At 37.2% G+C, this 72,089-nt stretch overlaps 1 long non-coding RNA gene across 1 annotated transcript; it reads left to right on the top strand.

Moving 5' to 3' along the window:
* The first annotated feature begins 24,554 nt into the window (after nucleotides 1–24,554).
* Nucleotides 24,555–55,870, top strand: LOC121421520. The gene is made up of 3 exons (XR_005970986.1): nucleotides 24,555–25,041; nucleotides 42,538–42,769; nucleotides 55,709–55,870. It is a non-coding gene; the product is annotated as an uncharacterized LOC121421520 (long non-coding RNA).
* Nucleotides 55,871–72,089: the final 16,219 nt, after the last annotated feature.

Below are 72,089 nucleotides of genomic sequence, written 5' to 3'. Positions count from 1 at the left end.
AAGCATTTCTCGAAGCAACATCGAAATCACATCATTAGTTATTTAAATTATCCTTTAGTTATAGACTTATGTGCATCGGAACATTAATCCAGTATTGTGAAACATTTATAAAAAACCTCTTTTTTTTTTTGGGGGGGGGGGGGGTGGGGAGCGGCGACGAAAATATCGTATATAAGAAACCATTAAAGAGGGGGGGGGCATCTTCCTTGGAAGCCTTCGATAATGCTCCATCATTTTTGCCAGATCAGTATTCTTCGCACGCTCATCGTTCATTATATTTTGTTTTTCTTAAAATTTCAATTTTTCAATCAAACATATTTTTGCGTAGAGGAGGCTTACATAAATAAGAAAAATGTTCATATATATATATATATATATATATATATATATCCCTTGGTAAAACAATAATTACCAGAGATAAGGAGGAGAAACGAAAACGCTTACATTTCACCGACCGCTGAAATTCAATAAGTTGTTATGGACGCCTTTCTACTGCATTGGGAGTTTGAGTTATTTCGTCCGGAAAAGCTGCATATCCTCCACTCTTCTATCTTTAGCAAGCAAGCATGAATACGGTCATCTTGATTTTTTGTTGTTGTAATTTTACTCACTAAAATCTATAATGTTTTAGCTGACTTTGTCGAATTTCGACGCGCTTGACTAAAAGAGCTCTAGAATGATTTTGGTTTCAACCTCGGTCATTTTTGAAATTCAAAACAGTAGCTGAAGTTTTAAGAACAAGAAAGAACCAAATTCTATTCCATAAAACACCCCCAAATCAACAGAGTTGGCCTAAGAAATCATTTCGGGCAGGATTACCTCAATTGATTTCGTAATTGCTTGGGGATCTTCCTCTATGTATTAACACTATAAGTATGGGTATTGGTTTTATATTGGATTTCGCATATAGTTACCATATTATTTATCACGTTCATTGTATTAATTCGCAATAAGCGGATGAAATTCATTTCAAGATTCTAAATTGACTTTAAATGCAATTAATGAGAGAGTAATATCCATGGATTTAATGAAGGATTATCCTGTCGCAATATGGAAAATAAAATGAAAAATGGTTAGATTAGATAAATTATTTATGAGAGAAATTAATCGATTAGAGCTTGTCACGACACACTGAATAAATCCACATCAAACCAGGGGGATTTCGATCAAACCAATCATACCATCCCTTAAGTACCCTCGCCAGCAAGATTATACACAATTGTTATTTCAAAACCCAGTCTTTCCTTCATCCACACACCGCAAACACACCCTCCCTCACACACACTCACTCCGCCCCCCTCACAGCACACATACACCCGCTGCACCCCTCTACATATATACCCACATTAACACAAATGTAGTAGGCCTTGTCTCCAGATCTTGAATCTATGCTGTATCATCATCGAACGTATAACGTCAGGCACAGATTAACGTCATTAAGCAGAACATGCACGTAAACTGTCTGGCCCGTATTCTGATAGCATGTTTAACTTAAACTCAGGTTTACAGTTGTGGTTTAAGTATGGGAAGCCAAAAGTACCATAATTCTTATTAAGTTGTATGTTTCTCATGTTTACTGTGCTCTTTCCTGACTCATCAATAAAGAAGACAATGGTCCCTTTATACTTCATAGACACTTATGAATGATTTGAAAGCCAAATGAGCTAGAGTATGTTATGTCTTCTGTCAGTGATTTATGTAACAATTGGCTGGCCATACTTAAACTACAACTTTAAACCTGAGTGTAAGTTAAACCTGCTATCAGAATACGGGCCTCTATGTTTAACGCAATGCGCACGGCTCTACATACTGCAATCGCAGAGTAAACTCTCGATCTTGATCCCCGTCTTGATCAACAAAGTATTCATAGATCGATCTGCATTTTCCTGTCCAATTATTCATTTTTTTTTTTATTTCCTGTGCTCCAAATCGGCAACTGTGTTACTAGATCTAAATACGGACAAGACCTATTAAACCAAGGCGACCAAGCTCATCGGCACTAGCGTACCTAAGGGAGGGGGGGGGGGTGACTGCCCCCTGGCGCGTCACAACTCATGCAAGGGACGTACCCCTGCCCCCCTGACGAGTCACAACTGATCCCTGATGAGCCACAAGTGACCCCTTTTTGCTTGTCATTTTTTTTTCTGGTTCGAAATGTCCTTTATTTGCGGTTGAAGACCTTTTTGTTGCCTTGTCAATTTTTTGGGCGGACGAATTTGCCCCCCCCCCCCTTGGAAAAAGGGTACCGGTAATCGAAGATGTAAGCTTTATATTTGCTTCCAGAATTGCGATGGGACAAAATAATTTCACGCCCCTTGAGGGATAGGAACTATAAAACAGAGATTAACGATTAATCGTACGTTCGGATTTTAGGTTTAGTTGTACATTGCAGTCAATTGAATAAATCGTAAAAAATGTTCTACGATGATTAGTAAGCTTTGCGTTACGACCCCCTGAAAAATGGGAGAAAACCAATGACAGGAAAGGTTGGAGATTCTAAATGATTCAAGACAAAAAAACATGTATTCAAAGTAAACGACCAACTCTTAGCTTAGCTGTGTCAATACAAATCGCTTAGCAAGAAACATTCAAACTCTTAAAGATAAATTCCAGTTGTGGGAACGATCTCAAAATGACGTTTTACAGAATTTAATATAATGATCAACAAAGTGTCCGTTTGTATGAATCCAAAAAATGTGCCAAAAGATTCTGGAAGAAATTTTGTAATTGCTGAGAAATAAGCAAAATAAGCGCGGATTCGGTCACTTCCGTCGGGTCTTTATTCCAGCAATAATAATACACTGTCCCACGTGTGCCAATCTGTGTTGGCGATTTTCAGTGTGATCGTTTCTTAGCTAGATATTATGATTTCACAAAGTTCAGTTTATGTAACTGTACCAGATCTAGATCCACGATGATATATTGGTACCTAAACTTGGTTTTACAGACTTTCTCACGAAATTAGTGTTTTACTGCAACTACTATCATTCAGCTTTAAACCAAGTACAAATAATAGCACGAGACCCGAAGCCGTTTTGGGATGTCCTGATGCAAAAACACACATGATGTGAATGGGATGGCTAAGTGCAGTTTGCTAGGATAGCTTAGAAAATCATCTGAATCCGAGGCGAAATAAACAGAGAGAATGACCCTAAACTCAGATGTAAGTGACAAGATTCTCCCATTACACGTAGGCAACCTTGAATATGTCATTGCCGCCAGTCATACATGAAAAAACATTGTGCGTGTATGTTTCTTTGCTGCATGCATCCTTGGCCCGTTGCATAGAAAGTTGCAATCAACTGCAACTTGATTTTAACCAATTGGAAGCTCGAAAAAAGAGAGTTGCGATTGATTATTGTTGTTGCTTTGCGATCAAACCCTGCTCATTCTGAAACAGACCCCGTGTCAAAACCAGTGCCGACCGCACAGAAAGGTTGTTAGCTTTCAGAGCGCAGTAAGCTTAGTCACATCTTTCGGATTGTTCAGTCCAAACATTTATTTCAATGCGTAGGTAATGAATTGTAACATTGGGCATCGCCGCCACATTATCGGTTGTAACAGGGCCTCTTTTAGTGCATTGTCAGTGCTAACAACGTTTCTATGCGGTCAGTACTGGCGTTAAAAGATAACGTTTGCATATGTCGAGAGTGAGTCGGATGTCCAAACGATAAAAACTTAGGCTTTTAATGCAAAGTTACAAGTGTTCCCATCTAGGGCCATCGTCGTCCGTAAACCAGGTAAAAAAAGGAATTCGAGCTCGACGAATGTTCGAATGCTCCTTTTTGACATAATCCGTAAAACAGCAGTCACTGTGTTGATGAGACATCGTATCAATTAATTTGCACCGATCGAAGAGTGTGAAGCATAAAGCAGATAAATAGAAAAGTGAAATGGAAGTGCTATTATAGCAAATGGCAATACTACTGTTTAAATTTCCATCATAGATTTGACGGGAATTCTCGTTACGGAGGGGTTGTTTCTTTCTTGAAACAAAAATGTTCGAAAATGTGCAAGCGGGAGGAAAATATTATTCTCGCTCCACTATCTGCGATAACATTTTGTTTTAAGAGGAAGAGATGCATCACTCAAAGAGTAACGTGCTTAGGGGGGATTGTCAAACTAGGAATACGGAACACTCTTTTAGGAGTAGCCCATTTATTCCTCCACCAGTCATGACAGGGCATACATTTTCCATCACTGGCGAACAGATAGGGAGGGGAAGCGGGCATGGGGAAGCATGGATATAATCAAATGTACAAATTAATCAATAAAACAATCAATCAATAAACAAACAATTGCAACACAGTAAAAAAATCCATCACTGAATCACATTTTTGTATAGAAAAGTTCATGACTATTGTTCTCTCGTTTCACTCTCTTGCATCTTTCTTTCTAGAAATTTTCCCCAAACGCAATACCTAACCCTCAAAATAGTTGGCTAATTACACCACTGATGAGCATAGACGTCGAGGCATTTCAGTCAGAGACAATATGAAACAAAGGTTCTTTAACCCACACCTCCTATTCAATTAGTGTTGATGATGATGGCTCTATCGCAATTAAAACTACTGAAGCAAGGTTTTTTCCACATCGTTTTCTTTCCATTCTGTGTATGAATAATGGAGCCAGGAAGCTATTAAGTTATCGCTAATAATGGTTTTATTTCAATTACCCGTTTAATAAAAAATGACACAGTCAAGGTATTCATGCTTTGGGGGAAGTTAGAGGTTTGCTGTGATGTAGGTATTTTCAATTCGTGTTGGCAATCCTTAATGATGATGATTATACGCGAGGTAGAAAGATGATCTTACAAAAACCCGTATGAACATGATGAAGAACAAGAATATTATTAATTTACAAATGTTGTAACGGCAGATCCGATTAATAAACGAGGAAGGGAATTTCAGTCTGAAATAGTTTCCAGGACATCTTCAAAAATACCTTTTATACATAAAATGAGTTCCTTTATTCTTTACCTGTTCTATACAGTGCGTATACAAAAAAAATCCTGTAAAATTATACTTTTGTAATATCCTGAAGATTATTCCTCATTTTAACATTGGTACAGATCCATTTAAGCAAATGACGATATAACTGTCGAAAAATATTTCTGTTGAGTGAGCATCACATACTTTTGAAAATTTAGTGAAAACTTATTTGGCAGAACTTTGAAATAGATATGCAAATAAAAGTAGACCTTAAAGGGAAATGAAACCTTTGGAACAAATAGGCTTGTGTAGAAACAGAAAAAAATCAAAGAATAAGAATAAAGAAAGTTTGAGAAAAATCGGACAAATAGTGAGAAAGTTATGAGCATTTGAATATTGCAATCACTAATGCTATGGTGATCCTCACTTTGGCAATGCGACAAGGATGTGTGATGTCACTGATGAACAACTTTCCCTTTGGCATGTTTGGTGGACTATAAAATACCCTCAAAATGTCTCTTTTTGCTTTTTCTTACGGTGATACAAACTCTTAAAGGTAAATGCTAGTTTTGGTAACGATATCGAAATGAGTTCGTACAGAATCCAATGAAATGACCACTAAAGTGTCTGTTTGTATAAATAAAACGCATGTGCCAAAAGATTCTGGAAGAAATTGTGTAATTGCTGAGAAATAAGCAAATAAGCACGGGATTCGGGTAGGGCGTCGGGCCCGACGCCCTAAGCAATAATTATACATTGTCCCACGTGCGCTTATCTGTGTTGGGGATTTTCGGTGTGAACATTTTTCAGCGTAGATTTCAAGATTTCACAAAGTCCAGTTAATGTAACAGTACCAGATCTAGATCCTCGATGATATACTGGCAACTGAGCCTTGTTTTACAGACTTTCTCATGAAATCAGTGTTAACTGCAACTACTGTAATTTCTCTTTAAAACCCCTTTTCCACTAGGGCCAGGACAGCGTCAGGACAAGGCGCGGAATGTAATAATTACAATCCGCGACCCTTCCGCAACCTGTCCGGACATTCCTAGGAGTGTCCGCACGCTGTCCTAAACCCTTCCTGGTGTTCGGGAAATCAAAATTTGTCCGCATCCAAATTTTGGTCTCGACCAAAATTTGGACGCGGATAATGAATTCCTGACACCTTCGGGACCCTGTCCTGACGATGTCCTGATGGTGTCCTGCCCTTCCTAAACCCTTCCGCGTCTTCCGGAAACCATCCGCAATCAGGTCAGCTTCAAGAAGGAAAGAAGAAGCCATGCGGATTTTATCAGGAACATGCGGATTGGAATAGGAAGGCAAGCGGACAGTTTCAGGAACGTGCGGACAGGAATAAGAAGGCAAGCGGACTGTTTCAGGAACGTTCGGACTGGAATAGGAAGGCAAGCGGAGTGATTCAGGAATGTGTGGATCCAATGCTAATATGTATGGAACGAGTACACAAGTAGCAAAAACCATTTGCAAAAGCACTAGATGGGGCAACGGGATAATACAAGACAAGAAAATTACAAAAAGTAAAGAAATACGGGGTCAAGGGGCCTAATTAGTATATACTAAACAAACCTGAGAACCTAGTATTTCAAGCAGTGTTTTAAACATAATTACGCGAGCGCAAAGCACGAGTTGATTTTTTTTGGGGGGGTTACACTTTGAAGAAGGAATATTTCAAGCATTTTCTACTGATCTGAAAAGTGGACTTTTAAAATATTTCTTGCAATAGTTAAACTGGCAATGATCATGATGATGTGAGCAGATTATTTTATTCTGTACTGAACATAAAAAGATGTTTCATGCAACGTTTGATTATGAACTAGATTATTTTAATGTACTCGACTGAAAAAAGGACCTTATAGGCAGCGCTTGACTTTACAAATAGGACAAATATCATAACAAAATAATACAGGTGTAGATTCCAAACTGAAATTCAAGTTTATATTCCTATTACATTTTAAGCACTTTGTTTGATCATGAATGAGGTGTCATTAATAAGAAATAATAATAAATGGTAGCAAGTTTATAAATATCGCTTTTATCAGAACGGCTCAAAACGATTTACAGCAGGGGCAAAACGATTTACCCCAGGATTCATTTCAATCCCGCATGAAAAGTGCACAATTTCCACACCCTGGGAAGCATTCCTTGCATTTATCCCGGTCTAAATATTGCGCTGGCAAATTCAAGCATACAATAATTTTCGCTTCCAACCGGGTACCCATTTAGCACCTGGGTGGAGAGTGGCAAGGTATGCAATACGTCTTGCCAAAGGACGGTTTAGACCGCGGTGAGAATCGAACACACGACTCTCCGTTTACAAGGCGGGAGTCAGAACCACTACACCACGACTCTTTACAAAAAAATAGGCCTTCCTGAAAAAAGTCGTGCACAGAGCATGTTTCTCATAAACATAAAATATGAGCGCGAAGCGCGAACTCACTTCTTTCAAACATCAAGGACGAAAAAGAAAAGACCTAAGTATTTTTCGTAAAAAATGAACAGCGTGCACAATCTTCTTATGATTAAACTATTGAAAGTATGAAGCGTGAAATGGACCATTATTTTCTACAAATTGAACTAGCTGAAATGCAGATATTCTCCCCGTCTGCAGGTCTGTCAATTTCTTCACTCTTCTTCCTTTTCCCCCTCTTCTTTGGTTACTTCATTTTTCCTATTTTTACGCAGTCAATAGGGCGTAGCGTTCGCATTCGGCCTCCTGGAATTGCCCATTTACATTTTCTTACTTAGTCTATTTCAATTGGTACAAGAGGAGGCAAAGGCGATTAGACACTGGATTCTGTTTGTATATCTATTTAATACTGGGAGGGGTAAGCCAGCAGCAGGGAGAGGAGGGCCGCATCAGCACGGCACCCCTTTTTCTTTTCCACCATATCATTTTTTTTAAGTTTCCCTTTCCATTTCACTTATTTTTCTTCTGTTTGTATTTTTTTAAAGGGGGAGCAAGACCACCTCACCCCTTGATCCGCATGTGCCTGTCGAATGCAATTTGCATCCTAACTTCCTGTATTCTTCCTCTGTTGTAATATATGATTATGTATTAAATTGTAGAAAAATTATAAGAAAGTAATGTTATAAAGAGAGCCCCGACTTTGCTATGAACATATGCAGTCTTTTTAAAGTTACCTTAGTTGAAAAAAAATCAAGATCCGAGATAATTTATTGTTATGTATAAAATTGCACAAAATCTGCTTTCAAAAAGTGAATACTACATTACACCGCTAACACACTTTCCTTTATCCTCCATATTTGAACTATCAAATAATGCGAGCGCGAAGCGCGAGCTGAACATTTTTTACATTCCTACCTAAATACTGGGCATTCTAAGCACCTTTTAAAAACATGAACAGGAAAGGAGTATGACTATACACTTGATGTGAGCGCGAAGCGCGAGCCGAAACGAAATTCGACATATCACGTTTTGTAAATCAGAAAAAGGATGGATAATTGGATAGATGGATAATATTCCTACATTAATAATATTTGGTAATCTAATCTGAAACTGGCACAAGATTCGTATCTAAATAAACATGCGTGCGTGTGTTTAGATCCGGACCTAAAATCTGGAACTTCCAATTACATTCTTTATTATAATATCAATAATAAGGGCGCGAAGATAGAGCTAAATATATTTGATTTTCAGATCTAAAAAAAAAGAATTTAAGCGCAGTTACGAATTGGATATTGATCTCGCTTAATAAATGATGCGAGTGCGAAGCTCAAGTTTATATTTTTATCATTACATATATTTTGAGTAGCAACCGGGACATTTTAAGGTCATTTTTTGTCTTCAAATGACTATGATGACTATCTTCCTAAGCGAGATATGAAACTTGTCGATATTCCATTCTGAAAAAAAAAACGGACAATGATTATTAGGAAATCATGAAAATATTGTTACATGACTTATTAATCAAATGAGGGCTCGAAATTGATATTAAGGTCAGATAACTGGACATTTTGTAATCATGAATAGGATACATGGGTTGATATATTTTTAACAAAAATAATGCAATAATGCAAGCGAGCAGCTTTAGCTGATACTATTCACAATCAGACCATCCTAAAAAGGGATATTTTAAAAAAAATATGGAATACACGAAGAGAATAGTTTTTTGACAAATCAAATAATGCTAGCGCGCAGCGCGAGCGGAAAATGTTCATATTTAGACCATAAAATATAGTCATCTTATAGAAAACTATAAAATCTATTTGTAAATCAAACAAATTGAAAACTTAATTTCCGAGAAATGTTTTGTATATTTACTTCAAAACTTGATCTTTTAAGCTCTATAAGTCTATTGAGCAAGTTATACATCTCATAGATTAGGCAATGCGGGCACAAAGCGTGAGCGAAAATTTAACATAGTGACATGAAATCCCCCCCCCCCCATCTTATATAATTCACTCGTCTTTCTCCTCTTGTTTTTCCTCTTCGTTTTCTCTTCTCTTTTCCCTTCTGGTTCTTTTCCCTCTCTTTCCATTTTTTATTTTTTTTCTCGTTCCAAATATTGGGGAGGGGGCATTTGATATCAAATGCCCCCCTTCCAAAAAGTGAGGGGACGCGTCGCCCCTGTCCCCCTGGGATGTCCACCAATGTATGCAATTTGATTTGAAATAAAAGAAAATCCTATATAGTCTTTGTAGTCGAAGAAAACCAAAATAACACCCCTAAATTCATTAAAAAAATATATGGATGATAATTTTCATGGAGTATTCGCAAGTTGTCCGATTGTCCTAGTCCTTGAATTTACCACTCGTGACGTTGTCCTAAATGTCTCCGGTTCTGTCCTAATACGATCTGCATGCTGTCCGCACCGAACGCCGACAAATTTATTTAGATAATCTTGTCCTAGGACAGTCCCAGGACTGACCTACGACAATACGCAGACAGTCCTGGTTGTGTCCTAGGACAAGATCATTTGCATAATCTTTTACGGAATTTGGTTGCGGACAGCATGCCGAAATGACAAAAGTAGCTTCCGCAACCCTTCCTGGTCTTGTCCGCGCCCTAGTGGAAAACCGCCTTTATCCATGATGTATTCTTTCAAAATCTGTATTACATGCTCTCCTATAGAAAGAACACATGATCTACTGATAGATGTGATAAAAGAAGCAGTTTAAGTGTAATATATACTAGAGTAATGGGGAGAGTAATGTTGTTCACAAGTTACATCACACAACTTTGTGACATTGCCAATGTGAGGATCTCCATAACATTAGTGATCGCAACATCTAAATGTTCATAACTTTCTCATTGTTTGTCCAATTTTTCTCAATTTTTCGTTGATCTGTTTCTTTGATTTGTCTGTTTTCACACAAGCTATCTTGTTCCAATGGTTTCATTCTCCTTTAATTATTTAAAAAACGTGGAATTTAGCTAGTAAAATTGATTTGAAGATATATTTTACCTTTTTAAACTTGTTCCCTTGCCCGAAACACTTCGAAGAATGCATTACGCCCCATCCCACTCCCCACACACCGAGGCCATCGAGACGATATTTGCTTTACACTGAGCTGTGGTTTACTTGAAATGGCTTAGGCTTGATTTTAATTTTGTTGATCATTGTCAAGCTTGGGAAAAGTGTGGAGATACAAGTACTAAATGAAAAATGAACTGTAAACCCACTTTAAATTATAAAAACTCAGTGAAAATATGCTGGAGATGTCTGATATAAACTTTTGTTCAGTTTCAATTATGTCCTCGGATCCAGCTGGCACAAACAGGGTAAAGGTTGTGCATACTAACTGTTGGAATTTCAATTCGGTTGGCAAAATTGTTACAAAATGCTTGAATGTATTTTATTATTTATCTAAATTGACTAAAAGTGCAAGGAAGATATGTATGAAAAATGTTTCGCAGGGTAAGTTTGATTACGCCCTCTTCCCTTGACACAGCGTGAAAACGAGCATTTCTGTGCAAACAGATTTCTGCAAGCTTTACAAGAATGGACAGTGGACACTCAAGTGTAACATTCAGTCAAAACTTTTACTTTTATTGGATAGACCCAAACCCAAGATTACATGTGAAAAAACTAACCCACATGTTGTATATTTTTGAATTTCCAGGGCTTTTTCAAAATGTAAACTTTTCTTGATATGCGGAAGACTAAGTTGGATTTCCATGTCATTTTAAGACCTAGTTTTAAGACGCCATCTATATAATCATCATTTATAGAGAAATGATATAGGGCGTGTCTTTTTTTTAAATCCTAGGTTGACATGCTTCCGTGCAACAGCTATTTATTATGCTTTTATCACCCCTGACCAGCTTGAAGCACTGCTCCATTCTTTATTGTTTGTTTTACGATGTATAATTTCACTTATGTTTGTATAATGATTTGGTCAAATAAATAATAATAGACAATACCCAAATACTTATAGTGATAAATCGCATACATTGTATGCTTGAATGCATTGTACAGACTTGTTAAAGTAGATCAGCCCTAAGTGGTTTTGCTAGTTGCTCGAAACAGCTTGATCACGGAGCAACGGGAGCTAGATAATAAATGGAATTAATTAATTTACAACTTAATGTACTGCATGGCAAAATCCAGGGCATGCCTTTAGCGAATATGCCTGGCTTAGGAATATGACACTGGATATTAAAGGATGTCTTTTCATAAACAATGTCGTACACAATTGTTTTCGTCAGTGGGCGTACCTATGATTTTCCAAAGGGGGACAAATTCGTCCGACAAAAAAATCAAAAAAATTGACAAGCAAAAAAAAAAGATCTTCAACCACAAATAAAGGATTTCGTATATACCAGAAAAAAAATGACAAGCAAAGAGAGAGAGAGAGAGAAAGGGTCTTCAAGTTAGGGACCCCTCTGTAAAACAGCGTTGATATGTTATCAACGCTGAGTAGGGCAATCCCTCCGTCTTTTTAATGATCGTTTCTTTGTAACTGTAAATATATCTATCGTTGTTTTAATTTTTAATTGACGGAAAATAAATACAATACAATACAATACAATACAAAATAGGGGACCACTTGTGGCTCGTCAGAGATCAGTTGTGACTCGTCAGGGGGGGATACTGCCCTTAGGTACGCTAGTGATGTTCGTACTGACATTATTGAGGCTGTGCCACAAAATTCGGTGAGAACTGCCAGTACAGGCATCATGTTTGATATATTTTCTTTTGGTGATACAAGTTGACATCTAATATGTACTCGTTTGCTTACTTTGTATATTTGCAGTGAATGTCGTGGTCACCGTTAAGAGTTACACGATCAATGACAAAAAAGGGGAAAAGGGTGAAATATGACAATTAGGTTGAATATAATGTTAAATTCCATTTCAAAATTAGATTCTATAACAGAAAACAAGAATATTCGCTCGCTCGCTTTAGGTTATCTTAGCCGTTTCTTTAACGAAAATTTCCTTTATACACCATGTTGTGCCGCCTAAAATTTCTAAGCTCATTATGTAACGGTGCATATAACTTCTTTATTAATCTGTCCATCCATTCATATCTCTTTTTTATTCATTGCAACCTTATTCATTTTTGATCATTTATGTTTACAGAATTCCACAAAAAATCCCAACAATCCATGTCATTACATAAACATACCTCAGCCAAACTGTGTCCATGTATATCAAACAGATGTTTGGATACAATGCAGAACATATACGTATAAATTCGTAATTCCGAAGCTTCGTTATTCCAAAGGTTCGGATATTCCAAAGATTCGTTAATCCGAAAGCGAAATAAGGTTCGTTATTCCGAAGGTTCGACAAACTGAAAACGAAATAAGGTTTGTTGTTCCGAAGGTTCATTAATCCGAAAACGAAATAAGGTTCGGTGTTCCGAAGATTCGTTTATCCGGAAACGAAATGACGTTCGTTGTTCATTTCGTTTTCGGACAAACGAACCTTCGAAATTACGAACCTCATTTCCTTTTCGGATTAAGGAACCTTCGGAATTACGCCACAAATGTTCGGATTAACGAACATCGAGGTATAGGAAATTTACTTGTTTCGGAATTACGAAGTGTAATGGAATATGTAATAAAAAAAGTTTACACTTAGAAAAAATCCTGTAAAATTATATATTTGTAATATCCTGAAGATTTTCCCACATTTTATCATTGGTACAGATCCATTTAATCAAATGATGACATAACTGTCGAAAAATATTTCCGCTTGAGTGAGCACCACTTACTTTTGAAAAGCTCGTGAAAAATGATTTGCGCAGAACTTTGAAATAGTTATGCAAATAAATGTAGCCCTTAATCATTAAGAACACGTGGAATTTAAATAGTAAAATTGATTTGAAGATATCTTTAACCTTTTTTAACTTGTTTACTTTCCCGAAACCCTTCGAAGAGTGCATTGCGCCCCACCCACTCCCCCATACACCGAGGCCATCGTGACAATATTTTCTTTACACTGAGCTGTGAATTACATGAAATAACTTAGGCTTGATTTTCATTGTGTTAATCATTTTCAAGCTTGGGAAAAGTGTGGAGAAACAAGTATTAAATGAAAAATGAAATGTAAACCCACTTTCAAATGATAAAAACTTAGTGAAAAAATGCTGGAGATGTCTGATATTAACTTTTCTTCAGATTCAGTTATGTCCTCAGATCCAGCTGGCACAAAAAGTGTAAAGGTTGTGCTTACTAAGTGTTGAAATTTCAATTTGGGTGGAAAATTGTTACAAAATGGTTGAATGTATCTGTTTTATTTCAACTGACTGAAAGTGCAAGGGAAATGTATGAGAAATGTTTCGCAAGGTAAGTTTGATTTCGCCCTTTCCCCTTGACACAGCGTGAAAACAAGCATTTCTGCGCAAACAGATTTCTGCGAGCTTTACAAAAATGGACAGTGCTCACTCAAGTGTAACATTTTGTCAAAACTTTTACTTTCATTTGATAGATGAGACCCAAACCTAAGATTATATGTGAAAAAATTACCCACATGTTGTATAATTTTTAATTCCCAGAGCTTTTTCAAAGTGTAAACTTTTTTTTGATACGCACTGTATATATATATATATATATATATATATATATGTATATATATATATATATATATATATATATATTATATAAATAGTGTACAATCTGTTGTACAATATACTGGATTATATGTACGACAAATATAAAATTATCCCGAGTGCAGGTTTATTTCACCGAGGCCGAAGGCCGAGGTAAAATAGGCTTGCACGAGGGATAATTTTATATTTGGAGTTCATATAGTCCAGTAATATTGTATGATAGAACGTTCACTATTTATTATAGTAAATAGATCCCTCAATCTAAGCCCCCCCCCCCATCATGGATTTTGCCATCCAAAAATCGAAAGTTATATTGTACATATGTACAATATAACTTTTTGAAGGGAGGTCACGTGGTACAAATCCAGCCAATCACAGCTCGTATTTTACTATCACTATTTACTATATATATATATATATATATATATATATATATAGGCGAAAAATTACAAGACGATTTGACGTTGCTGATAGACCACAATTTTAATCCCCGAGCTTTCGGCCTTAGGCCTTCTTCATGGGTTCTATACAAAAAATCAATAGTACAGAAGGAGGAACAGATGGACATGTATACATGTACATATAATACTGATGTGATAAAATACGTAACAATGACGTTTTACGTATACATTATGCAAATACATATACATACATATACAAAATACATGCACATATAAACATAAATACATATATATATACATACATATGCACACATACACATATGATGTACAAACATGACGAATATATACAAATAAATATGTATGTATCTAATGTGGGGTAATTTTACCTGGGTCTTTGGGGTCTTTCGAGCTTACTCGGAGGTGTGCAGTGTCGTGCGTTCGGTTTCTGGTGTGATGTAGAAAATGCGTGACTTAGGTTCATTCAAGTGAAACGGTAAAGGTATATGGTCAGGGTGGAGTATTAAACAATACATTGTTATCACACCGATAAATTCGAGAGGGTACATTATAAAGACTAATTATAATTTATACAAGTAAATGACTAGATACGGTTATAAATTGTAATGCAGTACATTAATTGAAATATATATGTTCACAAAAAATATATATCTGTTCATAAAGTATATTTATATATATATATATATATATATATATATATATATATGTTCATAAAAATATCGATGATAACAATGTCTTGTCATTATCGTATACCAAATAGGTTTGATGCGAATCAAAGTATAACTTAGTAACGTAAATGGTATAAGTCGTAAATTGGGACAGGACCTCTCTATTCCTCAACATTTATACCGTGTGGGTGAAGTGTTTTGAGTTTGTGTATCCAGAATGATTCTCTATGGAGGATAGTGTTGTGTGATTCGTTGTTGATGAGTTCGATACCGGTTATCATTGCATTTTCTACTGAGTGGTTTGGGAGATTGAAGTGTGTTGTGTACGGCAATGTTTTGTGTTGTGGGGTGTGGTAGTTTCTTATTTCTGATCGAGTGTTGTTGAAGCGTGTGTATATTGTTGTTTCTGTTTTTCCTACATATTGTTTACCACACTGTGAACATGTGATGAGGTATATTGCCCAGCGGGATTTGCAGTTTATGTTGGATCTTATAGTATATTCGTGTCACGGGTTTGTTGGGGGAGCTGGGATGGGTCTCGTGCCCGTACAAGTAAATCTTTAAGAGTGCGTCCTCGACGGAAGGATGTTGTAGGGGGTTGAGGGAATATATCTTTCATTTTGTTTGACTGGTGTAGAATGGGAAGGTGTTTGTGTAGATTTCGGGGGATGGAGGCAGTAGGTGGGGAGTATGTAATTGGGAAGAAGATCTTGGTTGGGTCGGATGTGTTGGGGGGTCTGTATTGGAGTAGATCAGACCTGGGTTTGTCAGCGGCCCGTTCAATTTGTTGTCTTACCATGTGTTTATCATAATTCCTATCTATGAAGTGATGTTCCAGTTGTTGCATGTGGTGTTCTGTCCTTGTGTTGTCTGAGCATATTCTTCTTACGCGTAAGGCCTGGCTGTATGTGATGCTTTTGAATGTGTGTTTTGGATGGCATGATGATGGGAGCAGATATGTGTGGGTGTCAGTGGGTTTTGTGAACAGTTCGGTGTGTATTTGTGCATTAGAGAGTTGTAAGGAGACGTCCAGGAAGTGTGCATTGTTGTTTGAGGATTCAAATGTGAATTTGATCGTCGGGTGGAAAGTGTTCATTGTTGTTTGAAGTTTATTGAGAGTTCTTGGTGATCCTGACCAGAGAAAGAAAATATCATCTATGTATCGTTTCCAGGATGTTTTGAGTATAGTGCTATGGGAATTTGATATTATTTGTTGTTCAAGTTTGCCCATGAAGATATTGGCGTATGTAGGGGCAACAGGTGTGCCCATTGCCGTCCCTTCTATTTGAATGTAGTGTGTGTCATTGAATTTGAAATTATTAAGGGTAAGTATTAGCTCGAGCAGTCTAATGAGTTGGTTTGTAGGGGGGTGTTGTTCTTTCCTTTTGTCAAGGGCTTCCTTGCACGCTAGTATACCTTCTTTATGTGGAATATTGGTATATAGGGATTTTACGTCTGCGGTTACTAGGATCGTTCTGGGACTGATTTGGGATTCTCTATTGATGGTAGATACGTGATTAAGGAAGTGGGTGGTGTCTTTGAGGTGTGATGGTAGTTGTTCTACGAAGGGTCTGAGGTAAAAATCGACAAGTCTAGATATTTGTGCAGTGGGGCATGAACACCCAGATACAATAGGGCGCCCGGGATTGCCCGGTTTGTGAATTTTAGGGAGGAAATATAGGTTGGGACATGTAGCATCCTTTGGGGCTAGGACTTTCTTTGTTTGGGTATCTATTTCCAGGTCTTTAACTGCCCTTTTAACCTGTTCTATGTGATGGGGAGTGGGGTCTTCATCAAGCCGGACATAGGTAGATTGGTCTGAAAGTTGTCTAAGACCTTCAGCAATATAGTCTTTTGTAGACATTATGACAACAGATGAGCCCTTATCGGCTGGTTTTATGATGATATCTTTGTTAGCTCTTAATTTCCTGAGCGCCATTCTTTCATCTCGCGTCAGGTTGTCATAATGTCTCTTTGTGTTGTATTTGTGGGTTTCTTTCTCTACATCCTTTAAGACAGTGTCGAGAAAAATATGGAGATGCGGCTCGTGCACAGAAGGGGTCCAGGTGTTTGGGGGCCTGATGAGTTTGGGCTGCTTGGTATCATTATCGTCTGATTTGCTGGGGGTTTTAGGCGAATGATTTTGATCATTTTGGTCATTTCGTTTGTCAGTATAATGGACTTTTAGCATCATACGTCTTTTTAGGCCGTCCATGTCCTTTTTGATGTCAAGGGTGTCTACCCGAGGGGGTGTGGGGCAAAATTTGAGTCCCTTGGATAAGAGTTTTGTTTCTGATTCCGATAGTGTGTAATTGGATAGGTTGACGATCGGGACTTTGGGTCTTTCCTTTTGTGCAAGGGGCGCATCTCCATTTACAATTCTTTTCGCAGCTCGTCTGCGTCTTAAGTATTGTTTCTTTCTAAATCTTCTACCCTTATGTTTATTTCTGTGCCCACTGTTGATGGGGCTGGGTTGTGAGGAATTAACGGCGATTAGTTCTTTGACGTACTTACAATTTATTTCGTCACGTTTCAATTTCTCTTCTTTCTTTTCAGTGAGGTGTCTTTCATTCTGTGCGCAGTCAAAGTTGATTCGGTTGATTGTTCTGTGGTATATGTCACTCGTGCATTGTTCCCTCAGTTTAGTACGGAGTTTAATTGTTTCTTTGGATATAATGTCGTATTGTTGTCTTACTGCTTCGACGGTTAGGTCCCGTAGTTGTCGAGCGGCGTTCCAGAGCGTCGTAGACCAATCGGCATCGATCCTATCATTATTCTCAAATCCGAAAGATTTTTTTAACAACAGACCCCTGGGGACAATATCTTTATATATTATATATCTTAACAATATATATATATATATATATATATATATATATATATCTATTATATAAATAGTGTACAATCTATTGTACAATATACTGGATTATATGTACGACAAATATAAAATTATCCCGAGTGCAGGTTTATTTCACCGAGGCCGAAGGTCGAGGTGAAATAGGCTTGCACGAGGGATAATTTTATATTTGGCGTTCATATAGTCCAGTAATATTGTATGATAGAACGTTCACTATTTATTATAGTAAATAGATCCCTCAATCTAAGCCCCCATCATGGATTTTACCATAGTCTAGATCTAGATGGCATACGTTCTTCTTACTTTATATTTGTGAAATTCCAATTGAACACGATGTTCAATTTGTCGTATGCTGCAAGGGGTTAAACCACATAAATTTGTATTTCTATCTGCTATCGGAAATTATAAAAATGCTACTTTGGGAAATCGATATACAAATATATCGATTGAAAACAAATTAATCGATATTCTCCCCATTCATTTAACATGGGTTTTGCCATCCAAAAATCGAAAGTTATATTGTACATATGTACAATATAACTTTTTGAAGGGAGGTCACGTGGTACCAATCCAGCCAATCACAGCTCGTATTTTACTACCACTATTTACTATATATATATATATACATAACAAATTAACGTCTTAACATCTTCCCCTATATCTCATAATATCGCCTGTGCAGCCTCTCACATCTAATACATCTCTTTCCGACTCCCATCAATTAGTGTGTTATTCATAGAATAAGGAGCATTCTCTCCTAAATCGGATTTATGTTTCGGTAAATGGAATGCCCTACAGTACCGTATGTTTTCACTCTTAACAAACCCTCTAACACCTCAATTTACGTCTCATCACAATCCTAGGGCCATTTCATAAAACTGTTCGTAAGTTACGAATGATTTTAAGAACAAATGGAGGCCCTTACATTGTGATTAACGATAATACCCCCATGTGGCCGACTTATCACCCATGTATACAAGCGCAAAAAAAGATGTATAACTGTCCAAGCATCGTCATGCGCATCATTCATTCCCGGGCATTCATTACTATCAAAACTGTTACCCATCCATCGGTCCGCTCTCTCCTTCTCTTTCATCTCTGTACCCCTCTCTCGATCCTAGTTTATTTCTTGTCTGCTCACTTCCCCCTCTTTCTCCCCCCTTTTCACCTTCAATTCCCCTAACATCAATCCTAAGCATAATTCCTACTGTCTTCGGAACAAAAAGCCATATCGAAACGCAAGCGCATGCCTATACATGTAAATCTCCGAGCAAAAGTGTTAATTTCCTCAAACATTTATTAGATCATCATCAAAAAAATCTATGTGTTCCATTCGACTAATGATTCTGTTCTTCAATACAATGTTAATCTACTTGACAACACTCCTGTAAGGCCCCAACGTTTGATTCAACTCCGGTTCCTTAGTTATTCCCAAATCTATAAAGTCAGGGGGGGTACTGGCTTTTCCTTATGCTGACGCTGTCCTTTGAAACGACCTTCCCCTTGTTATCCGAGAATGTACTTCCGTTGAACTGGTTCCCTAGTTATTCCCAAATATTAAAAAAAAAAATCAGGGGGGGGGGGGGCGGATACGGGCTATGTTTATGCCGACCCTATTCTCTGGGACGATCTTCCCCTGGTTATGCGAGAATGCACTTCCGATGACACATTTAAACGTTGCCTAAAGACCTATCTACATGAAGTAGATGTTCCTACTCCGTTCCTTTTATCTTTTTGCATGATTAATGTTTCAATCTCTCTCTATCTCTCTCTGACTCTTTCATTTTTTTGCGCCTTTTATAGGCACTCTGCGGAGTGGATACAGCGTGTTATACATCATATCTATCTATCTATCTATCTATCTATTTATCTATCTATCTATCTATCTATCTGTCTGTCTGTCTATCTATGTATCTATGTATCTATCTATCTTTCGATCTATCTATGTACTTCTATCTATCTATCTATCTATCTATCTGTCTGTCTGTCTGTCTATATATGTATCTATGTATATATCTATCTATCTACTTCTATCTGTCTATCTATCTATCTCTCCATCTATCTATCTATCTATGCATGTATCTGTGTATATATCTATCTATCTATCTACCTCTATCTATCTGTCTATCTATATATCTATCTATCTATCCATCCATCCATCCATCTATCCATCTATCTATCTATCTTTCGATCTATCTATCTACCTCTATCTATCTGTCTATCTATATATCTATCTATCTATCCATCCATCCATCCATCTATCCATCTATCTATCTATACATCTATCAAATATCGATATTGATCTGGTAAATAAGATTTATTCTTCTTCTCCTGTTCATTATCATTATTATTTTTATAATTAGCAGTAGTATTAGTATCATTGGTATTATAATCATCATTATTATTATCATCATTACCTGTATTATTATTATTTTGTTATTCCTGTTATTATCATCATTATCTTTTGAAATCACCCCTGTGATATTTCCTGTCCCTCTCGGGAGTATTTCATCAACATTTTCATCCGACAAGTTGTCAGATCCAACATCCTTCCTTATTTTTGACTTGCTGATAAACAGGATTGCTATGTATTTGTTAGAAAAAACAGCAACAAGACGTATCGGATAAAACGTCCGACACGTCATTTCATGAAACCGCGACCCTGCACGATCTTTCTTTCCCCTTCCCTCCTTCTCTTTCCCTCCCTTTCTCCTCTCTTTTTAATGCCCTGATTTTACCCCCCACAGGGGCGGATCCAGGATTTTGAAATAGGGGGGGGGGGCGCCAGCGGCGAGGGAGCGAAGCGACCGAGCGGGGGAAGGGTGTGGGAGGGGGATACCCCCTCGCACGGCAAGGACTTTTTCAAAAAATCATGTCCAAAAGTCGTATTTTGAGAGCAGTAAATATAACCATCCCCCCAAAAAAAAAATCCGGCGAAAATAGGGGGGGGGGCGCGCCCGGGACGCCCCCCTCTGGATCCGCCACTGCCCCATTTTCTTTTCAGACAGGCATTAAAGCTGCAACAGTCTGTGAAATCCACAAGCATGTTCAGATCTACTCCAGATAGGAACTCATCCAGCCTTTATTCGTTTGAATACTATTTTTGCATCGACAGGTCTTCATTGCGAAGTTCAAACCTGCGACCAACAATTGATATTATGACATTTTAACAATCACTTCAAAGCCGCTTTCTATAACACAGAGAATCTTTTGCCCAAAACCCGTCATAACAAAGCAGCCTTTGTCGAAAATTGGTGACCCCGGACAAACGACATAGTTGCATTTTTTTTTGGTCCCGTCCCAATCTTAAAACGATGTGCTGTCCCGGTATATACCAATTACTGACAATAACCTATAATCTGTCCATTGTCCGTTTACGGGCATCTTCGATAGATTCTGAACATTGCAAAGAGCGTCTGCGAAGCGGATGCTAAAACACGCCATTTTCTTACTGGAAGTATGTATATGATTGTATTATTCCTCTAGACAAAAATACATGCCTGCAATCTACATCCGAGATTCATTCTTCTATACTCGTTGGATATAATCATCGTTTATGTCAACCGTTAGTTTAATAACTGACCGGGAATGATGCTCTCAGGGGAAGAAGGGTGGAGGCAAGGCCACTCTGTCAGGGACCGTGTGGCTAATTTTCCGGGTGGTTGACTTGTCGGAAGTTTAGCCACGATGTCTGGCTTCGGGATCTTTCCATGTGATCTACACGTCTTGTGGATGCTAGTGTGAGTGTTGACGTCGGGTTCTAGAGGGGGGGGGGGGGGGGGGGGGGCGGGGGAACCATGTTTGACCTCGCAGATATCTTGTTCAGTAAACAAGTTAACTGGCCGCTTGGCTTATAGTGTCTTGTTGCCTCTGTCTTTCCTGAATAATTGTAAAGCTTTTTTTATTATAAGTAGTTGAACGGATCACTTCAAATCATGCACAACATTGATAATTGCCGTTAACAAAAGAATGTGCTACATTCTCTTTTACCCCCTTTTTTATATCGTAATCTATTCAACACGTTTTAAACGCTGGTAATCACATGTTCAGCCCAACCTTTCCCTATAACCTTTTATGAGAATTATCACGTTTACTGTATGTTTTTTTTAGTTTAAATCTTAATCTAGATAAACAAGTAAAACCACTTATTTATTTGCATATACAATATATATTGGCTTTATAATACATAGAAATATACAATACCCGTTTGTTCAATGTGCATTAAATGGACATAAATTCAGAACGCGATTATAAAATGTTACTACTATCACTTGCTTTGACAGTCTCATGAATAATTTCAATCAATAGCGCATAAATCTGTTCGTTGGATGAAAACATGTATCAATATCAAAGTCAAAGCGACAATATTCACTGCACAGCTGTGAGAAAAATGAGCAGGAAATTGAATCTATAGCGTTTGCCGTAGGTAAACCAATCTCAATTGATAATTGACATTTATCTTGATTTCATTCAGGATGGCGAAGTAGAGTAAAAAGAAAGATAGAATGAAATGTGTGGACAGCTGTTACTTTAAATACATTCTGGTATATAGGGTTGCTTTGTTATACACTCATAAAACATGACGGTGAAACTGTGTCTTGGGATCTTTTTTTTAATCGGGGGTAAATTAGAATAACTTTGAATTAAATTAAACTGAATGGTGTTTGGGACTTTGGAAGGCGGGTGTATTAAGTTTTTTGGTACATTGAACGTTATATATATATATATATATATATATATATATACATATATATATATATATATATATATATATATATATAAAGACTCGGGATTAACACCCTCACAGTACATATCCCAATCTGAGCTTCGCGGAAAGGTAGAGATTATCGTAGTAATAAAATTGTTCATCAATCAGTAATATTTGTGAAGCTAGCCACAAAATCTTAAACATTTTAAACTATTCCCTGCTTTATTTGCAGTATGATAATGTGATAGTTATTTTTGTATACAGCAATGATTTCTTGGTAATGCATTTCATATGCGCATATCGGAATTTCATCTAAACTCACAAAGTGGGCGCGTCGTGGTCTAGTGGTTCTGACTCTCGTCTTTCAAACAGAGCAAGAGCTTTATCCACACTGTGCTGCACTCGACCCAGGTGAGGTGAATGGGTACCCGGCAGGATTAATTCCTTGAATGCACCAAGCGCCTTTAGCAGCTGGAGCTACAGCCGGAATATAGTGCGCCAATGAATATGCAACTAGATAATTCGGCGCCTCATAAATGCTATCTATCATCATTAAAGTGAAATCGACGGATTTTATTGAAATTCAAACTGTCCCTTGTCTGTGGTAGATATGAACGTATGATATTTTGCCTTCAAAGTTATGTAAGTATGTTTAACAATAGTCACACGCACACTACAATCACAATCGCACACACACGCACATCACACAACTGCACGTCCCACACATCCGCACAACTTTATACACCCCTAACACACAAATACCCGCACCCGTACCCTCATAAAATATATGTGAAGTTTATCTATGAATATCAATCCAAATACTTTCCATCGCCCCGCTTCTTATTGTTGCACATCTGATCTTTACAGAATTAATCGTTTCTCCTCCTGCATGCACTACTGTGGCGCCAGCCGTGGGTCGTATTGTAATGTTAGATGTGTTGGTACATTATTCTGAAAGAATGATTGCAGTCAAATATTTGTACTTCATTTTTCTTTGTTTATCTTAGTTAATAGGCTGCGCTATATTATCATGATTATTGAATTTCATCATCTCTTCTATAGGAAAATACGTATATATATAACGCATTTTACTTCTCATTTTCGTATACAGTCATAGGATGATGTAGTTTAAATATATGTCATCCTAAAACAAAATGATGCATTTCTGTGTCATCGTAAACATGATAAAATGACAAATTGTACGATTACTGTATGTTATGAAACTTGTGGTATTAATAACAACCCGTGTATAATGTCCATTTACTTAATAAATCAATCAAAGGATTAAAAAATAACATGTTCACACCTCAAGAATTCGCCTTTTATCCATAAACATAATATTGTTACCCATCAAATTTGATACGTCATCGTGAAAGAATATCTCATCCCAATCGATCTGTCAACAATTTCGTGTCATCATCAAAATTACATCTTTTTATCTTGAATATACATTTATTTATTTTAGCATAATGTAAAATTAATGCTTGTCAAAAATATTAAGAACTGGATTGTAAATATTTTCTCCCTGACATGTAGGAGTGTAGTTGAAAATCAATGTTAATCAGTATCTAAATTATACAGGCCCCCCCCCAAAAAAAAAATGTCAAGAGTAATTTACAAATCTTCCTGCATATACGGACAGACTTCTCTTTCCTTTATACAGCACAAAATTGAACTCAATACAAAAGCGTGCCGGTAAGACACTCTTTCTCTTTTCGAGAAAGATTTCTTTGGTCAATACTCTTGCTTAACCGTCAACATTTCCCCTGACTCGATCTCTGTTGATTCAAGCACCGGACTATCTACCCTAGATCGTCTTAAGCCCTCATCCAAAACCAATCCTTCCCGGTGTTGCCGCACGCTTTGGTTAGCTTGTACGCCAGCGCGCGCAAACATCCAACTCAAACTTTATTGACACTCTGTCACAGACGGTTTCAAGCAGACCAGCTTTGCACACTTTTTACCCAGTCGCGTGTTTGCTTCTGCAGTTAGTTGTACGAATGGAAGCCATCGAGTCGGATATAGATTCATTCCCCGCTTAGAAATCTTCTTTCTCAACGTCTGTCGGATCGAAAGTGCAGTGCCTTCCCCGTCGAAACTTCTCCAGGTCGCTTTTCTGTAATTTCTTCGCTCCCGCCGGCTGCATGCGGGTCATTTTGGGGGACTATTCTCCAGACGTTGGGAACGTTTAATATTGAGATAGGATTTTATTACGTTACAAACTTCAATCACGTCCCATAGGAGCTCATGGCGCCGTCAGGTTAGGAGACCCACTCTTTCATCTCTCAGCCACTCTTGGTGTTCGTTCGATAATCTTTTTTGAAAGATATTTCGGGGTAGATTTGAGGAGAGGAAATGTCCTCGCTTTCATTTTATGGAATAAATCAAGAGGGCTTTATCGCAAGTGTTTCAAAAACTTGGTAAGTGTACCACTTCTTGTCAAGAAATTGGTTGTTATTATGTTGGGCTTTCCTCGATCAGGAATAAAACAATAGTTTGCGGGGCGCCAATAATTAGCGCCTGGAATGTCACATTAATTTCGGGAGACATAGGCACTAGGAATTCCCACCATCCATTATTAACTATAATCAATGCCAATTTTGTCATTTAATGAGAAGCATGTCAAGGGATGTTACGGGAATAAAAATGTTGTCATTTTGACTGGCATAGTTTACTTATCAGAAAAAGTGGGTCGAGTTTGTGTGGCAACGCATGACTCTTGTATATTTTAGTCAAAGGTATGTCAATGATAATATTGACTTGGACGTTGGTTCTGAAACTGCGAGAACGTGGCACACGCTTTTACTAAAGACGTGGGCTCAAAATGTTTGTTTTTTATTTCAGATAACTGCCAACGACAACACAAACATACACAGTAAAAACGCTGTTTAAGATTTTATACAACGCTGTTTATAATATATGAACCTTACAATATTTTGTTAACCGTTTAAACAATCATGTTTAACTTATTGAAGATTAGATATCGAAAATTAAACTTTGTTGCTTAAGATTTAAACACTTGTTTAAACGTTTAAACAATTACTGTAAGGTTCATATAGTTAACAGCGTTGTATATAATTTTTTTACAGTGTATTCTGAATAGGATACAACTTCAGGTGAAGGGACAATCAAATTTGAACTAGAAAATCAGCTCTCAAAATGCGGTCACTATACTAGCCCAGTAAGTGCTAAATTAGCGCTCATTGTTCTAGAGTGGAATAGAAAAGAACTGAGAGGATCTGAAATAACACCAAACTTGTCAACAATTCATGCAAAACTCAACTAACTTATAAAAAGCTTTGAGAAACTCATGACTGGCTCACTTTATGATATAAAATAGAATTGTTCAGATTGATCAAATCTTGGCAATAGATATAATCGACAAAACAGGGTTTTATTCATGTTGTTCGATATTGGCTACAGAGGGTATGTGAATATGTGTTGAGAAAGATGAAAACCAAATGTTGTGTAATATTGACACAGTGTATCTTAAGAATTACATTCTGTTTGTATCGAATATTCACAAAATGAGCGTAAACTATTAGCATGTATTGGACGTATTTTTTGTATTTGTTTTATTACCCTTTTTGAGTGTATAGAAATTATTTTTTTTGCAAAGACTGATTAATTATTTAGCTAAACGTTTAGAACCGCAAGTTAGGTAATTTAGATTGCGTGGAATTTCAAGGATACTCTGATCTTATATTAATGACTGAAAGCTTAAACCATTGTATACTGTAACCAATTGTTCCCTAAGCAAAGCCTAAGGGAATAATCTAATTCCCTTTTGTGTTATTTACTCTTTTTTAGCTTATATAAAGTAATTTCTTGCAAAAACTGACAAAGTATTCAGCTAAACGTTTGAAACCACAAATTAGGCGATCTGGATTGAGTGGAATCTTTAGGGTACTATGATCTTACATCAACGATTGAAGGCTTAAACCATTGTGGGCTGGAGCGAATTGCTCCCTGTACAAAGCCCAAGAGAATAACATAATTCAGTTATACACCAGTTAATTTTCTAAGACAACATAAACTTAAATAACATCCCATAATTCAATGTATGCGTTCATATGCAGTCATGCTCTGGCTTTAATTTTAGGCATGCACGTAAGATAGAACATGAGAGTGAAAGCAGTAAAGATATAGTACCTGGGAGCCAGAAGATGCATTTCCACGTTTTGTTTTTGTGTTTCTCTCATTTCCACTTTAAATCGCATTACTATTTCTTCGGCTGTATCCTCTATATATAGTAAGTGCAGTCAAACCCACCCTATTATATTTGTATGTTATCAGTAGTCTCTATCTCATTAGCACCAGGGAAGACAAATGCCAATGCTTTTAACGTAATTGAAAGGGACTTGAGTTTCACATTCTAATAACAAAAATGTTAAAAACCAGAAAAGGATGCAGATCGAATCTGTACTATTGCTCTTTTCAAATTATTTTCCAGGAAAGTGAGCATCCCTTGCCCATATGTTGCAAAACTGTTTGATGTATTATCGTGATCTTGAAAGCTTTGTGTGTCTGTGCGTGTGTGAGAATTGAGGGGGGGGGGGGTGCATGCGTGCAAAACGGTGAGGGATATCTTTGCTGAAAGGGGTATTCTAGTCTAAATATAGTATATTTAAACAGATTTATAAAAATCAGACAAACAAAATACTGAAAATTTGATCAGAATTCGACAAGAAATAACAAAATTATGACATTTCAGAGATTTGCATTCTTTCGGTCAAACAGTTCTGTAATGTCTTCATGAATATCTAATGAGCAAATTGATGATGTCATATGCCCAATTGTTATTTTGTATTTCATTGTATAAAATCATGTTCATTCAAATTTCCCCTCAAGAACTAAAAAAAGGTTGGATCGGCAACTGATTCAGTGCATTAGATATGCATTGCTGTAACTTATTTCATTTTAAGGGAGACATATCATTCGCATATGTTTGAAAACATGAAACACTTATAATGTTATGTTTTTATCTAATTTTTATTTAAAACAATAATAATAATCATGATAATGATAATAATAGCCAAGTTTTATAAAGAAAGGATCAAAGCGCGTTACAGGGTATTATTAACCCGGTTATTGGATTTATTTATTCATTCATTCATTAATTCATGTTTTCTTTATAAAAAGCGGGGTAGTACCATTCAAGCCAGAGGCATGCTTTACAAGGGAGCCCTGCTATCAATCACAGCTCGAACATTATACAATCACAATTATAACACACACAATTAAAAAATACACAATAAAAAATAATATATATACATAATAAACAAATGACAAATAATAATGGTGGGTGGGGGGGGGGGGTAAGGCCTATACATACTATGACAAAAACAGTAGAAAATTAATTAGCTTGCTTGAAATTTGACGGACGTTTCGTTTGAAGATAGGAAGTGAAGCAGAGCACTTAATGGCTACTGGTAATAAGTGAAATAATTTTACTGCTTTATAGGAGAATGACTGTTTTTTATATACTCGGTTCTTGGTTTTGCGATATACAATTGTTGTGATGAGATTGATCTAGTAGGATAGTGATCAGGTCTCAGAGGCATTATGTAATAACATAAGAAAAAGGAAGGAGGGAATGTGACATCATCAACCCACCTAATGAATATTCATGACGATGTGCGGGGATTACTGTTTTCACAAAATATTGCTAAACTTCAAAATTCAATAGCTTCGTTAGCTGTTATCAGATTTTGATGAAATTTTCAACAACAAAAAAATTGCTCTATGAAGTTTATTCTGTTTATTGGGGTATACAGATATTTTCAGCCTGGAGTATTCCTTTAACCCCAAAAGCTGAATAACGTCATGCAATTTATGTACTAATCACCCCTTTTGGAATTTCTGAAACTTAACGTTACAAAAATTGTGTTTAGGCTTTTAACTCTTAATAGGTTTTACTCTGATTTTTTTCAACAGATTTATTATGTTGTTCTAAGATTTTATTTGTTATTGTACTAATAGTTTGTTTGCTACTGTGGAAAAAATTACATGATGATTTCATATAGACCTAAAATGAAATGACAGAAAGTCCAATGTTCAAACACACTGTTTTGAGTTCGATACAAATGTTTGACCAAGATTGGGTTTCAACGCAAGTTGATACCAGATTATCCTTTTAATCCAAATGCAAGTGCAGGGTATAAACTACATATAGATTTCTGAAAAAGGTCAGGCAGTCTCAAATGCCTAGATTAAAATCATACAAAATGTGATATTGTATATTCTAGTATTCTAATTATTGAGAGTGCAAACCTGTCATCAGTTAAACAATAGCGCACTGAAGTAATTACATTACAAATGCTTAAGTAACCTTGATTAGCTTTTTTGAATTCGCTTATTTGTATATAAGTTAAAACTGAAAGAACGTTGTATTCATTCAATTAGCCTTGAATACAGATAGAACCAGCGATATGATTTTATTGTCGACTGCGTATGACCCTTTTGAATAATACAAACATCATACTTTTTTGACAGCAAAAGGTTCAGTAGTTACCAAATGTTTGTGTTATGTGATACTCTACACTGTTAGAAAATTTATCCTTAACATAAAATAAGTTCCTGCAGCAGAGTCTCGAGAACGCCTGTTATCTTACCAGATTGCGTAATCTTACATTATATCATGTAAAATTACAGAAAATTGGTATTTGGTTTATGGAACCTTACAGATTTCCTTTAATAAAACACCCTTTTCCCCTTTCTAAACAGACCTGCTCTGTAAAATTGCAGAAAAATTCCTGTTTTATGACTTGACAGAATGATTATGTCATTGCTTTCTGCAAAATCTTTTCTTTTCTGGAAAATCAGGGTTTTTTAACAGTGTATATGCCTCGGAAATTGAAGGTATTTCGTTTTTTTTCCGATGCATGTCATGTCTAAAATATCATTTCTAAATTACTGCGTGATTGTATTCCACAATCTTTCTTTATTTTTGTGTGTGACCAAACATCAAAAGCATCGAATCTTCAATTATACAATTTTACAATACGATATTGTCTATAGAATATTCTTATAACGGCTTATTTTGAACGCCAATTTAACCGTACACTGTTAGAAAATTTATCCTTAAACTAAAAGAAGTTCCTGCAGCAGAGTCTCGAGAACACCTTTAATCTTACCAGATTGCGTAATCTTACAGGAAATTGGTATTTGGTGTGTGTAATCTTACAAATTTCCTTAAATAAAACACTCTTTTCCCCTTTTTCTAACAGACCTGTTCTGTTAAATTGCAGAAAAATTCCTGTTTCATGAATTTAAAGAATGATTCTGGTATTGCTTTCTGCAAAATCTTCTTTTATTTTTCTGTAAAATCAGGTTTTTTTTAACAGTGTAGCCAGCGAACTGTTGCCCTTGAAAATATTAACAGGTCTCCTTGCCTTCACACCATCAGCCCTCGAATCCATCTCCAGACATCGACTAATCAATCCCTAGAAGCCTTGAACCATCCCCGAAAATGAAACACCTATGAAATACTAAACCAATAGATGGAGATCTTAGTCACTTGCACTCCATTTTCATCAAGCCTTCCCAAGGAGAAGCTTCAAATTTCACTTCCAAAAATAACCCGCTCGCTTAAAGATGGTCAGATTCATTAGGAGCTTCAAATCAAATGTGGATAGAAATTATGGACACTCTAATGCCTGATAATATCTTTACTGTAGAATGATAAAATCGTCATAATTGATATTTGGTAAACTAGAGAATCGTTTTTTCATGCTATATATTGTACCATCGCCCACGTTACCATGCGCTATTAATACTATGCATCAGGTCACACCTTATTTTAGTGTTATTACATGCATAAAATGATACATTTCTAGAGATTTACAATTTATTTGTAAGGACACGACTCCTTGTAAGTCTAACAATTAAACAAGTTAAGTTGAGTTCAGTTTATATCAATCATAATCATCATTATTATTATATACAAGAAGTACTTTAAAAAGGAAACGTTTCTTCTTACATGCTTGAAATAATGAAGGAAATGGAATCTAAAAGAGTGTTGGAAAAAGTATTATAGCAACCTCTTAGACATAAACAGAACAGGTTGTCGCGAAAATACAAATACACAATTTAAGATCATGCGAAATAATAATGATGAAATAATGAATGATATATTTTGTCAGATAAATTAGAATAATGAAGGTAAGTTTATACATGTACTATGTCTATACTCACCGGCAATAACAGGTTTAAGAGTCTTCTACGTTTACAATAGACACATTCACACACAAAATGAATTAAATTTTGAATCGCCGTTCAAATCGCGATTTAACTTTGGATTATATAGCCACCGTTCACACATGGGAAGAGACGAGAGGTGAATCGGGATTAGAATCGCAATATTAGAGAAATTATTCTGTCCACACACAAAATAAAATCGATTTTGTACCCGCGATACTCGTATTTGTACCCTAGCATGGGTTCATAGGAGAATGAACCTCCGAATGGTTGAATGATTAAAGACATACGGTAAACACGCCGTTTGTAGCGTCGTAAGCATGGTAAGTAATTACCCTTTAGCGATCATGTGACTCTACCTATCCGTTAACTGTAACAGCAGGCATGGGGAATCGATCATTTGGGCGTTGACATTGCATTACACAGCAAAAACTGTGGTGTTAACCGGTGTACATAGAGGACCACACCAGTTATTTTACACCGGTGTTAAATTTGTGGTGTTAGTTTTACACCCTGTAGGTGTTATTACAACACCTTTTGTTGTTACATTTACACTCTTTGGTGTTATGTTTAGTCTCTAGGGTGTAATTTTAACACCTCAGGGTGTGGTCATCTATTAACACCAATTGGTGTCAGTTTTAACACCGCAGTTTATACACTGTACTGTATAGACACTATGACAGTTTATTTATGCTATCCAGCACCCCTTTCCCCCTTACCAAAAAAAAAACGAATTGAAGAAAAAAAAAACTATTAAGAATAAACATGAAGAAAATAATAATAATAATAATAGTTGTATAAAGCGCCTTTTGCCTGAGGATACAAAGCGCTGCTATTATTACCCCGGCATTAGCTCGAGCTACCATCACCGGCGCTCGGTGCATTCAAGGAATTAATCCTGCCCGGTACCCATTCATCTCACCTCGGTCGGGTGCAGCACAGTGTGGATAAATTTCTTGCTGAAGGAAAACACCCCATGGTTAGGATTCGAACCCACGACCCTCTGTTTGAAAGGCGAGAGTCAAAACCACTAGACTACGACGAGCCCGTGAAATATGTAGAAAAAAAGTCGGAGATTATGATTTTTGTGTGTGTCCTCCTTTAAATTTTAAAAGAGGACCACCCCCCCCTCCAAAAAAAATGCTTGAGCATAGATATTTGTTCAGCTTCTGCGTTGATATCTCAGGGGAGATGATGACGGGGTTAAGGACTGGAAGTATTGTGTGTTTGGGAAAGCTTGACATAACATCGGCAATGTCATGCAGTAAGCCCTTCGGCGATTTACCAGAAACTCAGAAGTGAACATGTAGTGTGTGTGCGTGTGGGAATGTAGATGTGGCCGCGCGCGATTTCCGTAAGTGTGTGTGTGTGTGTGTGTGTGTGTATGAGTGCTCGAGTGTGGGTGTGTTTGTGGAAGGGAGTCTCAGCTACGAACGATTAATTTTTTAAGAAAACATCACCTCTATCATAATTGGTTACTTGAAAAATAACAATCATAATAAAACAACGTCAACTTTAATGACTTAATGGTGACTAACCGCCCTTAATTTCACACGGTAAAAAAAAATCGTAGTGTGAATGGTGATTCCAGTGAAACATAAGACTAATGACGAAATTTTAGCATGTGTGAAACTATAAAACATGATTAGAATCACGAACGCCTGCAATCATCATTACAATGATGATGCAAGATTCATGTGTAAAAAGGCCCTAAGTTCTCTCAATAAGATGTTGATTTGATTCATTGAAATGTAAAAGAGTTATGGTATTTCAGACGTTGCTAAATTTCGCAGAGCATTTAATGTAAACAATGCAAAACACAAGAGGGCTGCGATGGGATAGTGGCGTAAAAAAAGGAGGGGGGGGGGCTTTATCTACGACCAAGAAAAAAAAGAGAAGGGTGAAATATGATATCATTTTCTGAATAATAATGTCAAAGTCTGTTACAAAATTTGATATTTTTGTAATAACATTTTCAAAGTTTTTGCTCGCTCGCTTCGCTCCTTGGAACATTCTCATTAAACTGCCCGATAGCCATATCTCGCCCCTCAGGATTTATGGCTCATTACACCACTGCGATAGGGGGGGGGGTGAGGGTGGTGATGACCCTACCAACATACTGTTTCCTCTGTATGTTATAATATACGTTGCCATGGTGATGATCTTGTGTTCATGATGAGGGTTCAGAAACTATATATTTTGCAAATAAGGTTTTTTTTATATTATGTGAAGCACGAGTTGTTTGTCAGATTTCATTGATTCGATATCGAATGAAATTTTCCAATAATCATCAAGCATCGTCTCTGAGAATATAAAGAAATTCAATATTTTCCAGGAAAAAAGGGCAATCATCAGTTAAAGAGAAGAAAGAATAAAATATCTATATTTTCGAGTGCGATTAAAAAGTGTAATGTTCATTTCATATTTGTTTCATTCAATTGAATTTGACATGTGGGTGTGATCCAATGAAATAATTGAAATTGCCAATTGATTTTCGACTGGATGAAGATCAAAACCGCTGCTTATTGCAATAACATTCCTCAGTCAAATCTCTTGCACACAATCGAGACCACGGTCGAGGTAAAAACACGTATTGTCCCATTATACATGATATATATTGCATTGCCAGTCAATCCGCCTATTGAATCAAATTTGTTATTGATGTACGCTTCGTAAAGAAATGGGGTTCAAGTTATTGATGTCTGATGTTAGCGCTTCTTGCTTTATTAAATAAAGCCCGATTTTGCGGATCTAAAGACTCGGCAATTCGCAAGAAACATTGACGTAGATTTATTACAGATCTATGTAAACAAAGTCGGTTGGGAGCTTTTAAGTTCATATTCATAAATTTTTTCTCCCAATCATAATTAGCCTATAATCTGTAAAACTAAAAAAAGGGGAGGGGTCATAAGAGGACGACCCAAATAGTCAATCTGGTTTGACCATGACCACCAAGAATCACAGATACGTGTACTTTGTAAATAGGATTTTCGCTTTGTATCCTCTGTGTATTCTCTGGCCAAAAATATTAAAATGCAACTATAACATCTTAATCATCATTTCTTCTATTACGACTTCCATTTTGCTACTTTAATGGACAATTCGGGAAATCATTTTTTTTATCGGGATGAAGCAACCGTTTCATGACTAGATAGTATGGATTCGAATGAACAGAGTTTCTGGATAGGGTCACAGTGCGGTCAATGGACAATCTTGATTTGTATCATTGAAATAGCCAATAATGTGCAGCTCGATCCGGTCTTCAGTTGTCTACCTTTAAGACCTTTCTCGGTAGCTTATTTTACACCGTGAAATATGACTAGAAATCATAACATGAAAACAATCGGTCACATCCAAATGATTGGAGATAATATTGCACTCATTGAATTTTTATATAATGTTATAGATCCTGTCTCAGTCATTGAATAGGTAGATGGCGAAGTTGTTTCAGCCATTGAGGTTGTAGATTGTGTCTTTGAAGTTGTCTCAGTCATTGAAGTTTTACTGTAGATGGTGTCATTGATGATGTCCCGAAGTTTGATTTGATTGATAGTGTCGTTGATGTTTTCTCAGCCATTGAAGTTTTATAGATGATATCATTGAGGTTGTTTCAGTCATTGAAGTTGGATATGGTGTTGCACTGATTGAATCTGTAGAAGGTGTTATAGATGGTTGCCATTGTTTATTGGGGCCAGTAGCGTAACGGGGGTTGGGGGCAATCGCCTCTGTATGTCACTTTCAGCGTCACACAAGGCAAATATATGTTACATGATTTGTATTTGTTCCAACTTATACAATGATGATAATGATAACTCTTATTTTTCCAAGATAACAACCATTGGCGGTGGAAGCCCACAAATTTAGGGAAGGATCACCAAATATTTTTGACAAGCAAAACAAAAAAGGTTAGCAACAACAAATTTAGGGGGGCCAACAAAATATTTTGAAAAGAAAAAGAAAAGAAAAAAGGGTTATAAACAAAAGAATTAGGGGGGATCGTCCCCCACATCAAATTTATGAGAGGACGTTCCCCCCGTTCCCGCTGCCTGTGGTAACAACCTCAACTATTAGCTGATATCTCAGCGTAGCCGGCGTTTTTATTATCCATTTCTACTTTTGACAAGCACGTGGCAAGAAGACAGAAGTTTTCATTTTCAAGTTTTTTTATGACTCGGCTGGGACTCGAACCCACTGCCTCCCAGCGATGGGGTGGGCGCTATACCAGAGGGCCATATCCTGATATTAACACTAAAATGGTAATTAATGTTTTAAGAGATAAACTGACAGAGATCCTTTGGATTAAAAAAAAATGATGACTCTTAGGTCAGTTACCCTATGATGAACTGTGGCCACAACCCGATGTCATGAATGATTAATACTACACAATCACGCGGTAATTATACAGTGAAGACATAGATGACTGGTCATAAATCAGTTTATATTCCCCAAGGGGAATGTATATAGACCTGCCTCAGAGTGCGACAACAAATGTACAATATTCACAAAGTCAACTGAATCATCGATCATTTCCATCTATTCCTTTTACAACTTCGCTTGTCGTTGCTTTCCTAACAATGTGATAGAATGTTAAATTGGAAAATTTGTCGCTCTTATATGTTTTGAGGAATACAACAGTTTATCGTGGTCAATGTCCACCTTGTTTACCAAGTTTTGGTGTTTTTTTTTTGCCTGGCCATGTTTATCAGTAAATGTTTTACACTGATAACACTTTCTAGTCTTGATAATACTCATGACAGTAAAAATGATACGGCAAAAGTGAAGGGGAAGAAAATCGATTTTATTTCATTTCTAGGAATACAAAACAGGAAATTGTCCAATAGTTGAAGTCAACGACACCACATATTCCATGTTTTTATTTTTAGCATCCTTGCCTGGCCGTGTTTTCCTAGATTTTATAGATTGATAACACTTTCTAAATTCATGGTATTGGAAAATACGTCAAAACGAATGAAACTGCCATGGAAATCCTCCAATTGTTGCGGTCAACGTACTCCACACACTTCATGTTCGATCTAAAATCTTTGCCCAGTCGCGTTTGTAGATTGATAACGCTTTCTAATAGTCATGATAGCCGAAAATACGTCAAAATGGGGGAATGACTCGATTGTATTATTTTATTCCTAAGTATACAAAACTAGAAACAGTTCGATTTATTGTGGTCAATGCACTTCTTATATCAGGGACAAATGATTTATCACCATCGGGCAATAAAACGCTTTGAACTACTCTGGAAAAGCTCAAATCCATGAAAAAATAACAGTAAAAGATTTTTTAAAAAACATTTCTGAATAACAGATAACGATAGGGTACATTGAAATCTTTGTAAAAAAAGCAAATGGATAATCTAAAGTAATTAATAAATGCAATTTGAATACGATATCTACTGTATATATTTTTATTCCGATAAATTTGAAGATGATGCTGTGACATGTAATTGATCATTATCTACTAAAATCAGTTAGATAATCAAAAGAGAAGTTTATTTTTAAAAGCAAATGCCCTTTACTTTTTGGATAAAGATCCACCGTAAATTTGCAAAGATAATGTTCCGAAATACTACGTGACAAGGAAGCTTCTTTTGCATTTGCCATACTTGCTTCAAACTGCTTCTTTGTTGCAAAGCATTTTGTCAGGCGTTTTATCGCAAAGGTGTTACACCTATTGTACATAGAATTCAACTTGTGAAGTAATTTTCCTTCTTTATCGTTGACCTTACTGGCGAAACGAAGTTCTGATTGCAATAATTAAATTTACAAGTTCATAAAAATTTGTTAAAGTATCATACATTTTACTTGAATCGTGTAAAGAGACTATAGACCTACGTCCCTTTCATTCGAACAGGCAGAGTTTCTCGAAAAAATATTTATAGCTATGTACATGCACCAACATTTCCTTCATACAGGTATGAAATCGAAATATGAGTTTCCATTCAGAAAGTGACATTTTTACCCCAGGTATGTGAAACGTACGATAGAGGTACGATAATAATCAGTCGTAAATGGAATACCCGAATCCTATTCTTTATGAATTAATGAATGGAAGATTATGGAAATGCCTCTGGCTTGAATCTGCTTCCCTTCTTGCTGCTTTCTCTTCCCGAATGAGGAGAAATTCAGTGGATGAATAGGTAGAATGTTTTTCTTGACTAAAAGGACATATGGCATGAAAGCTATTGCAAGAAAACGATTTCGGTGTTAGTCTGTATTCCATTTAAAACTAGCAATGATATCTGTTCAGCCTTGAAATTTTAAGGTAGAAGTTCTTTTCAGGCATTATCCTCATAATTTTTATTAATTTTGGTGCTATAATATTGTGAAACACTGTGGGAAGTTCAATTTACTTTATTGACAGTTACAGTAACGACACAACATATGACGTTATGAGTATATGACGTTATGAGTAAACATAAGGTATTTCAATATTATTTTAGGAACTGATAATAGGGAAAAAATATCATTGTTTTCCTTTACTTATTTAATGCATTCTGTAGAAGATTGAAACGTTCATATGCTAAATCAATCTTTTTGTTCAAGGTCAATTTTGACGACAAACACAATCGTGATTTATTAATTTCAATTAAAAGTAGGATTTCTTTGAAACGTTGCCTCCTCCCCTGATTTCATTTTTAATGATTATAGAATTTGTGTGAGACTTTGCTCTCTCCCCTTAAGACATGTAAGAGGGAAAGTTATCGAATTATTTTAACACTGGTGTGATACCAAAGAACAACACTCACTGGGATTCAAATCATTATTGTAATTATTCTTGATTTTATTGTAATTATTACTATTATTATTGTTATCATTATTATCCCTTTTATCATTATAACTATCATTATTGTTATTATCATCATCATTAGTATTTTATTATCATTATTATTTACTAGTATTATTGTTGTTATCATTTGTAATTAGCAGTCACTTGTGCTTGAGAGGCGAAAAGCGAACTGATTCACTATGACCCCAGGGGCCTGTTGCATAGAACTTTTGCCATAAAAACTGGCTTTTTTGCAAAGGTTTTTTAATGTGTAAGTTTTAATGAAATAATATTGTTTGCCAGAGTTGTTGAATGGCAAAAGATTGATGCAATGGGTCCCAAATCTCTCCTCCTGATTTAAATGATGGGGGGGGGGGGTAGCAGTTGGACCACTACACCGGGCCTCCCTCTCATAGCGCTTGTGGCCTAAAGTGGTCAAGACGTTTCCAAGAATGATGGGCTGTGATTTTAGATTATATTCCCCCAACATTTTACTTGTCTCAAATACTCAATATTTTATTCACGGAGTTATGATGAACGTATCTAGTGCTAGATTTGACTCATCACGTAATTTAAATGTACTGTTTCATAACCTCGATCGCTCAACAAGAAAAATAAAGGTATGATTGCTATGGGGCGTTGGGAAAGTTCTATTTGTGCCTTTGTTTTACTCTATCTCACCCTCTCATTGAAATTCAGCACTATTCCTCAAGAAACCTTTTCTTTATATCACACTTTCGAAAGCATGACAAATTATATTTTCTCAGAAATATCAATTACTTTTTGGCATTGTTTTCTTTCAAATGATCAATATCGGTATTCATGGTATTTGTGTGGCGCGCGTGACACTGATTGATGTCGGGCATGGCTGCTGTGAAATTGAGTATATCACCGCCCAAATTGCACCGTGAAAAATGAGGTTAAATTAATCAAAAAATCGGATTTGGAAAAGAAAAACAATATGGAAATTCAATAAATTAAACCCACGCGAAATATGAAACAAATCAATATTCCTTTATATATTCATAAAATTCAACGAAGCTCTAAATCAGTGACGTGTCTTATCATGCTTAGTATTCATTGAAATATTTAAAAGAAAATCCCATATTTCATTGTAGGATATTGAATGGGGCCAAAAGGGTAACTTGTTAAAAAAATAATGTAAACACAAGTGGATGTGAAATTTTGCTGGACATTTGGTAGAAAAATATGTTTTATATATGAACTCTGAATCTCATGAATATTCCCATCGTTTCATTCATTACGTAAACAACTAAGGGAGTTCCCACGATAAAACGTTCACACTGAGTATTCGAGGGGAGGGGGGGGGGGGTGCACTGTAATGAGTACTGACCGTTTACACATTACTTCATCTGCGTATTGAAAACAGACAATTCCCGGAGATAATACAAAAACTATTATGAGCACGCGCGGGATCAATCAACGTCATATCACTGAATAGCAGAATACCTCTTCATTAGGTTACAGCGTTCAAACTATGAAAACCGCTGGGCCCTGTCAATTCTGCACCCAAGATCGCAATCTCCTCTCAGTTGGTGCTGAAACCCCACATCTGAGTGGAGATTATATCTTCTTCTTTTTTTACAACCCAAGATTTCGGTTAAGAAATAATCTGTGACTCATGATATGGCAAACTGAAATTGCGACGTTTCGACTGCATCTGCGAGTCTTCGTCGGGCAATGAAGTGGACAATCGCTGCGTACGCATTTAAAAGCCACCGCACACCTTGCGACTGTTCGCGATCCGATTTTGGAACAAATCGCATTTTCTCATTTTTTGAAACTGTGAATGGAGCATATCATTTTATTAGAGGTTGAAATCAATTGAAAGAATACTAATATAACCATTTTGAAAGATTGCAAGCTTTTATTTTGAATTAAAGGCCAAATTAGTTTCAAATCGTAGCCAATCTTACGACTGATATGACGTCATTACGACTAGATATTAAATTCGCTTTTATTTTATGAAGGATGACAGCATAGTCACAAATTTGAACATAGGTATTTGTACGATGATTTAGAACATTGCACAGCAAGATATTCCAAGTCTCAATATTAGCATCAATTTCTATTACATTTAATTCTGAAATCGAGTCGCAGGCTAATCGTAAGGTGTGCGGTCGCCTTTAGACTAGCAGGTGCAGTCGAAACGTCGCAATTTCAGTTTGCCGCATCGTGAGACAACAGATTATTTCCTTTACCGATTCTATATATAGTATACTACCATGATGATCAACATCTTCCGTACTATTAACCCAAGATTACTTCCTTGTCATATATGAAACTGAAGTATTTCACTGTTTGCGGTGGTTTTTCTGTGCTTGACATCTTAAGTAGATGTGAAATAAGTGGGGTTTTTTTTAATTTTCGTTCTGGCTTTTTTTTTGGGGGGGGGATTCCGTGTTTTATTTTATGTTGTTTTCCTTTGGTTTATTTGTTTCCTTTTCCATGTATTTACTTTCCCTTTATTATCCTTTCATTTCATTTCCTTTCCTTTCCACTCACTTTCCTTTTCATCAGGTTACAGCATTCCAACTACGAAAACCGCTGGGCCCTAACAATTCCCCACCCAAGATCGCAATCTCCTCTCAGTTCATGCTGAATCTGAGTGGAGATTATAACTTCTATTTTTTTACATTCCCGTTATGGCCTTTTTTTTTTTGGGGGGGGGGGTTCTGTGATTTATTTTATGTTGTTTTCTTTTTATTTGTTTCCTTTTCCATTTATCTACTTTGCTTTTATTGTCCTTTCATTTCCTTTCCACTCACTTCCCTTTTTATCAGGTTACAGCATTCAAACTATGAATTCCGCTGGGCCCTATCAATTCCACACCCAAGATCGCAACCCCTTCTCAGTTGGTGCTGAAAACATTCATCTCAGGGGCGAATAAATCATTTTTTTAACAACCCAGTATGTCTTCCTTTTCATAGATGAATCTGAAGTATTTCACGGTATAATGTGGTTTTCTGTGCTTGATATCTTAGGTAGATGTGAAATCAGTGGGAGCTTATTTTTTTACATTTTCATTATAGCTTTTATTTTTGTTTTTTGGGGGGTTCCCTGTTTTGTTCTCTTTTGGTTTATTTATTTCATTCACCCTTCCTTCCTTTCCTTTCCTTTCCTTGCCCTTCCTTTCCTTTCCCTTCCTTTCCTTTTTATCAGGTTAAAGCATTCAAACTATGAAAACCGCTGGGCCCTATCAATTCCGCACCCAAGATCACAATCTCCTCTTAGTTTGCATGTGCTGAAATACCTTCATCATATAGGGTAGAATTAATCGTTGTTTGGTAAAAACAAACCAAGATTTCTTCCTTGTCATAGATGAATCTGAAGTATTTCACGGTAATAATGTGGCTTTCTGTGTTTGACAGCTTAGGTAGACGTGAAACCTTTTTTTTACATTTTTTTTGCCATTTTTTGTTTTGGGGTTTCTGTGTTTGGTTTGATTTTGGTCTTTTTGTTTCCTTTTCCATTTATTTACTTTCCTTTTATTATTTTTTCCTTTCAGTTCTTTTTCTTTTCTTTTGTTCTTCTCCTCCCCCCCCTTTTTGCTATGTTTTTTTTATTTGCCTTTATTTGTTTGTTTATTCGGGGGAATTTTGAGTTGGTGCAACAACAGTATAAAGGGTAATGGGATAAAATACCATAAATCTCGTATGGTTTATCATCTTTCTTAAAACACAAGAATATGATTGGTTGCCGGATGTCGGAATACCTCTGTTTGTAAAATATTTAGATTTTACTAAGTATGTCAATCAACTACAGTAGTGAAAGACTATAACGATTGGGATTGTTCTTTTCTCTTTTTTTCGTATAACTTGTTGTCATCTGCATTTTATACTTTATCTTTATATTCCTTTTCTGCGTCTCGTATTTTTTCCTCATCTTTATCGATATTCGTCCCCCTTTTCTTGTTGTTATCATTCTATAGCCCATATTCTGGACTCATTTCCACTTCAAACTCCGGACTACGTTTGTGGTTCACCTTTGAATAGCCACAGGAATCGATAGCGTAAGCTTAATTTGTCAGCTCATTTGGCTTCATCCTAAATTCCTCATCCTCTTGGAGCATTCTCACTATATTATGCGATCGTCTTCAGCTGCCTTTGGTAATGTCATTAAACCCCGTACTTATCCCCTTATCCAATTGTATTCCCGTCGGCCAATTCGCAATCTTCGGTTTTTATTGATCGCAGTGGCTATGTTCTCAGTAAGCACACAAGGGGTCACATTCATGATGTATTCATGGTATTAGTTTAAGCTTTTAACCGCATTCCCACCGTACAATTTGTTTGCAAATTGTGGTACCCACCCCCCCCCCTTCCAGAGAAACCGAGATGAAGATATTGCACTTTCAAGATGCAGGGGGCGGCATCGGGATTTTTTTTCTCAAACGGGGAAGGGGCGCCGAGACTACTTATTTTTTATTGAATCGATTTAAATGAGTAACATAGAATTACATGACTATGTAAAACTTCCTTTAGTCCTCCATACGTCATTCTCTCTTCCCGCTTCTAACTTATTTTTGAATATTTTCTTATTTCATACTACTTTAAAAATCACAGGGGGTGAGCGCCCACTGCAGCTAGCCTAGAGCGCCTCAGTTGAGGTCCGTTTCATAATGACTTGATTTGATAACAGATGCTCTGTTTCTATAATAAGCCAATCAAATTGAATGATTTCAGTGGCTAAATACTGTTTCTGCAAACTTGTTATAACAAACTCTATTGATCTTGCCCATGATGCAATGCGCAACATTGTGACCATACAATAATATCAGTTTTTTTAGAAGCATACAGCACGTCTTACAATAATAGTAATAAATCACACCATCTGTTTAATTATGAAATTAAAAAACCTTTGTCATGGCAAAGACGTTATTATTTTTTTAATTTCCATCTTTCTCTCTCTCTCTCCAGGCAGATATCGATATAACTGTGTACAACCATTCGAAAGTTTGGAAAACCTTTAATGAACTTGCAAGCCTTTGAAATGAGCAGCGAGGGACGATAGATGATCCCGACTTTCAATACATCTGTCTAGAAGTACTTCTTCAAGTGGCCAAAGTGTAGCGCAGGGACTAGATATAGTTTGCATGGTGAAATCTTTCAGATGATCTGGTCGTGGAGCTTCCTGTATATTTAATCAAAGGTAAGAATGCTACACTCTCGATACAATTTGAGCCAGGGGAGACAACTTAACCCACCACCTAACCTTCCCTCTTACTTTAACTTAAATATCTTGATCACGGATGTAAAAGAAAATAATGACAAAGGAGTTGTCTGTTATAGGTATGTTATACACATTCGTTGCCTGAAAGTGGGTCTGTATTTATTTTTTTTCCAATTAAAGTGATTGGTTAACATTGGTTTGACTTTAAAAAAAATCTGAGCTAGAAGGTCACACTTGTCACCTGTGTCTGTGATATGTTCCAAAAATGAAGCCCAGAAAAAATTGCGTTCGAAAATGATTATTTAGTGCTTCAAAAATTTAAATATAAAGTGACCGGAAACACCATCTTAATTTCATCCCGTACACTTATGTGTACTATTTAGGTGTCTATAAGACGCCTATTTACAAAATCGGGGTTTGCCTTGTAGTTTTAGCTTTTTAATCTCAATAATGGTTGTTTTCAGGGTTTATTAGTTCTAATACATGCACTTGTACACATGTTTCATCTTGGTTTGAGAATTTTTTAAATCGGCTGCTCACAAAGTTAAACAATATCTTTAAATCAACCTGGGTCAAAAATATTTGTCTGATTGTCGCATTTTCAATGGAATGGATCAAACTCACTCACGCATTAAGATATTCCCAACAATCGAATCATTCAAGAATTCCTTAAAACCTTTTTTGTGTTGTTTCGGGCAACTGCTTTCATTTTGTTTGTGGTTGTCTATAGGTGTTTTTGTATTACTTATGTGAGGTAAATTGAAATTATGAGTGCTTTGGACCATTTAGGGTAAGCGCGTCATAAGTATTGTGTATTAATGAAAATGATAGTGATGATGATGACGTAGATGATGATGATTGATAGTATTTCTATAGGGCCAAATCATTAGCAGGAGCTTATTTACTATTACATGTAGCATGATCAGGCAATTACCATGCTCCCGAAAGAGCTACCTGTTTGCTTGAAATAAAAAAAGTTATGTGGTATTATTTTATTGTCATTATTATTATCTTTTTTTTTTTTGGGGGGGGGTAACTCTCCTTTGCCCCCCCCCCCTCACGTCGGAGCGAACGCTCATGGACACAGCGTTGTTCAGTTTTCTGCCGCAAGGATGGTCATATTCGAGGGTAGGTTCACAATTTCTTTCGACAGACAGGCTGGTATGATGTAAGTGCAAACAAACTATGTCTGTTGTGATAAGAGAAAACTGCCCTTGGATGCCTATATAGAAAAGTCTCTATTTTCTCAATTTTGTCCAAAATCAAGTTGTTATAAGAAAATGCAGCTAGAATCAGTAATCTCATAAAACAGGATATATTGAAACTTGCAAAAGAATATTCATTATACCAGAACGTACTATACCAGCATAAAGAAATAAAAACATCCTGGAGATAAATCCCTATCAAGTATGGCTACATGAAAATGATATATAATCATTTACCCCTTGCCCTTGTTGGTTGGATTTTATTTCGGCACCATCTCATCTTTATTATTTGCACCAACTCCTGTAAACACAATGATAAAGGACAATTTACTCAGAATGGTCAATATCATATTGCTTTCAAGAGCATTCATCAATATTCATCAACCTTATCACGTTGGCAATTGCACGTATCGAAGGCAAACAGTTTCAAGAAAGTTATGACGTGTAAGATCCAATTTGTTCTGGCCGGCGTTTCCGCTGCTCGCTTGAAAATTGAATAAATCATAAAACACTGTTGGGGGAAAAAATATTTTCTTCGTAAACAACAAATTCTAGGGAACGGGCAAATTGATTGTTTTCCGCATCGGTACTCTAGCTAAAAAAAACCTTGTATCAATATACGTTACAGTTATTGGTTTTCGGTGCATACACGCCATTTTCAGCTTTACGTTATCAATAAAGTGTTTTACCTACCTATTTTGAAATATTTGCTTATGCTAGAAAAAAACATTTGGATATGCGATAATACACAGCAAAATATGTAGTGTTAACCGGTGTACATAGAGGACCACACCAGTTATTTTACACCGGTGTTTTACACCTATTGGTGTTATTACAACACCTATGGTTGTTACATTCACACTCTTTGGTGTTACGTTCAATATCTAGGGTGTTATTTTAACACCTCAGGGTGTGGTCCTCTATCAACACCAATGGGTGCCAGTTTTAACACCACAGTTTTTACAGTGTAGTTTTAAGATTTAATTGTTCTGAAGGTCAACTTCGCGGTTTCAAATCAATGTAGTTATTAAAATTCAATCCATCTATCTGAACATTCATGAGCATAAGCCTTTTAAACACCAACCAGCAATAACTGATTCCAACTTATTTGCTCAAAGTATCATTGCTTGACGCAAGACTGGAGGGTGATATAATGGTCACATTATGTTAATCATTGAATTCGTTCCGTCGATGTTGTCATATTTTTGAAATAAATATTCTGCGGGTACACGTGCCAAGCAGCACCAAATAACGAACCTGCCTGTCTTGCTTTATATAATCTCCCCAGTCATTATTGAATGGCTATTCCCCTGATTGTATAGCAAAACAAACTTGACCGAAATTAGACGACATGAATGAACCTTTTTTTTTATTCATAATAGATCCGGACGGTTTATTTTCATTTGGTCCAATGCCAACTCGTCTACTAACATTTGGTCTGCCATCAGTTCGTCAACTATCCGCATGGTCTAATTGTCATTTCGTCCACTCACAATTTCGTCAAATAACCAGTTGGTCCAATAGCCATTTAGTCCATATATCATTTGGTCCTAGTTAGACTAAGTGATAATTGGGCCAAATTAATGAAAATAAAAACGAATATTAGACCAACTGGCTATGAGACGAAATGGTCTTAGACGAACTGGTGATTGGACGAAGTGATGATTGTGGTCATTGAAGCGGTTATGGAACCAAATGGTTGTTAGACGAAATGTTGAAATGGCATTGAACTAAATAACCATGTGGTGAGTGGATGAATTGGCAATTTACTGATCCGGCCATGCATGTTCAAACGACCTACAGAGGTGTCCAATTAAAGCCAGTCTCTGCAAACATCATGTTCAGTCCCACCTTCAAAACCGACTCCAGACCCATCAAAGCTATTACGTTATTTCGAATGGCATACCATCGATCGGCTTGGAGTCGGTTTCGTTGGTGTGACTGTAGCGTTACTAGGTGCTGGTCATTCATTAACAACTTAGTACTAATGAGTGTGTTACCTAGTGACGGGTGACCGTTTGCGAAAGCGGTAGGGAGGAATGAGTTTGATCTTTATGTCTCGATAATTAGTCCATGTGGTCAACAAAAGGACAGCGCTTCAGGTGGCGGGGGGAGAGGGGGTCAATCTACATGTGTAATAATAATACATGAGACTTGCATAGCGCACTTTCCATCTTGATTAGATGCTCAAGGCGCTTCAGAGCTGCAGAACAGCATCAAAAGCTATTAACATAAAATACATATCTGAACAATCAGTCAATGTCTATCAAAAAGCACCCTTTAACAGGGTTTTTTTCAGGTTGCCATTGAAGGTGGCCACTGAACTCTGGATTATCAAACTCTGTAATGCATGTGGTCAACATTAGGGCGGAGGTGGAGGGGGGGAGGGGGGTCTACCGCCCCGAAGATCAAAAGAAGAGACCAGGAGTCCTCGAAAAGAGACCATCCTGGCACCTGTCAAATTCCCTGTGGTGCCATCAGTGGTTTAACAGTCATGAACCTCACCCCGATTCTCTATCCCCCCCTCATGCACAACCCTATCTTTGTAGACCGTCCCTCTCCCCCTCTCATGATTTGTCTCATTTTTGGGCTACTATTTCTTCATTTTACAGATCGTATTTTCCCTCTTTTGGAGTCCTATCAAATTTCCTCCCCTTCGACATTCTAGATCAATCATTCTAACATGGAGCTAACAGAATAGCTCTATGATTCTAATGACTTGACACCCGATTATCATGTATTCCCCCTTGTTTGGTTATTCGTCATGTTCGTGGTATTTTCAAATTTTATGTTGTAATTTGATAACGTCTCATTTTGTTGAATGACGTGATTACTGCAGAGTCGTATTTATTCTGGACATGTAACTCTAATGCACGGATAGAACTTTATCGATAACCACGTTCATGCAGCTCCGTATGCGTACACACTCTGCTAACTATTGTTCTAATTGATCTTGACGCTGCTGCTGCTGATGATGATGGTGATAATGATGGTGATGATGATGATGGTGATGGTGGTTATGATGATGATGGTAGTGGTGGTGGTGATTACGATGGCGATGATGATGATTATGGTGGTGGTGACGATTATGATGATGATGGTGATGATGATGATGATGGTGATGATGATGGTGTTGATGATGATAATGATGATAATGATGATGCTGCTGCTGATGATGATGGTGATGATGATGGTGTTGATGATGATAATGATGATGCTGTTGACGATAATTATGATGATGTTGATGATGGTGGTGATAATGAAACGGCTGCATGTTCTTTTTATTGAACACTGGCGGATCCAGGGGGGGGGCACATCCGACTCGTCCCCCCCCCCCTTCGAGGCACAATGAAATTTTGTAATGTAAAAATACCTTTAAAACAGAAGTGTGCCCCCTCTTTTTTTAAAGTGAAGACTTGTGGATAGATGGACATGTCGAAATGTTGTAGTTTATATCACAGAGCCTTTCTTGAAGTAATAAACTTCTATATATTTTTTTTGTTATATGACCTAACCCAAGTTTTGTTTCTACCTCGGCACTTGCAATCAGGAAAGGATTCAATATTTAGGTCACTACGACCTCCATCGTATTTCTGTGACATTAATCATGGTGTTTTTTAATCAAGTTCTGATCAGTCTTTGAGATGAAACCTCTTACAAACAGATCTAATTTACCGTAGCCTGAATTTACGAGATTCTTGCCACGAGTCAATTGTTCGAATTGCGAAAGAAGACACGTAACGAAATAACTTTTTTTTCCAGGTATTGTCTTTCGCGGTGTGCTATCTTTATCGCATCAAAGAGCGAAAATGAGATTGCATCACGTTCGGATATCCCTCCCCCCCCCCCCTCCCTCGTGTCAGCAGTTGTAATCCAACATTGATGGGGAAAAAATAAAGCATTCAACTTAGTGATTGATTGTGCGTTGATTTCTAAGACTGATTGCAATGATTAGTGTGTATGATCAATCGTATAAATATGAATTGCTAAGGTTCATGTTACGCAGAACTGGGTCTCGTGTAATACACAGAGTTGCGATGGATTCAATTAGTCACAACTACGGAAAGCTAACAAGGCCAATATACATATATATATATATAATGCATACATCTGTCCGAATGGTTTTCTTCACAATGCATGCATCATTAACTTGACAAATCTGTGTGTTACTATGTTAGTTTGTTTTTTTTCTCTTTCCAAAGGGTCAAATGTAATCTAACCTCCGAAGGACTATGGCCCGTATTCTGAACTCGAGTTTAAATTAAACTCTCGTTTAAAGTTTTGATTTAACTATGGAGGGCCAATTGGGGCACAAACCTCCAAAAGTACATATCCAATTTATTGACTCATATGACACACACATTGTTGATAATCGTCTGGCAATGATAAATGAAGTATTTTTAAGTATTTTTCTTCATTATGAAAGCAAAATAGTAAACATAAACAATATACATGAGAAACAGATTTTTTTAATTTGTTGTTCCCCCATAATTTAAGTATAGAGTTAGACCGTGGTCTAAGTTAAACCTGACCTCAGAATACGGGTCGATATAGCGAAGAAGAAGAGTGTATGGTTTTCACGGCACACCATGAATTGAATTTCCGTTAAACAATATTAATAATACATATGAAATAATGCATGTGAAATCGTCAAAAGAAAAAGGGAGGATTGCCCTCTTCAGCAGCATTAATCATGGTGCAGCTCGTCTACCAAGGGGTCCTATATCGTGGACATTGTTAATCCTGAAAACCACCCAAACTCGATTTTTCGACAAGTGTGTTCTTGTCGTCTTCCGGAGAACGAGCAAAAGTTGTAGAAGGATGAGTTTGAATCGATCAATCGAAACTCTTTATGAGACAGTGCGTGCCCTGGGGCCCGTAACACAGAACTTAGCAATGATCGTAGAACGTTTTTCTACGATAGATTCTATTGACTACAATGTAAAATCAATCGTAAAAATCAAATGTACGATTAATCGCTAACCTTTGTGTTACGGGACCCAGGTGTCCGTTAACGGGTTTTAGCCTTAATGGTTCAGGTGGTTCAAAGGAAAAGGAAATTCGGTACAAGGAGATGTGACATTTCCGGAGATGTTGTCGCATTACGGATCGCTAAATGTCTTCTCCCGCTAACGGATGTGGGATGGAGGGACGTCAATAATTCAAGAAAGTCTCATTGATAACGGAAACCTGCCATTATTGCAGACCGTTGCCATGGTAATGTATGTACCTGAGAAGAGAACCCCAAATGATGTGCGGATATATTACGGCAATCTTCGCATTTTAGTAACGGCCCATCTTCAGCGAAACATGTTGTGTAATTAATGTGCATATTATGCGTCTCCAGCAACGCATCATACATTCGTTCCTACGAAAAAAGTGGGTCATACTGGATAAGTATTTAAGGCTAAGTTCGGGGCCTATAGAATTTAATTTCGATAGGAAATAGTTGTATGATAGCAATGCAAAAGTGTGTATCATACGTCAGAATACTTAATTCGAACAAAGTTTATTCAAAATAATTCAGACTTGCTTGAAATCATATTCATTTCATTATTGCGTGCTTTTCTGGTGTAGATGGCACAGGACACAACATGTGGGACCACATTTTATACGGACGTACATTTTTTTCAGTAATTTTTGTTTAAAAATATCATTTAGTTATATTTTTCTTATCATTCTTTTAGTTTTGATAGTTCTATGTAAGTTTTGCTCGATTCTGTTAACATTTTATTTTCTTTTGTTACCAGTACCAGTGCTGATACACGTTATAGGAGGCATTGCACGAGTGTTAACAAGGAAATGAAAGAGAGAGAGAAAAAATGTAAGTTTCAATTAAGAAATCCCATTAGTACACTTATCAACAAAACATGCGAGAAAAAGAATGAAACCGCTCGTTTATTTCTCAAAGATAGACTGAAAATAGACGGAAAGTACTATTTCTAAGAATACGTAAAGAGAGGAGTGAGATAATAACTGCCTATTGAATAATTCATTCCATGATCATTCATTATTAAAACCCGCTACAGATCCACACCGTAAATCATTCAACAATACTGTATCCTTCGTCGACAGCATAGCCCTTATGTATTCTGAACAGTATTATATGAAAGCGAAGTGTGATAAAAGTGACAGTAGAATCAACTATTCATAACGGTGGTAAGAGCATCCGGGGGCCCATAACACAAAGACTAGCGATGAATCGCTAAATGAATTGGCCTATCAGAATCATCGTTGCATGCACATTTCGCTCAATAAACTGACTAAGAACCAATCAGAATTGATCTTTCAAATAAGCAATTAATCAGCAAATCTTATGTAACGGATCCCATGGTCTCTGCATGCTGAATAGGAATGTCTTCTGGGGCCCTTTTCACAAAGAGTTGCAATGAAAACCAACCCTACAAACTTGACTTTCAGCCAATGAAAATATCGTATTACTGACTTGTGATTGATGTCGTTTAGTTGTATTCAAACGTAACTCTTTCTACAACAGAGCCATGTCCTCTGAAATTTTCTCAAAAGGGAATTAGGGTTGGAAGCGAATCTGAGAAGGCGGCAGCTAGGGTATGGCCCTGGGAAACTGGGACGCCGGGGTTGCTGAAGCATCCCTGTAACGATATTAAAGTAATAATGCGGCAAATAACAAGTCAGATCAATTCTAAATTTGATTATCTTTTTATTTTAGCCAAAAGTAAACAAAAATAGCAAATTATCTTACATATCTCGAAGAGACAGTTCTGATTAATCCAAAATGACGAGTCCAAATAATCCGATTCGGCTGGCAAGGCGTTTTTTAGATGAAACTCCACAGTGCTGGTGATAACGAAATTGATTATGAAACGCGATGGATGATTACAGTCACTCTAACGAGTTTAAATGTCCGTGAAGACGAAGTTGATGATAATAAACAACAATACATGGGTTGAAAAATGTTCGTTGGAACAGGTTGATGATCTCGATGACAGCTAAGAATTCCTTTCTCAAAATCAAATAAAGATAAAAGTATTGAAAAGTATTTAAAAGAAGTATTGAAACGAAACCAGTTTGGAATCAAACCGATGCTGTTTTAATACTAATTGGTGTTGTATAAACACCTATCTGGTGTTACACTATTACTAAAACCGGTGTTGTTTAACACTTCTCTGGTGTGGACATATAGATTCCGGGCTGGTGTTAAATCAACACCGGAGTTTTTGCAGTGTAGGTGTTCTGCGTATGCTATATATAGGCAGAACCCCCTGGAAATCATGTTGGTATGCTAATCTGATTGAACTCACCTTAATTTTAGAAGAAAAAAAATTCTCGTTTGTCATTTTTTAAAAGCAAAATCAACTTCATTTTGGAATGAATATCTCCTTTGGTCAACTTCACAGTTGCTCATAATCATATTAATAGCTCTTCTCGATTTTGTGTAAGATTTTGAATGGCAACCAACTTATAGGCTAAGTATATAGGCTAAAGGTGTCAAAATATTTGGCTAACGATGCCAAAAGTCCCCCGGGGGGGGCACTTACATTGACGAGTGGATACCATGCGCGACCCAAAAAACACTTAAAAAGGATGTCTTTTTCACGATAGGGCACGTTACGTACGTAACGTGATAAGGGTGTCAAAAACACAAAAATAATGAAAAAAGGGTATCTATTTCGCTAGGAAAATTACGTGTTTAGAGTCGAATTTGCGGGGATGATAAAACAAAATTAAAATGTTTTATAAAGGAGTCCTTTTTGCCCCAACACTTCGTGTTTAGAGTCCGATTTGCGCGAGGTGTAGAAGCTGGGGTCGTACTAAACCAAATAAGGTAAAGACGACGACCGAAGGACCCGTAACAATAAAACATTCCTGTACTTGTTTAGGGGTTCATTTCAGGGAATATTTGCCAAGAGTATCGTTTTGTTTCCAATACTTGTTAAGGGTAGGGTTTCACACGCCAATACTTGTCAAGGGGTGCATTTTCAGAATATGGAAATTACGTGTTTAGGGTGCTTTTCGAGACCCCATGGTCGCGCATGGTATCCACTCGTGAATGGAAGTGCCCCCCCCCGGGCAAAAGTCATGTGTTTGATGTCATGTCTTAAGTTTTCCCTTCCCTCCCCGCTGATTCAAATTCCTCGATATCACATTCATGTCATTCAGTAGAAGTATGTCAAAACATCAATACACTTCCATTTCCTGTTAGCCGTGGATGTGAAAGGTCCCGAGTTAATAGGCCTCGTGAAATGGATGAGGGGAATAGCATCAGAAGTATGACGTGGGAACGTAGCCAAGGGGTAATCCGGAATTTGACGGATCTTATCACTCAGACTCATTTCAAACATGCAAACTCACAGGGATCTTGAGGAAGTCTGCGCCAAGGTTCATTCAGTTTTATTAATTCTCATCTTTTACCGAGAAAATGAGTTTTCTAAATTGCAATTGCCAATTGAGGGCCTCGATCTCCGGTCCGGTTCGAGATTGGCTAATAAATGAAATGGAAGCGTATATATCTTTTCAAATTGATTGGATTTTTTTAAAAAGGACCCCTCCATTCCTTAAATAAATATCTAAGGCATCTGTTTGTCATTATTCGTGTAATGTTATCCACGCTGCAAGGGGGCATTTCTCCACCCCAATATTATGTATCAAATTGTTCAGAGATGGAAAATCGATCTTTAAAATAAAACGATGTGAGCAAGTTTATGAATAGCAGACGATTATAATTATGCTTCGTTTTTTAAATCTGATACATTGCTCCAGGTCAAGAGTTTACGATGACTTTCAAATAACATCCAAACTGAAACACGCTTATACGCTTTGGAGAAGGGGAGCCAGCCTATGAGGCACCAAGTGTTACGCCAAATTTTCTGTTACAAAAACAATGATTTTGTGACAAGCACGCCCTGCAATTCTTATTTTGTTAAAGACGTGCCTTAGCACTTGGCGCCCCATACTAGCTCGATCATCATCATCGTCACATCAGTACCGTCACCATCGTCATCATCACCATCATCACCATCATCATCATATCACCTGACATTGAGTTATGCTGTACACTTTACTCATTTAAGGCTGTTTTGAAGAGAAATACACTGTTAAAATATAATGCATAAAATATTTGTGTTTTACGTACCAACCGATATTACAACAGCCCCCCCCCCCACTTGCACTCTCGCACACTTGCACTTTTATCAACATGATTATAACTTCCTCATTTTAATTTTTCTTTCCCTATCTACTTGTTTGGTAATATTCCTATTATTTTGTGCAATAAAAGATAAGTTACTTTTATTGCACTGTTTGTCTGATTTTCCTTCCCCTTTTCTTTAAAGGCCTTTATCAATTTAAAGCTCTAAGCTTAAGATGGAGGTCTCCCACATTTCAAAATGTATTATGTCGATATATGTATATATGCTTTTTCTGCTATTTAAAAAAAAATATCAGGTATAAATATATTTTAATTAGATTATTGGATTGTATATATGCATGTCTTATCAATTGCTTATTATGTTATGCTAAGAAAAAAAGTATTACACTTGTATAATATGCTTTGTTATTGGAATGTGGAAATAAATCAAATTAAATCAAATCATAGTCACCATCATCATCACCATCATCACTATCATCATCATCATCATCAAACCTACGTCATTACCCATCATGGCTTTTGAATCGGGTGACTTTAAATTAAGGAATCTATACAGACCACGTATATTCCGTAATGCCACCATTTATATCCGTGGATATAATCCACTCTTTGTTCCGTCATAAACTAAAGAAGACTAAATAAGAATTCACCGACTTATAAAAAAGCTTATAAAAAAGCTTCTTGCAAGTTGCTGTTAACGTATATCTTAATAAATATATAATTAACAACCAATTTATCGTCGTTAAGTACTTTTCAGAGATGGAAGCCATTAACGATTTCGACCGACGTTGCAGGCGAACACACTGTTTTGACTATCGATGAAGGCAGGATGGATGAAGGCACAATCCTTGTAACAGGCATAATCGGATCGCCGCCTATTTCAGGTGTTATTGACGTTGTAATCTACTTCCTGAGACTACGTACCCCCGGCTTTGATTGAGTATTTTGACCGCTAATAAACCCCTTTTCGCCGAGAGGCACATTTTCCGCGACGCAGGCCTCCTTTTGTCGCATTGGGTTCCCAATGTGATATATCGGTGAAAAGCGAATCGCAGTTTCAGAGAACAGATATCAATATAGGTTAATGCGAGGCTTATGCGATCCATTTTAGCTTCATCACGCGGATGACCGCATATTTATTTTCACCTTTTTCGTTTGGTACGTGTGTGTGTCGCTGAACTAGAGACACGCATTTCGAATACATTGCTGCATGTCGGGGGCATGGCGAAGGGGGCGGGGGCGGCAGCAATCTCTCCACTGCCTCGCCCCTCCACATCTCCCTCCATAGTATTTTTTTTTCAGTTTCTCTGCTCCCTCTTTTTTCTTTAAATTTTCCCTTTTCTCAATTTTTACACTCCCTTCCTTCCTATCAACTTTAATATTAAACAATGGGTTCGCCGGGGAATTAGGATTTATGAATCTTTGTTCCATTTTAAGATCCTCATTTTCGAATATTTTGACTTATTTATTTATCTATTCATTTATTTTTAAAAACATAATTTTTACCATCTTATTTTTCGGGGGCTCTTTTCATTTTTTTTAGAGCGGGAGGAGGCATAATCTGAAAAAGAAAACATGGATAAGCAGTTGCCCTTTCTCTACGCGTAGTGCTGCAGTAATATATCCGGTCGGACCGTTTTGGTATCAGTTCTTTAAAATGATTCCAGATTGATGCAGTCACACCTACGAAGCCATGTCATTGGTAATAACGTGAAATCTATAGTCGCTTTGGTATGACTGTATTCTTGGTTAAGTATACACTTCAAACAACTATTGGGTAAAAGTGCTCCATGAGGGTAATAACGGGTCCAACCAACCAACATTGGGCATTGTTTTGGGGCATTTTTATTTAACCACTATGATAATAATTTGCTCATTCTAAAGTAATTGCTGCTTATCTTTTTTAACCTTACTGGACAATATGCTTCCCACATCGGGTAAAATACTGTCAAAATTGGGTGGACACATAATTTACCTCGTGGTGGTTAAAATCTTATCATTTTTTTTTTACAGTGTACGAATATAAATGAAAAAGAGAAAGAAATGGAAATCGATTCACTGTTGCTTCAATCTCAAACATTATATGTAGACGTGTTGTGGCTCAGTGGATAAGTCTCCGGAATGTGAACCACAAGGTCCGGGGTTCAAATCCCACCGCAGCACTAGCGTCCTTTGGCAAGGCGTTTATCTACATTTGCCACTCTCGAGCCAGGATTAGTAAATGGGTACCCGGTAGGAAAAAATTCCTTGAACGCTCGATGCGCCCGATCAGGGTTTATAACCGTGCTAAAGCCGGGGTAATAGTATGCAGCGCTTGTAAACATTTGTATAAGGCGCTATATAAATGTTGCACATTATTATTACAAGAGCCTCTCCATCACATGGGCGGAAATCCCAGGAGGACAGGGGGGGGCGTGTCCTCCCTACTCAAAATAGTAGGGGGACACAATATCAATAGTCCCTCTACTACTTTCGGTCCTTTGTGATGGTAAGAAATACATCATTCAAAATCTAAATAAAACATGTATTTTGGGATAATAACCTTATTTATTTTATTTTTTATTTTTTGCTTGTCACATTTTCCAGCCCCTCGTCCCCCTACCTTTTTGGAGAGATTTCCGCCCCTGCTTCATCGGGATCGTCATTAGCGTCGCAACAGTGAGTCGATTTCCAGTTGTTGTTTTTTATATCAATTTAAATTCGTATATTGATCACTAGATGAATGAGAAGAAAGGTCAAGTCCACCCCTGAAAAATGTTGAATTGAATAAACAGAGAAAAATCAAACTAGCATAAAGCTGAAAGTTTCATAAAAATCAGTAAAATAAGAAAGTTATGACATTGAAATGTTTGCTTACTTTTCACTAAACAGTGACATGCACAACTCAGTGACATGCACAAGTCTTGATGCAATTAATGATGTCATTCATTCATTCACAATTTTCTGTGTGTTTATTGTTTAAATTATACGGTATTTTATGATTACGGATATGACAATAAGGAACAACCTGACTGAAAATGGTATTAAACAATGCTACTTTCCCATGTTTAGGGAAGAATTCATCGTTTTTTTCACTTGACAATGATGAGAAAATTGCAATCTTTCCTTATTCATATAATGAAACACAAAAGAAATAGTGAGTGGATGACGTCACTAGTACCCTCATTTGCATACCGATCAGGATGTGCATATAACTGTTTTGTGAAATTAGGCGAAACTTTGATATGTCATAACTTTCTTATTTTACGTCCGATTTTGATGAATTTTGCACTGTTATGCTTGTTGGATTTTTCTCTTTTTGTTCAATTAAACTTTTGTTGGGGTGGACTTGTCCTTTAATACCGCACTATCCTTAGTCTGTAAGCACAGACCCCAATTGAAACTCGATCAACAAGTGAGTCTAAGACTAGCACATAATAACTTACTGTTTCAATTCAATAGGCAAGGCATTATAGACTGCACATTCAGACCCTTAACCATGTTAACTTGAGTGAAGGTTTTGCACAGCAGACTACGCTATCCTCTTATTAGAATAATTGTGTTTGCGATAAGGACGAAAGAAACAACGGAAATCGCGAGTAGGCTGGTCAGTGTTTTTATTAACTTTCATTGATTTTGTCACCTGTCTGAAAACTAGGTTACGGGGTTGCTTTAGTAGAAGTAGCGATGGAATCGGATGTTGCATTTTGATTCAACGTTGCTTAAACAAATCTGTTGTTCCATCTTTTCAAAGACGTGTTGTCAGTGTATACACGCAACTCCATTTTACATTGCACATACACGTTCAGAACACAAGTAAAAATGTAAACTTTTTCGGAACATGTCAAAAATAAAAAAAAGGGGGGGGGCCGCCCCATCCCATCTCTGATATTGTAAGATAAATATTGTTTGAGCTCATCAATAAGGTATCTCTTTTCCCGAAGGCGGATCCAGGGGGGGGGGGGGGGACAGACTGCCCGTCCCCTCACCCCTTTGAAAGGCACAATTTATTACGTAAACATGCCGTTCAAACAGAATTGTGCCTCCCTCCCCTACTGAAACTGAATACTTATTATAATTTTTTTTGTTGCTTGTCAGATTTTTCTCGTGGACGAAATGTCCGTAATTTGGGGTCGAAAAGCTTTTTGTTTTGCTTGTCACGAAATATCCTTATTTTATGGTTGAAAAATTTGTTTTGTTTGGTTGTCAAATTTTTCTTTGGAAAAAATGTGCCCCCCCCCTTTGGAAAATCCCAGATCCGCCCCTGTCTTTTCCATATTTTTAATTTGATATATTCTGTGGTTACATGCGATAAATTTTGTTTTTCTTTAACGACCTAATCAGATATAACCTTTCAAATTATGGAGCGTACAATTCTGACTCTGACGAGAAGAATTATTGCCACAATTTTTTTATATTTGTATATTTTTTTAAGCATAAAGTAAATTTAGTATGTGTTATGGTTTATGATATATGTATATTGTATGGAAAGAAATTAAATATCGATCCATCAGTCACAGTTAATCTGATAATTCGTGCGACCTACAGAATGTTTGATAAGACCAAGAGCCCATTTACATGCATACTGTGTTTGGGAGTGTGTGTGTGTGTGTGGGGGGGTTAAGCGAATGGAATCATGGATGTTATACACTGTAATAAATGAAGTGCTAATTGAGCACTTACAGTGCTTCTATAGTTACTGCACTACGAGTGCTGATTTTCTAGTTTAAATTTGAACTAGAAATTCAGCAATCGGAGTGCAGCCACTATACAAGCACTGTAAGTGCTAAATTAGCACTTCATGTTTACAGTGTACAGTTCAAGTGTATTATTTACAACATACGAAACATGATGGGAGTTGTACAAATCTGACCAAAATAGCGTGTGTTACTTCTGTTATTCGTTTCTGGGTGATTTTGAATAAAACTTTAAGTGAGGTAGCCCCAACCTCATCACTCTATAACTCTATAAGGTTTACCCAATATTGGGTAAAATGGGAACATACACGTGGGTTGGGTAAAAAGATATCTGTAAATTTTACGCAATATTGCGTTGAAATAGCCCAATATCGGGTAAAAAATACACAGCAAACATGCATGTCCCCTTTCTACCCGATATTGGGTAAAATTTTACTCAGTGTTTTTAGAGTGTTCCTATTGAAAAGGTTATAACAATATTTTTCTCTCATGTCTTCTGCTGAAATTGATAATCACAATAACTGACAAACTGAGTTGATTGTCAGTTGTATTCACATAATAGGAGCGCGGGGCAAGCAGGTAGGCTGTTTATTAAACCTTAATATCCTACGATTGAAATCAGATCAATGTTTGTTAAACCTTGAATCGTATTGTTCCTAGACGTATTCAGACTTTAAGAACAAACATTTTTAACGTTCCGGGACTTTGAAAACAGGGGGGGAATCTGTGTAGGCTTCAGCCCCTCCCCCAACTTTTCTCAAAAAAACGTGTTCAAAAACGTAAAAACAAAATCTGATTTTTAATTTCTGCATGACCAGCTTCCCCCTCCCCCACTTTAGAAACCGTTCGGCGGCCCCTGCCCTTATTATTTTATTTCTACACTGCAAAAACGCGGGTGTTAATAACTCAAGCCTAGTATACATATCGGTCCACACCAGGGAAGCGTTGAGACAACAGCAGTTAGCAATCAAACCGATATTAGTTTAACACTAATCGGTGTTGTTTAAATGCCAAATTGACGTTAACCTAACGCCAAACCGGTGTTGCTACAACACCTCTCTGCTGTGGACCGACATAGATACCGGGCTGGTGTTAAATTTTGCACCGTACGTTCTTAAAAGCGTTCTGCGTCTCGGTGCGAAAACACTCTATTGTAATTCTAAATTGAAGACGACGTCCTTTTCTCCCATTGATCGAAGGAAGGAAGGATGTTGAGGTGCCATCCATCACATCAAATGGATTGAACTTCTTGACCCATCTTGGGGGTAGATTATAGACATCATCATCCATTCTGAGCACACCCTACGGGCTTTCAAACCGACAGCCACTTTATATGTAATACAACCTCCCTGTGGTAATCAATGAGTTGTTAGATCAAATGGAGAAGTAGTTTGGAGGTGACGCAACAAAGACGAAACTCGGATTGTCGTTTAACTTGAATCCAAGTTTGCGGATAATTGCGGTTTGCAATATCCGTCTCGTATTAAATTTTAATAGATTATATGTGAAGAGGCATTTCAGACGTGACTTAAGTGACGTAACAACTATAAAATATTCGGATTCGCGGTTAATTTATATGCAACTTTGCAGATAACTGCGATTAGCAATCTCCACTGCGGTTTAAAAGAAATCTCCTTCTAAAAGTTTTTTTTTTAGATGAAGTGGATTTGGACGCGACGTTAAGTGACGCAACAAGATGAAGCTTTGATTTTCGGTTAATTTCGACGCAGATTTGCTGATAATTATGGCTTTCAATCTTCGTCTTGTATTCAATGGATTGTTAAGTAGATGTAAAAGGCACTTTATACGTGATCTAAAGTGACCCAAAAATGCGAAACTGGGATTCCCGGTTAGTTTAAACGAAAGATCTTAAATAATCGCTGTTCGCAAATACTCAAACTCCAAGGAACGTGGAATATGAATATGGCAAACCCCGCCGTCATCATCAAAAAATGTCGCCATTGTCATCGTTGCCATGCTGGCCATCAAAATGATATGCTCCTAATTCATATTGCAGCGAGCGATGTACATATAATTGCGTTTGGGTAAATTTGTTCGTGTCAAAGATGTTTTTTTCAAGAAATGTATATTAGATGCTTATAAATTTGGTTCACGTTTCTGTCTGCAGTGCTGGGAGCTTACTTCAAGGGGTAGCCACGTGATTTGTAATCATAAATCAGGTGCAGCGGAAGCGCCCTCACGTTTTTCCAAAACCATGTACAAAAACGTGAAAATGACCAGACGATTGTGATTTTTTTTGCATGGTCAGTCCCCCCCCCCCCCACTTTGAAAACCATTCCGCGGCCTTGTAAATGTTTCATGTCACAATTTTATGAACATAGTTTTAAATCCCCATATATCTGTATATTTTCCTTTGCATTCTTGAAATTATACTCATCTGTTCTTTTGGCTATGCTGTTCAAATTAAAATTATTTTGATATGCAAGTGATGATTAAACCATTGTTTATCAATTTGGCTGGTTTTTCGGCATAGGAAAAGAAGAAAAAAATGTGCTTTGAGCACTTTGCAGAGCAGATGTGACGATTAATAAGTCACCTTTATTATCATTAATTATTATTGGTTTTATTATCCTGATTTTCATAAAGAAAACATGAATAATAATATTAATAATAATTATAATTATCATTATTATTATTATAATATGTAAAACAGATACTCATTTGCTCATTATATGCAAAACTGAGCAGAACAAGTCGTAACCAACCCAAAACTCAACCGAGAAGATGGGAAATGGAGTGTAGCGAAAGTCGGTAAAACGCAGTTCAGAAACTTTCATCAATTTCAAAGCACGAAAAAATGCTTCCTATGTATTTTAGTGCTAATAAATGAGAGTACAGTTCTCGTCGCATCAATTCTATTGGGGGTTAAAGGTATTGTTTAACTTTGTGAGCAGCCGATTTAAAAAATTCTCAAAACAAGATGAAACACGTGTACAAGTGCATGTATTAGAACTAATAAACCCTGTAAACAACCATTATTGAGAATAAAAAGCTAAAACTACAAGGTAAACCCTGATTTTGTAAATAGGCGTCTTATAGACACCTAAATAGTACACATAAGTGTATGGGATGAAATTAAGATGGTGTTTCCGGTCACTTTATATTTCAATATTTGAAGCACTAGATAATTATTTTTGAACGCAATTTTTTCTGGGCTTCACTTTTGTAACATATCACAGACACAGGTGACAAGTGTGACCTTCTAGCTCAGATTTTTTAAAGTCAGACCAATGTTAACCAATCACTTTAATATGATGACAACAGAGCGAGCGCAAGATTTGGAGGAAGCCCTTTGATATCGAATTCATCGTAGCAACGACAGGTAAATGGATTGCACCATTAGCCTAACCAACACACCTCCCCATCTCTGACATACCCAATCAGCGAAAACATATTTAATCGCGGTACGTCCAAGCGAAAAGTTTGCCGTGCGGTGAATTCCTTTCACACACGACGCGCGCACCTTTCATCACGTGGATCACCATTTTGATTGTGGCTGACGTCGTCGGCGCAAGTCGGTATTGTGGTTAAAGGGTTCTAAAGGAACATTCTGGGATGCAACTCTTGTTACAGCTTCTTATTATTGACCACAGGGAAATCATGATGAGTGCTTATTTGTATTCAATAAAGCCAATTTGTAAAGCAATGTCCCCAGACATAAGGTGAAACCGATTCACCATTATCCTCCTGATGAAGTGCACATTGTCGAGGTAATAATAGAACGAACCCACATGCAATTCCAATCACTTATTTTCAATGAAAAATCAAATTAATGATAGTCAGATTTTAAATTCGGTGTCGACCCCACCCCCCCCCCTCCCCTTACCCTTGATATTGCACATTTTATTTTTTATTTTTTTACATCATCCCACTAGAAGGTCTCGTCCGATTACAGAACGCGACCTCATGTGTTTTTGTTTTTAATTTTTCGAATTCCCCTAAGTTCACATTCCATTAATATTGTAGATTTTACTGCCAACACGAGCGTCACATCATATCCGACCAGTCTATTTATCTCAATCAAGAAAGACACTTTAATGGGTTTATACTTTGTATTTTCAAACAAAATCACCTATCATTAACCTGCGAAAGAGTGTAATAAATCAGTTATTTTTGCTCATGGAAATATTTATTTATCAAAATACTAAAAGGGCTCTTTTCTTTAACATTGCATTCAAAGAGAAGCACTCAAACATTAACGTCTTAACGTATATAATAAATCATCCCATCTTATTCATTTGATATTTTTCTTCCTTTAGGAAAGAAGGCGTCTTTCTAGTCTTGTTTGACAAAACAAAGCTCGTTGCATCATTACCATGATTACTGATAAATCACTCCATCTCCGAAAAGTATTTTGCTTTAATTGTCCGGAGAAAAAGAAAAGGTTGAAAGATTTGCTTAAATATAGATGACTTGAGTCGATGGGATTCGGTCTCTTGATTATCTAACGTTATATATTCATGTAGTACCTTATATGTTATTTGATATTTGTTTAAGGTAACCGGTCAATCTTATACTTTCTGCACACTAAGAAATAGGGGATCAAATTTGAACCCTCCGCGTTGGTACAATAGCTGCACCCAAAGGGGTGCTAATGAGAGTAATTATGCTCATTTGAGGGTGCATTTAGCTATGTTAAGTACCCTATAGGGTGCCAATTTGAACAATGTGATAAAGGTTCAAATTTGAAACGTTTTTAATGTCAAGTACTATGCACCTTAACAGGTTCATATTTGCACCTATTAGCGAGCATTTCTTGGTGCATTTAATGATAAAAGGTGTATTTTTCACCTTTTGCCACTTAGGGTGCAAGATGACGCCCCTAAAGGTGGGTACAGGTGCTTCATTAGGGTTTAAACATTTCTTAATGTGTGCAGTGAAGCGCTAACCACGCCTACCCACAAACACACTTTAATCACTCACGCACACTTTATTTGGCCCGGGTTATTGTGAGAACAGCGTTTCATTCATGCACCCTCCAGCCCAGTGAAAAAATCTGAAATCCCCCATAAAACAATGGGGATATCTTTTATTTGCCCATGTCCGCCCAAGATTTGTCAAGGGGTGTTGCGTATGTTATATTCAGCACCCCCTGGATATCAGGTTGGTATATGAAAAAAAATCTAAATTAGACCACAAACACTTATATTTTGGAGCGAGAACCTTTTTCTTCATTTTTTCGCACGTGCATGTGCAGGTTTTTTTAATTTTTTAGACCAATGTCATTTATTTATATTATTATTATTTGTTTGGCGTCACCTGTGCCTGGGAGGCGAAAAGCGAACTGAATCACTGTGACCCGCAGGTCTCTCCTCCCGATATAACTGATTGGGGGAATGCAGGTGGACCACTACACCGGGGTTCCCCCCTACTCTTATACGAATAGTGCAGTGGGTTCTTAACGTGCAAAGGTGGTGACTCTCCTCTACACGGGGCCTCCATTTAACGTCCTATCCGAGGGACGGAGTGTTTTCCATTGTAACATAGCCTGCATCTATGAAACGTGGGAGAGACGTTTACACACAACGCACTGGCTTCAGTCATCCGCCCGGGGTGGACTCGAACCCACGATCTTTGGTTCGACGGGCAGACGCGTTACCGACTGAACAAAGAACCCCCCCCCCCCCCCGCCAGCATCCGTCTTCAAGGCCATGCTTTGCCTACAGTTATTTCATTCAAATTGAACTATGTCGAAATTGAACCCTAAATCGATTTGGCACATTCATCAAGCGGGAGAGAATTGCCGAAAGCTTGATGTCTGGAAATTTTAGGCATGTTTTCATCGATTTTGTTTGAAGGCTTGGTACTACATTATCTAGTGCGCTTCTGAAGACAAGACAATGGCAATTTCATCATACTATCAAGATTACCCCCCCCCCCTCTCCTGGTTTATTTCCAATTCGTCTAATGCCAATTCGTCTCATTGCCAACCCATCTACTATCATTTGGTCTACCATCAGTTCGCCCACTCACCACATGGTCTACTTTCATTTAGTCTAATACCATTCCGTCTTGTAACCAGTCGGTCCAATAGCCATTTGGTCCATATGACAGTTGGCCTAATTGGACTAAGCGTTAAATTGTGAAAATGAAATAACCAAGTAGTTTTGAGACAAAATTGGCAGAGAGAAATGGTGATTAGACGTAGTGGCGATTGGACCAAATGGTTCTTATACGAGATTTTGATGGAAGGAATGGCATTTAGACTGTAGACCATGTGGTGAGTGGACGAGTTGGCAATACACTAATTGGAAATTTACCTCTCCTACACTGTTAAAAAAACCCTGATTTTACAGAAAAATAAAAGAAGATTTTGCGGAAAGCAATACCAGAATCATTCTTTAAATTCATGAAACAGGAATTTTTCTGCAATTTAACAGAACAGGTCTGTTAGAAAAAGGGGAAAAGAGTGTTTTATTTAAGGAAATTTGTAAGATTACACACACCAAATACCAATTTCCTGTAAGATTACGCAATCTGGTAAGATTACAGGTGTTCTCGAGACTCTGCTGCAGGAACTTCTTTTAGTTTAAGGATAATTTTTCTCGGTCACGAGAACTTTCTCTATCTTTCTCCTTCTCTATTTCCATATTCATGCAATATATCTATATATTACTATCCTTTTTGTTTCCCTTATTTTCCTTCAAAAATGTGTCTAAGGGCTCACAGGCCTAATTCATTTCCCATAGACTCGTGTATTAAAGTGGCACTTAATAAGAATTCATAAAAAATAAGGAGGAAATTCGAGGGTTGAATGTTCACTACCAGTGGATAGGATAAATGTCTGACATTCCATATCTGACCAGAAAAGGGTACCTCGACCCGCTCATTTTAAAAATAAATCATTATTTACGAAGACTACACCTGACGGGACCAAATTCATCACTTGAGAGAGTAAAATGACCCTAATTCTTCCGCCAGTAAAAAAATTAGTTCCATAGTGGTGATATATCTTTCCAATTTGGAAAAAAATAAGTTCAGTAGGTACCCTCCCTAGAATCAGTGTTAGAGTGTCAGTCATATTCATTCATTTTTGTCAATCAGCAATATCAAATTCAAAAATTGAGCAATGGGTTGACTCGAATGAATATCTATGGCCTGCCAGTTGTGATTAGGCCCGTGCAACCCAGATTATTCATTATTGTGAGAGGCAGCTGATTTTTTTTTCAAAGTTACGGGCTTCGTAGAAAATTTGTGTTTGTGGACTGGGCGGGGGCTGACCCTTCACCCTCGCACATTCAAACACATACACATATAATTTCACTAATTTCCTCCTTGATATTTTCCATATTCATGCGTTCTACCAATCTTTCAATATCATTTTGTATCCCTTCTGTTCCTTCGCAAATACGTCTAAATGTTTACCATCACCGAAAGGTAGCGGGGTTTTTTTTGGGGGGAGGGGTGGTTAAATTAGGAGCTACGTAGAAAGTTTTGTGAGGGCGGAGTGCTGAGCAAGGATAAAAACATGATTTTATGTTAATTTTCACATGGTTGCTGCAAAAAAGGTGTGTGCTTGTGGGCGGGGGCTAACCTTTTTACCTCCACCCACCCTTATAGACTTCGCGCTCTCATCCTTTCCTCGCTCTCTCACTTTAAAATGTATTAATCATTTCCCCACCTCCACTTCATCCCAGAGATGTACACGTACCTGCATGTAACATCCTGCCAATGATTTCCCAAAGGAATAATCTGAATTCAAGAAAGACCAGAATCGAACATGATAGAAGTACATTTACATGAACATGAAGGAAAGAATACATCTCCATTTGTCCGCGATCATTTGGGAAATCATTATGAAGCGACCATTTCAATGTTTGCACTTTACTTCCTCAGGGTAATGTTTCATAAGAGGTGCACTCAAATTTATGCTTGAATTTTAATACTCGAGTCGCAAATTAATTCTGATTTAAAGGTGTATAAAAATGAAAGGAAATGAAAATAAAGAATTTCACTACTTTAAATAATGGCATAGGCCTATTCAAAGTAGGACAAAAATTACACTCATAAAATGTCCCGATGTAATGGATATTGACATTGGTAACAGAAGCATCATCCATTTACAAGTTTTGTCTATTAAAGTTAGACTATACCCGTTTCGCCTATTATTCACTTGTTCTATCACCGCTCATGTTATGGCTTCGTGAACTATTAAGGATCAATTTCTATACGGTAAAAATATAATACGAAGATAGATTGGAAATTAAACTAACTTGGCGTTACACTATAAGAATAATACTAACGTGGAAAAGTGTAGATCCAAAGGCAATTATACCAAACTGACAGTAGACTAAATGGGTTTAGCCCATGTCATGTGGAACCAAGCGGATATAAACGGTGAAGATGTTTAAAATTTATGAACTCGTACTGTATTTTGAGGCAGTCGCAGCGCCGGGAAAGGCAATGTTACACACCTCATTACCGTGGGAGAGGTTTTAATGTTTCGATGAATCCTTCGCGACATGTAATTATTCTTCAATTTTCAGGTAGCCCCGAGTTATCTATATCTTTACAGCAAAGTAATTTTCGACTGCCTCAAGTGCTGATTTGGAAACCTGGCAGAGGTTATCGAATTATGTGTATTGGATGTCAGAAAATGAGATTTAAAGGTACCACTTGACATGAAAATGTCATCCTCAGATATATATATATATAAATGTGTAAAGCTTTACATGTACAACAGCTTTTGGCAACTCTTTTTTATTTAAATATTGTAAAGAAATGGATGAAGAGAACAATGGTAGGCGTAGCTTAAATCAAGGTTCCCCAGAGCTATCTACCCTTTGGAAAAATTGGTGATGCCGAAAAAATGTCTCTGCCGGGAATCGAACCCGGGCCCCCAGCTTTGAACGCCGGTGCCTTAACCACTAGACCACAGAGACGGTTAATGGTTAGGGCGAGCCAGATCCGATTGACCGTCAGATAGACAGATTTTCGACACTATACCAATTATATTTTCCTTTGTCGGGTGAAGGTGAGTTTTGAACAATGACAAGCCGCCATGCCTCAGCTGGATCGAAGCTATTGCTTTGATACAGTACACGTATGGGAGAAGAAATACAAATGTGTAAAGCTTTACATGTACAACAGCTTTTGGCAACTCTTTTTTATTTAAATATTGTAAAAAAATGGATGAAGAGAACAATGGCGTTCAAAGCTGGGGGCCCGGGTTCGATTCCCGGCAGAGACATTTTTTCGGCATCACCAATTTTTCCAAAGGGTAGATAGCTCTGGGAACCTTGATTTAAGCTACGCCTACCATTGTTCTCTTCATCTATTTCTTTATATATATACATGTATATATATATATATTTGAGAGGATGCTATATGTAGAAACAGCGAGGATAAAACAATCGACGTTCTGGGGTTTAGTTCATCAAGTTTATTCTCAACAAGCTTTCGGCCATATTCGGGCCTTCTTCATGTATATATATACATGATATGTGTGTGTGTGTGCATGTGTATTGTTTAATGTACCTTATCTTTTTTTATCTAATCTATCTTATTCATTCAAAGAATTGTTACTGTTTTTCGTAAATAAGCACATTCAAATTTGCGTTTCAATTTGATACAGAATGATCAAACATAAATACAGGTTTTGATTCATGTCATTTATAGTGTTAATTCATTATCAAGCGATTATAGACGTCTGTTTCTCCTCCATCATTATCGATTTCTATTCTCCTTCTCCCATTTCTACTTGTTCTTTTTTATATGAGCAGCATCCACAGCAGTAATATATTTTTTTCTCGGAAAATGAATGAACGCTGTGTCAGATTTCCGAACAAAATCGACGCCAGGGTAATTTAATAGAGTCGTGTGCGGGGTGCATCAATCTTTTTTCTTATATGATTACATGGGAAATATGTAGATTTAACGCGCTTTACCTATTTTTTATGCTCCCCTTTCTTTTCTCTTGCTTCCCCTCCTTATAAAATGTTTCTCCTGGTGGTCATTTCTTGTGTTAAATGGTATATTCATTTGCGATGGTTAAGCGCGTAGAAAGGTTCACATGTTGTTCTTAAAGTCGCTCTTAAATTACGAAGAGCTTTATGAAACGGCACCCAGATCTAAAAAAAAAACATCTGTCGAAGAAATTGCTCGATTTGACATTTGCGATTGTCCCTTAGTTAATATAATGATGGATTAGATTTCTGTCAGTCTTTTTATCAATTAGTTATATCGGGCAAAAGTTGTTATTCTCCTCCTAACATGCCTGAAGGGTCCAGACATAAAGAAAATACATATTATGAGACCCGATTAGAGATGTTGTCCCTTTGATATTTATGTGCTGCATCCTACTTAATAGTGACATTTACAATATCCATTCCATTTCTGGCTCGGGGATCCACTTAATATTTGTACTTGTATAACATTTTCTGTTATTTTTCATGCAGAGTCAAACAATTTCCCCGGAGCTAAAACGGATATTGCGTTTCCCTTTTTTTTCAATGACAAATCGATTTGATTTCAGAGAGATGTTTAAAAGAGTAGAATCTTGTTTTATACAAAGGGTATCTCTGTTATCTAAAATTCATTACTCAGATTTTCCTAAGGGTAAATTCGTCTAATGTCCTTGCCAATTCGAGTAAAATTGGATTCGGGCGGGCGAAAGCTGAAATGGGAGGAAAGGAAAACAAAGAGACGACACCCTCAAACACAACAAACACTCATACGACACCCTCAAACACATCAAAAACTCACACGACACCCTCAAACACAACAAAAACTCACACGACACCCTCAAACACATCAAAAACTCACACGACACCCTCAAACACAACAAAAACTCACACGACACCCCAAACACAACAAAAACTCACACTACACCTTCAAACACAACCAAAACTCACACGACACCCTCAAACACAACCAAAACTCACACGACACCCTCAAACACAACAAAAACTCACACGACACCCTCAAACACAACAAAAACTCACACGACACCCTCAAACACAACAAGAACTAACACGACACCCTTAAACACATCAAAAACTCACACGACACCCTCAAACACAACAAAAACTCACACGACACCCTCAAACACAAAAAAAACTTCACACGACACCCTCAAACACAACAAAAACTCACACAACCTGCCACCCCGCAAAACCACCTTAACTAAACAGACATATAGCCCCCTCCTTACATTCCATAGTATTAACTATAATTTATCATACCAATATCCATTACAACTTACAGATCAACAAAAACTCACACGACACCCTCAAACACATCAAAAACTCACACGACACCCCAAACACAACAAAAACTCACACTACACCTTCAAACACAACAAAAACTCACACGACACCCTCAAACACAACAAAAACTCACACGACACCCTCAAACACAACAAAAACTCACACGACACCCTCAAACACAACAAAAACTCACACGACACCCTCAAACACAACATAAACTCACACGACACCCTCAAACACAACATAAACTCACACGAGACCTTCAAACACAGCAAAAACTCACACGACACCCTCAAACACAACAAGAACTCACACGACACCCTCAAACAACAAAAACTCACACGACACCCTCAAACACAACCAAAACTCACACGACACCCTCAAACACAACCAAAACTCACACGACGCCCTCAAATACATCCAAAACTCACACGACACCCTCAAGCACATCAAGAACTCACACGACAACCTCAAACACAACAAAACTCACACGACACCCTCAAACACAACAAAAACTCACACGACACCCTCAAACACAACAAAAACTCACACGACACCCTCAAGCACAATAAACACTCACACAACCTGCCCCCCCCCCGCAAATCCACCTTAACTAAACAGATATATAGCCCCCTTCTTACATTCCCTACACTCTTAAAAATATTGGGTAAAAATGCTCCATGATGGTAATTATGTATCCAACCAACATTGGGCATTTCTTTTGGGCATTTTTATTTATCAAGTGTGATGAGAATTTGTTCATTCTAAAGTAATTTCTGATTATTTTTTAACCTTACTGGACAATATGCTTCCCGCATTGGGTAAAATACTGCCCCAAATTGGTTGGATACATAATTACCCTCGTGCTGGTTAAAATTTTGCCCAATATTTTTTACAGTGTAGTATTGTTCTATAATTTATCATACCAAAATCCATTACAACTTCCAGACCAATAATTTAACAATATAGATAAAGAGATATAGTCCTGGGTAATTCAGGAATTTGATGACATCCACAGGAATCAAATATGCTTGTTTAGCAAAGATGAAATATTCCTTACATGTTTTTTTGGCATGTCAAGCGACGTTGATTGTCCTTTTTAATGTTCCATTCCATTTGGCAATCGCTTCCCCTCGAGCGATATTTTATTGGACACCTATCATCATGTTCGATAATTAATGTTATGAATCATTGCAGTGGAAGGATTCTGATGTGAGGCTATTCATGTGGCAAATACAAATGTTATCGTGGACGCCTAAAGCAATAAGGTGGAAGGACGCGTTATGCACACTTGTCGATGCTTGTTACAGTTCGTCCGTAAAGTGTCAGGGATTTCCTCCGAGAGTATATTTGTTTTCTGCCATGCGGTTTGACACCACAATTAAGCCCAATCAACACGAGGGAAACCGACTCCAGGCCGATCACAGATAATACGATACTTCCAATGTCATCCCTTCGATCGGTTCGGATCGGTTATGTGGGTGTGATTGTACCAAAATATCCGCCAGGCTTTCAATGTGCGTTACACGAGCGCAACGAACCGGACCGATGCGTCCTGTCTTTGCAGAGCTTGTATCATCTTCTTCTTTTTTCTCTGAAGTTACACCAACAAATAACGACTCCATACTATATAATTAAATGTTGTATAATAGTTACGGCATCCCTTGCCCAAATTTCTGGTTTGTCCAAACACGCTGCACTCACACCAACCTTGCCAACATAACCGACTCGGAACCGATCCGCTCGAACGTCATAATCGAATGTCATAGGTCGTGGAGTGTTATGGCCCAGTAGATTAGTCTTCTGAATTTGAAACAAAGCGTGGTGTGTTCAATCCTCTGCCATTGCGTAATTTTTTTCAGCATGAAATTTATCCATATTATGCTGCACTCAACCCCGGTGAGGAAATGGGTACCTGGCACGAATTTATTCCTTGAAATGCTCCCGCGACGCTGAAAGGCTGTGGGGCTAAACCCAGGTTAACAATAATCAAATTTTTGGACTCGCATATATGCGCTTTAAAAACAGCGTAATTACACTCTAAAACCGATTGAATAAAAATTTACCCAATATTAGGTAGAAAGGGAACAGGCATGCTTACTGCGTAATTATTTCCCTCGTATTGGATAAAATCCAAGTTTAGAGGGTAAATTTCAACGCAACATTGCGTTAACTTTAAAAGGATTTGTTCGGTATCATTTTACCCACCAAGCATACATGTTACCATTTTACCCAATATTGGTTACTGTTTTTAGAGTGTATTTCTATTATCATTATTATTTTTACCATCATTATTATTATCGTTATAGGAAATAACATTACGGTAATTAGCTTTGATCGGTTTACAGTCGGATTGACAGGTGTGTGAGGTATCATACTCGATGGGTCCTCGTCGTTCTTTTTGCACAAAAAGAACATACATAATCTCAAGCGAATATGTGCTTTTATGGTACTCGAAAAGACATTATTGTTGAGTCTGAACATTCCCCCGTCTCCTACAGCGAAACTGTGCCAGGAATAATGGAATAAAACATGAATAACGTATTTATGACGTGACTAGGGAATATGGTGCTTGATCCCAAACCCTATACTAGCCTGCAAAGAAGATATGATATGAGAAATATACAAAAAGACGACATTTATCTTGTTTCCTCGCAAGCATTGGACGAGTTTATACAAATCGTGATGGTTCCGTTTGCAGGCTTGGTTGAGTTTTGGGCAACATATTATGCAACATATGATAATTTTTATATAATATTCATGCGTAATTCAGAAGTCTACGGGTGAATTGCCGTTCGTTGTTTCGCTGGTTTGAAAGAAACGAGTCTTTCTTTCTCAACAGTAGTGGAAACGCCTGAGTAAATCGTCTATCTCTAGAATCATGGGTAATATATTCTGTTAATATCATATATTTTGAATAATCAGGCTATCAATTAACCATAATGGAAATGCATGCAGTCAAATCATACCAGTTGCCTGATCTTGCGATCATGTTTCATGAATATTTCAATTAAAATTTTCAGACTCCTTTAATGAACCTTAACAGTACACTATATAAGTATG

The sequence above is a fragment of the Lytechinus variegatus genome, chromosome 9 (genome assembly GCF_018143015.1).
Source record: "Lytechinus variegatus isolate NC3 chromosome 9, Lvar_3.0, whole genome shotgun sequence".
Classification (NCBI taxonomy): Eukaryota; Metazoa; Echinodermata; class Echinoidea; order Temnopleuroida; family Toxopneustidae; genus Lytechinus; species Lytechinus variegatus.
This window is presented reverse-complemented; position numbering and strand designations above follow the sequence as displayed.